At 35.1% G+C, this 72,089-nt stretch overlaps 1 protein-coding gene across 1 annotated transcript; it reads right to left on the bottom strand.

Annotated features, from left to right (window-relative positions):
- Positions 1-21,443: 21,443 nt before the first annotated feature.
- On the bottom strand, positions 21,444-56,266 carry LOC117336744. Its single transcript, XM_033897364.1, has 7 exons — positions 55,889-56,266; positions 40,124-40,169; positions 36,179-36,353; positions 27,121-27,327; positions 25,082-25,387; positions 24,763-24,961; positions 21,444-23,466 (listed from the first exon to the last, which is right to left on the bottom strand). The coding sequence occupies exons 1-7, from the start codon at positions 55,993-55,995 to the stop codon at positions 23,355-23,357; spliced, it is 1,152 nt and encodes a 383-aa protein (XP_033753255.1). The 5' UTR covers positions 55,996-56,266; the 3' UTR covers positions 21,444-23,354.
- Between the last annotated feature and the right edge of the window lie 15,823 nt (positions 56,267-72,089).

Genomic DNA, 72,089 nt, shown 5'->3' with positions numbered 1-72,089 from the left:
AAATACGATAAAACAATTAAGTGACAAGTACATGTACAAAGTAATTACAGTGTAATGATGACAACGTTATGTTACATAACGAATGGAATAACAACTACGGAGGGGTGTAAAGGAGACAAGATTACTACAATAGCAAAGAATTGCGTCATTGGAAAATCATATCGAATTGTGAGCTCCAATGTCAATAAATATGTGAAAATTTAATAGAGAGAGGTATGATCCTTTTCCGCTTGTCCTGACCAGAGACCCATATACTACAGGTGTCTTCCCACTCAGCCAACATATCCTATTTTAACATTGAGGGTAGGAACAATAGAGAACAATAGGCACAAATTACAGGTAAGTTATAGCCTGTTTTGGAGAAGTAATTGATTATCAGGTTACCTGTGTTACCTGTGTTACCTGTATTACCTGTGTTACATGCTGTCAACAGTTTGTAGATAATCTATACTAAATATATATATCACAAATACTTTTATATAATTAAAAAATATTAAAATAGAATAACTCAAAGTTTCATAAATTAGTGAAAATAATTCATTTTTCTATATTTTTCACTGTTATAAATTTCACACTTTATCATAATTATTATGTTTTATAAATAAAACAGAAAATACATTTGTTCAATTTTAACCTTTACACTGAAAGGGCACATTATCAATAAGTTTAAGTCAACGTTACCTGTTTCATTGTGATATATAACAGGTATATATAATCAGAGACTTTTATATATCTGATATACAAGTCTCTGCTATAATGTACTTAAGAGAAAACGATTAAAAACAAAACACTTTAACCGACATCATAATAGTTCAAGTAAAAAAAATCATGTATGATCATGAAGCACAAATCAGTATAATCCTAGAAATCACGGATAAAGTTCACAATACCACCAAAGTCACTGTTTAATCATATCGGCGGTTCTCATATATGCAGTCTTACCGGGCGTCGACAACGTGTGTAACGAACATTTGAGATATGGAGGACGAGATTTAGTGATATATTCGCTTCGACTTTTCAATGCAATACAAGAAAATCATTTAATTCCTAAAACCTGGAAACGCGGGATCATTATTCCTATATTTAAAGGAGGAAACAAGTCCAAACAGAATCCTGACAACTACAGACCGATTTCGCTGCTGTCAGCCTTATATAAGGTTATGGAAAAGCTACTACATAATCGACTTCAAGAATGGTTACTACTTACACAAAATAACCTGTGCATTCAACAACAAGGGTTTCAGAAAAAGTTAAGCTGTGAAACAGTCGCATTTAACCTCAGGGAATGTATAAAGTATAACATAGAAAAGCACAGCAATGTCTTTGCCGCATTCCTTGACACCCGGAAAGCGTTCGATACGGTATGGCATGCGGGTCTTTTGGAAAAAGTTCATGATTTTGGAATCAGAGGACATACATTTGAAATTATCCGCAACGCATACACAGACATATCAAGTGCAGTAATGACTCATGGAACTCGATCTCGGTGGTTTCCGGTACGCTCCGGAATCCGACAAGGAGGAGTGACGTCAACATTTTTGTACCTCATATATATTAATGACTTATTAACGGAATTAGAAGCAACAAATTCGGGAGCGAAAATATGTGAAATTAAATGTGGAAACCCAGCACTGGCTGATGATCTCGCCTTACTAGCTACAAATCCAGCTTCCTTGCAAAATCTTTTAAATGTATGTGAAAACTATGCGAAAGAATGGAAGTTCCAATATAACGCGAGTAAAAGTGCTATTCTTATATTTGGAAAAACATGAAATATCACAAATTTCGAATGGACCTTAAACGCAACAAAACTAACGATACAAAATTCATATAAGCATGTTGGAATGCTGATAACCAACGATCTTAAGGTCGAAGCAGCAATATCGAACGGATGTGAAAAGGGAAGAAAATCATTCAATCTTATGACAAGGTTTGGACAGGACTGTAAATCCACGAAGCCTACGGTAACCGCCAATTTATATAAGAAAGTCATCCTCCCTAGTGTGTTATATGGTTCACAATTCTGGAGTAACCCTTTGCAAAAAGATATTCAACGGCTCAATGTCTTTCAGCACGAAATTGCGAAAAGAGCACAGTGTTTTAGGAAACGTACGCGATCAGACATAGCGGAACCAATGCTTGGACTCTACAGAATCGCGGCAGAGATAGACAAAAAGAAACTTCTGTTCCTACATACATTAATTGCCCTTCCGTCGAATAAATTACCGAAGCAAATATTCTTGTCACGGCTTTATCAGCACCTGAACGAACCAACTTCCCAAACTGGATTTATACCTGATATTGTTAAAACATTGGCTGAATATGATCTACAGGATCATCTCCTGGACTACGTAAAATCTACGCATTTCCCCCCCCAAAAATGTGTGGAAACGACTAGTAAATCGCTCAATTAATTACACCGAAGATAAATTGTTAAGAGAAAGATTATGCGTCGACGGAGATTTCATTCGTTTTCAAGATGTACATTGTACATACCGTTCACCATACATATTATGGAATATGCCATGTACGCAGACAATACGTTACGCAGCCAAAATGCTAACTTTTACGCCAACATGGATTGAATCGAAATGTGAAAATTGTGAGGATCTATATATTGATCCTATATTGCATTTTGTGTCAAAGTGTCATACTACGAAACACCTTAGATTGAGATTCATGGAAAAAGTTCTTGCGTCATACGGACCCGAAGTTTGTATTTACCTTGATAACCTATCTCATGAATATTTTCTGAGAATACTATTCGGTACAAACTGTCATGCCTTCAAAACCATCTTTGAATCCGAAGAAATGTATCTACTGTTTTTGAAAGACGCTGCAGAGTTTTTGGAAAGAGCATACAAATGCTTTAACCAAATGTCCAAAAAAAAATGAAAGTATCCTATGAAATGAACTCTTCCTACATTTAACTAATAATAGACAATCAACTAAAATGTAGAAAACCAACGATTGTAAAGATTTAAAATACTTTATTTATTTTGTAAATCTCATTTAATTGAGGAATAAAAGAATTGATTGATTGATTGATTGATTGAGTATATGGTAATCATAACCCTTGAAAGTTCAAGCTACTTTATGAAATTGAATGTTAAATTACACTTGTATATAATGTTTAGTATACACAAGTTCAATTTCTCAAAGTATATCATAATCACTTAGGTCCCTTTATGAAACTGAATGTTAATGTTCAGGAAACACAAGTTTACGATACACGGGTATATAATTGTCATTATCCTGGATTTATTACTCCAAGTGGACAAGATGTGAAGCTGCATCAGCATATTCAGTCACATCCATCGTGTTGTTTCGTAGTCTCATCTTGAGAGAGAGTCTCGATTCCAGTTGGCGATATGTCCTCTTCTTTGCGCATGGTTTACCTCCAACTTGATACTCTACCATTCTCCAAGAAGTCAACCCTAATCTGGGCATTTGCCATTGCAATCTATAATCTATTTTCAGTAACGTCAAGTACAGCAAGTGTTCAGAGAAAAATAACTAATGGAATTGGTAAAATGATTGGACCAAGGTGTATACTGTTTATTCTAATTTTGAGGGAATGATAATTGATTGTTTTTTATTGGTTATATACTATATAGTCTATTTGAACTTTAATAACTACAATATTTCCCTACAAATAGTTTTTATCAAAATGGTCGACATCAAGTACACTGTCATATTGTACATCATTGCAGATATTATTCAACTTATAACATAGATTTCATGAGCAATACATTACACGTATGAATTTGTATCTCATAGTTGAGGTACATCATCCAATAAATATTTACGATGGACGATACAACTGAAAACATATACATGGTCATTAAAGTATAATTAATCGACACCAGGCTGTTGAAAGTCTACCGTCATTACTGATTGAGCGGGTCCTATTCAATTCCGCTCGAGCGGGTCCGCTACAATTCCGCTCGAGCGGGTCCGCTACAAGTCCGCTCGAGCGGGCCCGCTACAAGCCCGCCCGGCGAGCGGGTCCGCTGCTACAAGTCCGCTCAAGCCCGCTACAAAACCGCTCAAGCCCGCTGCGAACCCGCTCAAGCCCGCTCCAAGCCCGCTCAAATCCCGCGGCAATCCCGCTGCAAACCCGCGCAAATTCTGAGCGGGGGGCTGCGCGGGTCAACGCTCTGTGAGCGTTTGAGTACCAAATCACCCTCCTCGTACTGTATATATGAATGTATATTTTACTTTTAAATGTATTCTTAAACATTTTCTTCACTTTTATTGTTAGTCACCCTTGAGTCCCATGTATACGTAGACTGAAACAGAAAATTGACAAGATGGCGGCGCCCTATGATGACCGGGTATGGCGAGCTCCGTAGTTTTTGACATTTTTTGTGCATTTCCAAGATGAACTCGGATGTGAAGTCCTGAGCGAGGACGGAGGCAAGTCGCTGCAATGTAAGCATCTCGCTGTTTTGCTTATCCGTGATATACTTTGTGACTTCTGCAACGTTTACCGTATTGTGAGTTGTGTGTTTATACTATTATTGAATGCATTGTACCATGACCCCGAGTGCTCACCTGTATTGAAGGTACATGTATATGGACGCACGCACAAAACACGACCGAAAATTCGTCACGCTCCATTGACACTCTACTACTCTGAGGATTTATATCGGCCTCATGTGGACTTCTAAAGGAGAATTATTATAGTATTTCTTGCGATAACCGTTTCACAACCATGGGTAAAAGCAAAAAAAGGAAGAAGAAGGATCTAGATGAAGGAGATGAAAGCGTGAGCAGTAACAATTCTTCAAGTACTATGAGTAGTATACTGAACGCTGTCAGTGGCGTACTGTACGGCAGCCCTACCAAGCTCACACCCATTCCCCCATCGTCCACTCCGAAACCGACATTTAGAGCCACGGATAAAGTTGATGAACAGCGCTTCGACGAAACCAACCGTAAACTCGACTTTATTCTCAGTAAAATAGAGAAGCTAGACAAGCTAGACGTGATTGAGGAACATCTCTCCCATCTATCTACTCGAGTTAGTGAAGTCGAAAGACGGGTGTTGGACGCTGAGCGGAGATGTGGTGAATTTGAAACCACGGCTAGTTTTGTATCGGGAAAATACGACGAAATCAACGCCAAGTGGGTTAACAACAGTGATTTGACAGCGGCAGTCAAAAAGCATGAAGCAACCATCACTGAACTTTCAAGACAGTTAGAAACTCTCCGATTAGATCGCGATGACACCAAGCAGACGGTACTAGACCTACAGTGCAGGTTTATGAAGTACAACCTTGTGTTCACTGGACTAGGTGGAGAATCCCGGATTGAGGACACCTTAGCTCTCATTAGAGACTTCGTGTATATTGAACTCGGCATAGAACGCAAAATAGAATTTGGAAATGTCCACCGGTTTGGAAGGTACATGCGTGGTAAGCCCCGGCCGATTGTTGCCAGATTTTTATACCACCAAGATCTCCAGTTGGTCAAGGGCAGATCATTTCATCTAAAAGGGACCCCGTTTGGCATACACGAGCAGTATCCCGTGGAAATAGAAGAGAGACGAAAGAAGCTGTATCCGGTCCTCCGAAGCCACAGGAACGCGGGTCAGACCGTGAAGCTGGTCAGAGACCGACTTTACATAAACGGCATCCAGTATGAGGAAGGTCAGAATGCTTGCGATAGCTACGCAGCCAACCGCGCCCATCAACACACCGGAAGGCCAAGAGAACCAACTTCAGGCCCAGAGGACAGGCAGCCCGTCCCCACCCCTGGTGGCGGTCAGCAGCGGCCTCCCATTGCTCCGCGGCGGAGAGTTCCGCATGGGACTCCGTCCCGCGCTTCGAACGGACGCGCTTCTAACACCAACACGGCGAGAACGAGGCCGACCGGTGCTCCCAACCATTACAATCAGCCACCCAACACCAGAGGTTCACAGCGAACTTGGGATTCCAACGCTATTCCGCGTGATTCTCGGCTGAACGACAGGTAGGACAGTGAGGAGGGTGATCTGTCAATCCTATCGTGGAACATAGGCAAAGGACTTGTCAACAAGCTCAATGACCCTGACTTTTTAGAAATTGTTAATAAGCATGACATTATATTTCTCTCAGAATGTTGGATCTCCAACACAGATGAAGTAGATTTACCTGGGTATTGTACATACGTTTTCCCAAGAAATACTGGGAAAGGAGGCGGTATAGTGATTTTTTATAAAAGTAATTGCGCCAATTATGTTCGGCTTGTTGAAAATATATATGAGTGTATATACTGGGTAGAAGTTAGTACATGTAATTTATTAGAACCTTTATTTCTATGTTTTTGTTACTTTCCACCGGAAAATAGTGTGTTTTATCATAATCGTGATATCGATATTTTTCAAAATCTTGAAGATTCTATTATCCGTTATAAAACGAACGGAAACATCTATGTTACCGGTGACCTTAATGCTAGAACAGGAACTAGGGACGATTTTATTGCAAATGATGGTCTTAACAGGTCAGATATCAATAATGTTTTTAACTATAATAACGATTCAACTACTTCTAAACGTACGAACATGGACAAAAACGTAAACACTTATGGAAGAAAATTATTATCCGTATGTAAATCTACCAGCATACGTATTGTAAACGGGCGTCATGCAGATGATAAGCAAGGGAGTTTTACTTTTTATAGCACAAATGGCACAAGCCTAATTGATTATCTGCTTGTGGACTGTGAATATATGTCACGTGTTCGACATTTTTCTTCCGGCGAGTTTAATACTCTGTCTGATCATTCACCATTGTCTTTTACTCTTGAATGTAGTTATTTGAATGAAAATGTAAACCATGATGATAAATCATGTACAGGTAGTACTCTACCAAATGTCCGATGGAATGGAGATAATGTTGATAATATATCTAATGGTCTTAACGAAATGGCGGAAGTACTTATGAATACCTGTGGTATGCCTTTTAATACTAAAGAAGATGTTGATGTATGTATAACCAACTTTTGTGGCATTGTAAATGATATAGTATTACCTAATTGTGATATTAAAACTTCGAACTATCAATCGAAATGTAGTGCATCAAATAAGGCGAAAACAAAGACAGAGGACAAACCATGGTTTTCAGAAGAGTGTAAAAGAAAATACGGGGAATATAAAAAGGCCTTATTTGACTATAATATATGCAAGTCTGTTTCAAATCACACTATTCTCATAAGAAAAAAGGCTGCGTACAAAAAATTAGAATTTAGATTAAAAAGGCAATATATGCGTCAAGAAGGTAATATGGTTGAGTTTCTCAGAAAGTCTAACCCCAAACAATTTTACAAATATTTCTCAAAACGTCGAAATAACGCCTCAAATTCTAATATTAATATGGAGGAATTCGTAGAACACTTCAAAAACTTGGGCGGAGACAGTAATTCTTTTTTAGACAATATTCCTCTAGATATGTCAAATGAAAACACAGATTTCGCTGTGTTTGAAGAACTAGATCAACCATTTACTGAAGATGAGGTACATATCGCCATTCGAAATCTAAAAAGAGATAAAAGTTGTAGCGAAGATTGTATCTTTAATGAGTTATTTTTAGAATTTGAGGAAATTATGCTTCCGTGTATTACGAAATTATACTCTAGTTTATTTGAATTTGGTTATTTCCCGGAAATTTGGTCACGTGGTTGTATAGTACCGATTCATAAAAAGGGGGATGTTAACGACACAGGAAATTATAGAGGCATAACCCTGGTTAGCTGTATGGGGAAACTATTTACATCGGTCCTGAATAGAAGACTTTTAAAATGGGATAAAGACAACAACGTTATTTCTGATGCCCAATTTGGTTTTAAAGAGGGTAGTTCAACTGTCGACGCAATATTTGCGCTCCAATCTCTGGTTAACAAAACATTAAAAAATAAAAAGAGATTGTATTGCTGTTTTGTAGACTACAAAAAAGCATTTGATCTTATTGACAGAAGTAGTCTTTGGTGTAAACTTGTAAAGCAGGGAGTCCAGGGGAAATTATTAAAGATTATAAAATCTTTGTACGATAATGTAAAATCATGTGTTAAGTACAATGGTCATATTTCAGATTATTTCAATAACCAAATCGGTCTCTTTCAAGGGGAAGTCCTCTCGCCGATTTTATATAGTCTTTTTGTCAATGATTGTGAAATGAATTTTATTACTGAAAACAGTCCATCTGTTGAAATAGGTTTGATTACAATATTTTTGCTTATGTACGCGGATGACTCGGTTTTATTAGCAGAATCACCAGGTGATTTGCAATCTATGTTAAATGCACTGCTCCTGTACAACAACAAATGGAAACTTACACTTAATGTAAATAAAACGAAAATATTGATTTTTAGAAATGGTGGACGGGTAAGAGAAGATGAAAAATGGTTTTATAATAACATTGAAATTGAAGCTGTAAATGAGTTTAATTATTTGGGTATGCTTTTTAATTTTAACGGCAAATTCAACAAAACACAGCAACATGCGGCAGAAAAGGGAAGAAAATCATATTTTTCATTATTAAATAAGATGAAAAATCATAACTTTAATGTTGAAACTTTATGTTCAGTTTTTGACACATATGTAAGTAGTGTATTAGGGTATGCAAGTGAAATATGGGGTTTTCACAGAGCTGTAGAAGTTGAGAGAGTGCATACACGCTTCTGTAAATATGTCTTAGGTGTTGCCAAAAATACATGTAATGACCTAGTTTATTTTGAATTAGGTAGACTGCCAATGTATATTGTTAGAAAATTAAAAATATTGAAATATTGGATCAAAGTTAAAGATACAGATAATTGTGTGGTGAAAGCATGCTATGAGCAAAGGTTGTTAGATAATGATGAATGGACTGTAAATATCAGATTAGAATTGGATAAGTTAGGGTTGGGATACCTATGGAACAGTAATTACGAAGGGAAAACAATGTATAAATTGATTGAAAACAAATTCCATGAAATTCACACACATGAAATGTTGTCAAATATTAGAAACTCTCCGAAAGGTGTTTTGTATCAACATTTGATAGATAATGACGGTCTGCAATTTTATTTAAGAAAACCTATTGATAAATTATATAAGAAAGGTATTTCAAGAATACGATTGTCCTCACATCAGCTTAATATAGAAAGTGGAAGATATACGAATATCGCTAGATCAGATAGATTGTGTACGGTATGTAATAACCGTGATATTGAGGACGAGTTTCATTTTATTCTTAAATGTCCTTTTTATTCAAATCTACGTGCTAAATACCTAAAGCCATACTATTTTCGTAAACCTAGTGTATTTAAACTTGTCCAACTACTTAGCGTAAATAATGTCAAGGAGTTGAATAATCTGGGGAAATTTATACATTTTGCATTTAAGCAACGCTCTGATGCATCATAATTTAGGTAAATTTATTTATGAAAATCTTGAAAAATATTATCTATGTACATCTTAATATCTATAATATTAGGACAATGAATAGCCATGTTACTCTCTTGTGCATTCACTACAAGTACTGTTTGGTATAATGTATGTGTATTGGTGTACGTGGGCGAGGATGCGTGCGCATGCGTACCCGTGAGGATGTGATCATGTGTGAGTAACTGTGTAGGTATCCTTGTAAGGGTGCGTTTATATATATTTGTCACTCTCCTGTTAATTGCTGCATCAATTGTGTACTATTATTATCATGTTATATGTCATGAATCTCATAAGCCGTAAGGCTTACTGAATAAACAAATTGATTATACCTACATTTTCCACAGGTAAACTCAGGTAATGTTTATATAGCAAAAACAACATGTTGGCTGAGTGGGAATGAACCATACTACACTACATAATTATCGTTGTTGACATCTGCCGATATACTTTACAGTGCACAGGTATAACTGTCGCCAGTGTGAAGTTATCTCGGCCAAACGCTTTGACACATGTGCACAGACAGCCGTCGCCATCTCTTGGCACGACACATGTCACTACATGTGTAATATAAACAACTCCGATATCCACCTAGTGCGCAGCCGCAGCCGCAGCCGCAGCGCTTGGTCTCGCTAGATCTCGTGCTTTGTAGTGACTCGGCGAGAAAAGCGGAAGTTTCGAATCTCATTAGTATATATTTACACTTGCAAAGTTTTGTCACTATATAACAATACCAGACCGATTTGTTTACCATTCTTGCATGGAAACATTGACATTTGAACTTGCGTATGAAAATATGACAGGGTACGGGAACTACTTTCGCCAAGCACATGGCTTTGTTTACATTTACAATTTAAGTTACAAAGAGTTATCTTTTAATTTGAAAAAAAAAAAACATGTTTGACAATATTAAATATGATAATCTATTAAAATGTTTTTGTTATTTATGTTAATATCATAATAAAAAACAGAACTATTTTTTACCGCGGAAAAAAAAGCCTCAATTTGTTGTGAAGCGTCACCATTGGCTGTTCTAATAATTGACTCCTCCCACTGTGTCCGACTTTTATATGATTTTTTTTATTTACAAAGAAAAAATATTGTAATCACAAAGACTTATAGAAACAACATCCGTAAGTGTAAATATAGGGATTGGATTTCACTTTTATGTTAACCATGCTTTTATGGAGCGCGCCCCATAGAATATATTCTTAGAGGAATTGCTCCATAAAAGCATGGTTAACATAAAAGTGAAATCCAATCCCTATATAGGTCTCTGTCCTGACATTGGCGACGTACAGCAATAGCCTGGGCTGGAAATTCAGGTAAAATATCACGTGACCCCAGTGATTCCCACACTACCAAAATAGATCGTCATGGTTCATTGCAGACTGTCCCCCTGTCTCTAGAATATTAAAATTATAAATCAAATTGAGCTTTATGATTTTGATCCTATGATACGGGGTAAATCGGTTCAGGTTTTACTCCTTTTTTTTATCCAAGTGAAAATTTTCTATCACAACATTTTCATCTTTATACTAAATATTTTATAGTAGATATGTATATACTGTTGCAAATGTCTTTAAAACACGACAAAGAAAGAATAAATGTTATTAAGAAACATAACAAAATATGAAAAAGATGCATTTTGGTGATTCGAACTCCAAACTTTTGGGTTGCTAAGCGATGGTTCTAGCATGAGAAGTTTAGGTAATCAGATATAGTCAGTCTAATAAATGCCGAATTAAAATATTTCATCAACTACGTTATTTCAATTTTTCAGTACCAGCGCATCGGAGGACCACTTTTTAATAATAGAATTTTAGTTGTCTTTTGGTACATAGAATAAAATAGGACTTTGTAAAAGTTGGTCTTCCGATGCGCTCTATATCAAAAAAATGATATGAATGCGAGAAAACACCCCTCGAAAGTTGCAAATAGCCCGATGATGCAACTTTACGGTCATTTAATGAAATATCCATTGTAATGAACAAACACGTTTTTCACAAATAAGAATATTTATATGTTATAGATTTAAGGTTTGTATTCAAAAACTCAGTTTTAAACATTTATTTTTTTATTTTGAAAACGGTCATAGTTAGGTCGAAACAGGCCAATATGCGCCATACCTCTTAAAGTTTTTAAAGTGGTTGATAGGGATATTTTATAGCGATTTAAGTTCATTGTTTAGTATAGAAAGGGATTAAAACATTTGAACATGAAAACACCTCCATATGTCACACGAAACGTCAATGTTAAAAACCTATTACTATGTATGTTTTCAATGTAAGCAATTAAAATGTTAAGATAGTAACGTATGATTTCTCATCTCGGTAAAGGGTCACCCTGAACTTCAGTTTAAATTCATCACAATGTTAAGGTACTAACACAACTCTCAGTATCAGTGTTAAAATTCCATTACCATACGGTTCATATATTATCATGGTAATGTAAATTTCACATAAAATACGATAGTGACGTCACCATCCATGCCTCACCCCGCCTTACCATGGTTATGTCATTGTCACTAATGACCTATTGCCTCACACTGTTTCTGTACTAGCGACGAGCGTGTACTTGAAGCGTGTGTTAGTCATTAGTTTAGTGTATCATAGATATACCTCCGCTAGGTACTGTACTGACCAGGTCATGCCACGAGTTAAGTGTCCACTTGTCATACCCATTAACAGCCTAAGACATGGCAACGGTACCTTTTGTACCTATTACCAGTGTGGGCTCAGGTGAAAAGTCAAAGAGTGATGTGATGTGGTTTAGGGTTTGTTTGTCCCCTGCCCCCATGATGCATCATCCTAGATGACTGCCCTTCAGTGGCAACAATCTAAAATGATGCATCATGGGGACATCCCCACCCTACCCACCCGGTTTTAATGCGGTGCAGCAAGATACATGTATATGGTGGGCAAATGCATCACGGGAACCTTAACCATGGTATTTGCCAGCCATAAAGCTTACTCTCAAAAAAATAGATAGAATCTTATAACCAGATCGCGATTTTTTTAATTCGTTAACATTTCGTTCTTTTGTTGAAATGATTTGACCCTCGGAAATTACCGGCTATACGGTAATACAAGTTTTGGTACAATCCTTTATGATTGGTTTTGAAATTGCAGCAACTTCTGTAGTGAATATCACCCACTTAGAATATACACAAAGGACATTGAATTGCTTCCCGTGGGGAATCACATATATCATAGACATTAATTAGAATATTGATATGTTCTGTCATGAAAATGAAATATACGGATAGTCTACAAGAACTAAGTTAATTTCATCTGTGTTAAATGTCGTACACGGAAAGAGTGTACTAAGGGAAGCAACTCTAGCTGGTAATATTGATAAAAACAGTATCACTACCGATATACTGTCATATTATGATATTTTCAATGTTCATGTTATTTTTAAAGTCTTTGCATTAGAATCAGACTTAATATCTAACGAATTCGACCGTCACGAAACGTGAAAAATGACGAAGTCAAGGCCGCTGTAAACAGTAACATACCGTTCTTTTGTGAATTAATTAAAATTCACAAATTAATAAAATTAAAACCAGACTTTGGATGTAACTTCAAATGTATTCGAACTGTGTAGTCTTTCATTTAATCCAGCAGAAGATTTTGAAAGTTTATTCATATGTTTTTTATAATTAACATGTAATTGATTTCTTTCCATTGGTGAATTTGACATTAACGGTCTACGTCATCACCTCTCTATGTATGAAATATTCTTTTTAACGGAGATGGCTTAATGAGTTGCTATAACGTGTGCCAAATCCTTTGTGCCTATTTTGGATGGCAATATGTTTAAATTACAATTCCATTGTCGATTAGCACGCACTGGCGAAAACGCCAATTTCAGTAACATCTTAATAAGTATCGTAACACAGCGCCTTGGTTTGTACTTTGACATTTGTACAGAGAATAACTGGTCGTATGGCCAGAAACACATACAGGTGCCGTGTTTGTACATTATAACGTTCTCGCTGTTGTGACTTCCCAGACGTTTCCTAAGGTCTTTACGAGTGTAGGGGTGGTGTACCGTAACGTATATGTTGTCTCCAAGATAAAATTACTCATCCTTTCCGGCTTTGAACTTTTTTATGGCGTCCGTAATGTTACTATCCAAACTCTTCATATGTAACAAACATACGAGGAAAGGCTAATGGAGGTACATGTACATTTGCACCAGCGAAATATTAGTTATTAACAACGCGATAAAAAAACTTATATCTTCGCTGCTTATATCGTCACAGTGATGACGTATCTTTTGATTTTTGACCAATCAGAATGGTGCTTTCTATTCACCACATTGAAATCCGCCGATATTTCGATTATGATCCAAGTGAAGAGAATGTATATTAAGTGTAATTTGAGTTATATAACACAACCAATATGATATTTAAGAGTGTGACGTTTCGATGACTACACTGTCACCTTCCTCAGACTAATGACCAATGTGAAGCATACTAGCACTGACATATGTAGTGTCCGAGTTGGTAATAGACTTTGTCTATTGTTTAGGATGTCTCGTCATATAGTTTATATAATGAAATACTCATCACACAACAGTTATGCAAGCGAAACCTTAGCAGGTAATTATAAGAGCAAATGAAGATAATCTGGCATTGCGTTGAGCCATTAAAAGTAGCGTCGTCATGGTGTTAAGCGTAACGCCAAAAGGATAAGGCGGCACAGATTATGCTCTTTGACACATACGTTTTTTATTTATTTTTTCAAAAAACTGAAAATTATTTTCCCCTCGTTGAATATAACATTTATTGCACTTGTATGACAGAATATACCGCTATTTTTCACCTGTGTTTCGCATTAGAGAAAAATATCGATAGCCTGTCATGCTTTTCAACGAGAAATGTTTCATTTTTGCGTGTAGGTTGTCTCCCTTTGTTCGATTACGTCGACGTCTCCCATGGATTGTCGGACAGGTGGTCTGTAACAATTCTAGTAGAATTTCTACTTCAGGCGGCGACTGTACCAGCTCGGAAGGTAGACGTTGTATTTCCGAAATAATAAAATGATAAAGAATTAGATTGTTTTATTTTTAGCTAGTTTTGGATTTTTTAGTTGTTTTTTGTACCGTACATGTAGGTGAGGATAAAACACACGGTTACGGATGTTATGAATTTGTGTATCAATTTTTGAATAATAAACAAAGAAATTATGTGTTGAAATTATATTTTCACCCTTTTTAGTCGTTTTTCACACATAAGTGACTATATCAATATAGCATTCTAACTTTAGGAGGTAAGGATTGACGTTATGTTGTAAGACGGTAAGTACAATCGTGAATATTGATTTGATTTTTTGAAAAATAGAAAAGTTTTCTATGTATTACAATTTAATGCTTTTTGTGATTCCGTAAAACGGAATTTGAATGGCTATATTAGAGTTAAAAAGCAGTGTAAAACAGAGTTGCTTTCATTTTTTACGCTACGGTTTAATATCTTGTGTCCGCAAACGGCATAACTGCATACCCTCGGGTATTAGCGTTTTTTCACTTTTTTTTAAGCCAAAAATTCGCTTTTATGTAGAACGTTGATTCAGTAATGTTTTTATTTTCAACATTTGTGCTTACTTTATCCTCCTTTTGTAGTGATTTTTCCTGTCATGTTTTGTACACTTTTTGTCATCATTTGTCCTCTTTTTGTCATGTTTTGTCCTCTTTTGTCATGTTTTGTCTTCTTTTTGTCATGTTTTGTCTTCTTTTTGTCATTCTTTTTGTCATGTTTTGTCTTCTTTTTGTCATGTTTTGTCCTCTTTTTGTCATGTTTTACTCTTTTTGTCATGTTTTGTACTCTTTTGTCATGTTTTGTACTTTTTTGTCATGTTTTGTCCTCTTTTTGTCATGTTTTGTACTTTTTTGTCAGATTTTGTACTCTTTTGTCATCATTTGTACTCTTTTGTCATTATTTGTCTTCTTTTGGTCCTCATTTTGTTGAAATCTTCCTCTCTTCCGTCTTTTATTTCTGTTTACACAAACAACCGTAAAATGTCGGAAGTTAACACATATGTGTCATTCTGCATTCTCTTTCTAAAACATATTGTGGAAGGACGAACACGGACTTATTCACTTAAGCGAAGGGTTTACATGGCATTAGGTACGATCTGTTAAAATCAGTGAAATTTTACAACTACCAGTTATTCAAAAGTGCTTAGTTTAATCACTTGATTAGTGAAAATTTCATTTCTCATTTATTGCAAAACCTGTGAGTTGTCAATGCCAGTTGGAAGAGAATAAAGAGTTACAGAATTTCATCAAGTTTTGTCAAGTTAGTTCTACCAGAAATTATTCTATCAGGATTTGAAAAATGATGTTAAAATGTGATTAGCCCAATCACATTTTGAACAACTTGGCCCTGAAGCTTAGATCACGTTACCATCACCAATCGTGACGTCACCATCATCGATCGATATCTGAGAAACAGAACATTTTAAACAGAACATTTCTCACCTGTACATCTATTTCACGTTAGGTGCAGATTGGTAGAGTACTAGAGTGCAGGGTTTTAGGACCTGGATTCGGTACGTGTGGAAGTAATATTTTCTTTACAATATCAATATTCTAGAGGTGGTATTTTTTTAAAGGTTGGCCACTGCTTTGAAACAAATTTCAGAGACGGTTGTTAATTTAAACGATGTTTTATAACGGTTATACAATTTATATTTCAAAAGCATAATTTTTATGTTAAAAATTCTATTTTGAAACTATTTTTTTTTCTAAAAAGCGTATTTTGAAACGAAATATTTCTACACCGTTGCATACTATCTGAAAAGGAAACAAGTTCGAAATTTTGTATTTTGAAATATATTTAAATATATCTACATATTGTATATCTACGAAAGCCGAGGTAGGTCAGATTTGAAGTGGCGAAAAAATTATAAAAAGTCGTTATTACGAGAAAAAAGTCGTTATTACGAGAAAAAAAGTCGTTATTACGAGAAAATTGAGTCGTTAAAATTCTAATTTTTCTTCAAATGTACAAGGAAATTATTACATCATTTACGAGTTCTAGAATAAAAATTGGCTGAATAATTGTCAAAAACATCACTGACGAGTACCTAGAAGGAAGATACAGCTTTGTAATGTCCATAACATCACTGACGAGTACCAGAAGGAAGATACAGCTTTGTAATGTCCATAACATCACTGACGAGTACTTGAAGGAAGATACAGCTTTGTAATGTCCATAACATCACTGACGAGTACTTGAAGGAAGATACAGCTTTGTAATGTCCATAACATCACTGACGAGTACCAGAAGGAAGATACAGCTTTGTAATGTCCATAACATCACTGACGAGTACCATAAGGAAGATACAGCTTTGTAATGTCCATAACATCACTGACGAGTGCTTGAAGGAAGATACAGCTTTATAATGTCCATAACATCACTGACGAGTACCAGAAGGAAGATACAGCTTTGTAATGTCCATAACATCACTGACGAGTACTTGAAGGAAGATACAGCTTTGTAATGTCCATAACATCACTGACGAGTACTTGAAAGAAGATACAGCTTTGTAATGTCCATAACATCACTGACGAGTACCAGAAGGAAGATACAGCTTTATAATGTCCATAACATCACTGACGAGTACCAGAAGGAAGATACAGCTTTGTAATGTCCATAACATCACTGACGAGTACCAGAAGGAAGATACAGCTTTATAATGTCCATAACATCACTGACGAGTACCAGAAGGAAGATACAGCTTTGTAATGTCCATAACATCACTGACGAGTACTTGAAGGAAGATACAGCTTTGTAATGTCCTCAACATCACTGACGAGTACCAGAAGGAAGATACAGCTTTGTAATGTCCATAACATCACTGACGAGTACTAGAAGGACCAAACAGCTGTATGATGCCCGTAACATCACTTGTGAGTACTAGAAGGACCAAACAGCTGTAGGATGTCCCTAACACCACTGACAAGTCCTAGAATTGTTTGGCTTGGTTTGTTTTTGTTTAACGTCCTATTAACAGCCAGGGCCATTTAAGGACGTGCCAGGTTTTGGAGGTGGAGGAAAGCCGGAGTACCCGGAGAAAAACCACCGGCCTACGGTCAGTACCTGGCAACTGCCCCACGTAGGTTTCGAACTCGCAACCCAGAGGGGGAGGGCTAGTGATAAAGTGTCGGCACACCTTAACCACTCGGCCACCGCGGCCCCTAGACCAAACAGCTGTAGGATGTCCCTAACACCACTGACGAGTACTAGAAGGACAGAATAGCTGTCAGATACCCCTAGTATCATTGACGCGTACCAGAAGTACGAAGTAGTCGGATGATTCCCCTAATGTCATTGACGAGTCTCAGGCGGACGAAACAGTGTATATGGTTAATGTATACGTATTTAATTGTTTTGATTTGGTTTCTCCGTTCAACAAATGTTAGCAATGCTATGCAAATGATTACATGTTGGCGTTTATTAGTAAAACTATATTTATCCGTCGATATGATATTATGTATATGTAATGTAATATTGCTTTTGTCCTTTGGGAAGAAACTATTAGATATATTAGTTATAGGTCGATATTACATTATACAAAATGTGATTGTGTTGTTCTCTTTTGAGACACTTCGCCCTAGTTGCTCTTGCTCTGGATATAGAATTCAATTGACTCCAGTATGTTGTTCTATGTAGTATCAACTAGCTACTACAAGGGTACGCCGTCCTAAATAGTCTTTGCTATTCATGGGCGATAAACCTGGCATATCTATGTATATATCTATGTTGGCACAAGATACATTTTAACGCAACTCTTAGAACCTTAATGGAAGAAAACCTCATATCTTTCTTATCGATCTGGTAAAACATGCCTGGTGTATGCCCATATCAGATAAGAACACATTTTTTAACAGGTATTGTATAAAACGAGCGTGTTACGATCTGTGTTATGTATGCGTGCAGATCTTAGTGCAGCAAAGTACTTCCTGGTAAAACCCTGTTGTAAATTACCCTCTTAAACTGCCAAGTTCATATTTCACAATTTCTGTATACTTTTATGATGTCATCAACTGATTTACGATTGTTAAACGTCCTCCTATTACATAATTCAAAGAATTTTTTTTTCATTTATCAGCTGCTGGCTTAATTCAAAGACCCTCTGTTCTTACTAATTCATTCGTGAAAGACAACAAACATCACCTAGCTGTTATTGTAGTAGGGTTTTCTTTGTATAAATAGATGTACAAAAGTATTTGACAAACTATAAAATACGTGGTTATTTTCTTCCGGTAGTTATTCTAGGTCTCCCTGAAGCGTCTATTTGTCATAGTTTATTTTGTTCCATGACTCTCTGTGTAAATCTAAATTGAGTAGTTTCGACTGCTTCCCAGGGAAATTGCCGACAGTTTGTAACATGCGGGTAATTTGTCATGAAACAACTGTATTGTTTAATTTTGACGTATGTTTCGAAGTATTTGTGACAAGTCTTTTTCGGCTATTCCCCTCTTTTCTTTTAACATGGTTCAATGAATATGTTTTCTCCTGTGTATGTGTGTTTCAGAATGTATGTTCAGACATGTAATTCAATGTTTATCTTAAAGATTAATGGAAAATTGAAGTTTCGGTTTCGGTTAAAAAACATATATAAAATGAATAAATAGGTTCACCGACTTGGATCTTACCTCATTAACAATTAGGAGTAATTTATCATATGTACTAAACTACGAGCATTAGCGCCGTGTGGAAAAGATCGAATAAGTGAGTCCAAACATTTTTTTACATATCACTTATACAGTGTTCTCTTTCATACTAAACAGTTGTGTGGAGTATTATCACCTAATCTAAAGATACGTACTTGGATATTGGTGTTTTAACATCATCTATGTCACAATTATTTACAGGCGACACAACTGATGTTAAAACACTAATATGTTTAGATGAGTTAATAATACAGTATTAAGTAACGGTTATCTAGAGGTAGAAAGGCACCCGCATTTCTCTTTAACTGTAACGGTTATCAAAAGGTAGAAAGGCACCCGCATTTCTCTAATAGTAACGGTTATCTAGAGGTAGAAAGGCACCCGCATTTATTTAAATAATAACGGTTATTATTCTAATAAGAACTGTTTTCTAGAGGTAGAAAGACGCATATACTTCTCTAATACTAACGGTGATCTAGAGGTAGAAAGACGCGTATTTCTTTAATATTAACCTTTATCTAAAGGTAGAAAGATACCCACATTTCTCTAATACTAACGGATATCTAGAGGTAGAAAGACACGAGTATTTCTTTGGTATTAACCTTTATCTAAAGGTAGAAAGACACGCGCATTTCTCTAATACTAACGGATATCTAGAGGTAGAAAGACACGCGTATTTCTTTAAATAGTAACGGTTATCTAAATGTAGAAAGACACGCGTATTTCTTTAATACTAACGGTTATCTAGAGGTAGAAAGACACGCGTATTTCTTTAAATACTAACGGTTATCTAAGAGGTAGAAAGACACGCGTATTTCTTTAATACTAACGGTTATCTAGAGGTAGAAAGACACGCGTATTTCTTTAATACTAACGGTTATCTAGAGGTAGAAAGACACGCGTATTTCTTTAATACTAACGGTTATCTAGAGGTAGAAAGACACGCGTATTTCTTTAAATAGTAACGGTTATCTAAATGTAGAAAGACACGCGTATTTCTTTAAATAGTAACGGTTATCTAGAGGTAGAAAGACACGCGCATTCCTTTAAATAGTAACGGTTATCTAATGTAGAAGACACGCGTATTTCTTTAATACTAACAGGGTTATCTAGAGGTAGAAAAGACACGCGTATTTCTTTAATAGATACTAACGGTTATCTAGAGGTAGAAAGACACGCGTATTTCTCTTTAAATACTACGGTTATCTAGAGGTAGAAAAGACACGCGTATTTCTTTAAATAGTAACGGTTATCTAAATGTAGAAGACACGGCGTATTTCTTTAATACTAAACGGTTATCTAGAGGTAGAAAGACACGCGTATTTCTTTAATACTAACGGTTATCTAGAGGTAGAAAGACACGCGTATTTCTTTAAATAGTAACGGTTATCTAAATGTAGAAAGACACGCGTATTTCTTTAATACTAACGGTTATCTAGAGGTAGAAAGACACGCGTATTTCTTTAATACTAACGGTTATCTAGAGGTAGAAAGACACGCGCATTCCTTTAAATAGTAACGAATATCTAAAGATATTAAGACACAAGAAACGTGTATTTCTTTAAATAGTAACGGCTATCTAGAGGTAGAAAGACACGTGTTTCTTTAATACTAACAGTTATCTAAAGGTATAAACACAGGCGTATTTCTTTAATATTAACAGTTATCTAGAGGTAGAAAGACACGTATTTCTTTAAATAGAAATGGCTATCAAGAGGTAAACCAAAATAGCATTGTCACTGCACAATGCGTAATAAAAGAGTACCGACACGAGTTGTCCTAATAAATGCAAAGGAAAAACTTCTTTACATTTTTGAAGAAATAACAGGAGAAAGGGATCCTAAAACTAAAATCCTGAAATAAGCTAAATACACGTGCTTGTATTTACGATGGTCACATCCATAAGTTATGAAATGACATATCTTTATTATGTTTTTGAAAGAGGTGACAGCTGTATAATGCATTTTCTATATTGATATTTCGGTATGTACACTATCAAATTCGTATCTTAAGTTACTATACATTTGTATGCTTATGGCGCATGCCTCCATTTGAAGTTTCAGAAATATCCAATAACCATTTTTTTATAACTTTATTGACCTGTGCGGCTGTGGTGCCCCTCTTCTGTATTCTTACATTTTATACAAATGTAGATTTTCCTAAATTCTGTCTGGATTTCAATACTTAATGAATCGTAGAAGGCAGAAGCACCTGTCGCACACTATATCAATTAAGGTCATATTTTACAGGTGATATATACTTGCGTGCCTGTACAATGATATGTCATACAAAAGTAGAACGGTAGATCAAATGAACGTTAGGCAGGATATATAACACAACATATCACCAATAAGATTTATCTTTATTTAAAAAACAGTAAACATTTGATTGGCTTTAAAAGATATTAGGGCTCTTTAATTATTAAAATTCTTCTTTGATGAACATAATATCTACAGAGCTCATTTTGATGATTAAAAGGCGTTAATCTTTTTCATAAAAATATAGTACGTGTAAGAATGAAATTATGACAGTACAATTAATAACAAGTGCATTGTAACAACTACTTATTAGTATATTAATATTCCGTGTGATGGACAATATTTACAACAAACTACAAACTATACTGTATAAAGTACTATGTACCTACAGTTTGATATATCAATATGATTATATTGTCAGAAAATATCTTCAACACATAACAAACAAGACTTGAGATAGTACTATGTACTATCAATGTCAACCTGTGACTAATATACCAGCCCGAGGGTTACTACGTCCCAAGGCAGGGAGAGTTGATATAATAGAGAAATAATATCGGTATTGATTATAGAATTATTCATAGAGATATTTTGATTCCGAAAGTTGGCCAATACGTATGATCCATGTACACGGAAATATTGCTGACAAAATAGCTGCTAAAGATATTAAATTACTGAACCGCTGTCCGTATAGAACAACTGCCATTTTTTATTAGTATGTATGTAATAACATGAATTAATATTCTTTTGCAGTAAGATAGTATTTACAACAACACTGTAGATATTGTACATTGTAATAGACCATATACCGTCAGTGTTGTGTTCCAGTGTTTAATTGTCTATATACAAAATGTACAGGTTAACGTCATGACATGGTAAATGTGTCAAACAAAAGTGACAGTTAAACAATCATTAAGTACAATCCTGTCCATAAAGGCCACCTAAGTGAGCAGAGACTTTTATCAATTGCTGGTCTTTATATCAAGGTTCTCGTACATAGTTCATAGTTTGTAATGTAGGGGTGGCCTAGAGCTTTCTCTGCATTCATGTTCGATAATGTATGGTGGTTTCCCAGTACACATATACAAGTATATCCCTCAAATCTCGAACACACAATATTTCTCTCTTCCTTATTTTGATATACATGTTATAACAATAAAAAGACATCCATACCGATTCATACCTACTTATGTAACGACATCCATATCATACTGACGCACCATCTAAAATCACAAAAATGCTGCCACAGCCCTCATCCAGAAGGTAATGGGACTAAGCTTTTACTGTAGTTCGTAATAAGCTACTGTCCCACCTGTTAAATAACGAAGCATATTTCAACTCATTCCCACTCACTTCATTTTACTCCCACACTAGTCATGGGAATATACAACAGTCAAGAGATCATGAAAAGTTCCTCCTGTTAGTGTGAATAACATGCCGTCCGAAAATGTTGTAAACATACAGTATACTTTGCAGTGATGAATGATACTGAGATCTTAGGTAAAACGAATGTTAAGGCACTGGAAGTTGATACCGATCTCTGACACCAAGATCTAAGGTAGAAATGTTGCTGGGGTACCAGAATTTGAAAGTGATCGCTGATTCGGAGATCTAGGTTCAAATGTTGCTGAGGCACCGGATATTGATACCAATCAACGATACCAAGATCTTGGGTAAAATGTTGCTGAGGTACCAGAAATTTATACTGGTCGTTGATACCGAGATCTTAAGGTACAAATGTTGCTAAGGCACCGGAAGTTGATACTGATCGTTGATACCGAGATCTTAGGTACAAATGTTCTTCAGGAACAGGACATTGACACAAATATTACATAGGTGTCCGAACACATTCGTAATCAGTTATTAGATTTTTCATCACTGCAGCATGTAACAACACCAACCGTATCACAGGGGGAAAGGTGTCTTAATAAAACTCGACAACAAAAGACTTTTATACATCACTGATATCGGCCTTTTTGTGGTAAAATTTCACTCGCACCCTTTCACGTGCTGCGCTTCCAGCCGTGAGATTTTGGGCCAAACTTAAAACACAACTTCTTTGGTAACCCTCTGTCTTTTGGTATGTCGTCAAAGTAACCTTCTTTTCGAGAATACCTGAAACAGAAGCGGGACATTTAAACAATATTTATATTAGTGTTTGTTTTTTATTTCATGATATCAATAACGCAAACCTACTATGTTGATGCAGCTCTGATTATCTCAGCCGATAATAGGTAAATAGAAATAAAAAAAACTATAGATATTGAATTCATTTTATACACTACTGAAACACAACTATGCATAGTTCAAAATAGCAATGCAAAACGGCGTGAATTTCACAATTTTAGGATGCATCCAAAGTCTCTAACCACGATATAGGTATTGTCATACATCCTGAACATACAGATACGGCAAAAAACTTCTAAAACGTCTAAACATACCAACGATCAATAACGAACATATTTGATATACGAACACGTTTACCTTTGTAAATTACAAAGAAAGTGAAACTAGAATTTAAAATGAAATATCAAAGGAACACATCACATCATGTCTATGGTTACTGCTCACATTGCTTTAATTGTTTTAGTATCTGGTATCATAAAGGCTCTGGTGTTATGGGAAACATGTCATTTATTTACAACTCTTGCAAATGTTGCTGTTTTTACAGAAATAACACGGTCGCTCTGTTGTAAATATGTTTTTGATGCTGTAACATTTTCGTAAATGTTGTTGCCATATTTACCACTATTTAAATATGGTTATATGTTATCTTTAATATGTTAATACAAATTATAAAATGTATATTACGGCAATTTATTGATTAATATCCACCATCACGTCTTGGGTGATATATATTTTTGACAGCGCTGTTTTAGATACAAAGTTAAAGACTACAGGAAAGACCTTTATTATTACTACTATTGAGATGTATTTTTACTTACTGTCATGAAAACTAGACGTTAACAATTCATTACGACCTAACGTGTGCATGGCGTCATTTAACAATTTAAAGATTTAAATATGGAGGTGCAGTGGTTGCCACAAAACGAAAATTAAATATTTTTCCTAGATTTAGATCCTTTTCAAATGTTTCTAGAATGAGCTATATAAATAGTGGGGTTTTAAGTACACTCCACGACAGACCAGGAAGTTTAACGATAAACACTATCACGTGATAACCGACCAAGGTATCAACTACACGGTGGACAAGCACACGTGTACAAGGAAACATACATTTGTGTACATAATGCACTATTTAAGCTGTATACATATCGTATAACAACGTATTTTGATTAAGCAATAAGGGTAAAGTTGTGGTTTATTAAACGAATGGTGAAAGAAAACCTAAACAGTAAAACTACAGGAAGAGTAATGTATTATTTACAGGAAATCAAAAGCGAAAGTTACCTCAAAGATCTGCTCAACTTCTCATATGTCATTTTTGTCTTGTTCTTTTTCATTGATCCCCACTCCTTGGCAACCTCTGTGGATTTGAGGACTCGGAATATACCTTCATTTTCATCCTCCCACTTGATGATCTTTGGACAATAGTCTGGATTCTGAAGAAGGTCTCGGATAAATTCCCACAGATGATAAACACTGGAGGCTGAAACAAGGAGAAACATACGAACATCAAAGGAGAAAAGAATTGTCGACATTTCCAAATAATAACATGCATTTCTTTATAACTCATATTTAAGCATACCGTTGTAGAAAAAAAACTCACTTTGTCCTTTCTTTCTGCCAGGCCGTTTCCGTTTCTGTTTGTCTACAGATTTGACAGAGCTGTCGCTATTAGAATCGTCCTCGTCATATGTATCCACTAAATCCATCACATCTCGTTTGCTGTCATTTTCCTCATAACCATTACTGTAGTAATACGGTTTAAAAACAGAATCATCTGGTAGGTTCTGGGGTTCAGTCTTCACCTTTGGGATGATGGTGTCAGGCATATGTGAGCAAACATCAACCTTTTCTAATTCTATCATTGTTTGTGGTGTATACGTCTCAAGTCCGGGTTCCACACTGCAGTCTGCAAGTAGAATGACTGTGAGTGTCCTTGTCTATCGTAATCAAGTGATTTAGTCGTTTTACTTCCTGCTTGTGTCACGAAATACGCTCAGGGGTTTATGGATAATGGTGAGTGCTCAACAGCGATAAGCTTGTCGGAGATCATAGCGATACAATCAAATATACGATACTTAAATATCAACTGTGCATTCAAACTAAATAAATATAACCTTATGTTGCAACTGTTATATTATTTGTGTTGATTTAGAAAACCCCTACGAAGGCCCCTTTTATGACGACATATTCGTATCGTCCAGTAAAACACCTGGCCGACTCTACCTGTTTCCTGGATAACGGTATTAATCAATGTTACAAGTTATGTCGTGCTGTACGTACATTTTCACGGCGAGGTTTGCCTCATAAAAATAGAAATAGTATTAAAAAAAAAAGATCTAACAAAAATGACAACCTGTTTAAGTAGTATATAGACGCGCAGAACATACATGTAAGACGAATTCATTCCAAAGACAATCTTACATCCAGCTAATTAAATATGACAGATCAATTCCGCTGTATATGTGCAGCACAACATTTTCACAGTTTGCTATTTTTTTCAAGTTTGGAACACAAGTATTTCTATTTTTACCTATGCTTGAATTTAAATTAATTATTTTTAACGTTTAACGTGCAAATTTATGTGTTAATTGTATCTTTAACTAATCAAATTTATAATATATAGATATACATTTAATGACTTTTTTAATTCAATTTCAGTATTTTTCCTCTTTCGCATTTTTATTGTACATTAATTTTCCCGAAGCTCCTTTATAAAAGTTCATATTATCTCTTTCCTGTACCTTGTTAATTGTACCTTTAGCATTCCCATTTTTTATCGCATTTTTCATTCTGTTCAATGTATCTTTGCCATTTCCAAATAATTCGTTATGAATTGACATTTTCCAATATGTTTCCAATATCAAAACTTTATCTTCCTAAGTGAATGAAATATGGATGTAGACGTAAACACTGTATATAAATAGACATTTCAGTCTAATCTATGACGAAAATCATGTAAACAAATGACCGCACAGGTATATTTTATCACCTACCGCTAGATGGCCTGCGGGCATTATTGAATACCTAGCAGCATAGATTTCCGGACTATATCAGTAACGCAAATTTAAAGGTTCTTCCTTCCTTAACATTTTTAATTTTCTGTTAATCAAGCAGATAGTTACAGGACGTTTATACAGAGAAAGGATATCTTAATCCATTTCAGAATGGGTAAAAAGAATTGACGTTATCTTTCGATGTAACTGATGTGTAGAGTTTATTGCCCTCCTTTTTCCTTGTTCATATATTTATTTATTTTATTATTTATCTATTTATCATGTGAATTTGTTTTGAGTCTAAATTTTTGTTCTTACCACGGTTCTCTTTTCAAATGAAAAACAATCTATGAAGAACATGTTTTCATTAAATCGACAAGTATAGACTTCACTACATGTGATTTGTAACCAACAGCTGTACCCTTTAAAAAAAAACTCGTATTCAAATCGAGATATTATCAACTAAACCTAGCTTCCTTCTTTACCATGGATACAAGGACGAGACACTATGCCTCCGGGCACGTGGCTATGTTTTAGGCCTATCTTATTCTACATACATTATTTTCCACTTTGTCTCCCACTATGTCTCCCTAAGGCAATATTGCCATTGGCCTCTAGTCATTAAGACAAAGAACTTTAAACCAACCTGAACTGTAGTCGGACATATCCCCCACTGACCCCGGACTGTGTGGGTAACAAGGAGGTTCTGTGTTGTCTATAGACGCCATAATCTCATACTCTACAAGTCCAACCTCGCAGTTGTCGTCGAATTTATCATCTCCGTCTGACCACATAGGTAGTGGTATCAATAAATCTCCTGGTGATGACAGTTCCTGGATATCGGTTTCATTTTCTGTAAACAGAAACAATATGTTCTATTTGTATGTAAATAAACGCTTCATTAACGTATGTCAGGGAATATTACACAGTTTCCGGGTTTGATTGTCTTGAGTTGTTTCTAGTAGAAGAACAAAACTTCAAAAAACCATAAGAAGTCAGCAGGCAGTAAACATAATTATGCGTGATTACGTTCGCTGATGAATTATTTAATGTCACTGATATCATACTTGATTGATGCTTAATTGCTTCTAATGAGCAACATCACTATATAGTACTAAGATAGTGCGGTTGTTTTTGATAAGTACAAATCAGACTTCTCATAGAAAGAAATGTTGATTCGAACATATATATATATACAATGATATGTTTGGTTTGCAATAAGTCTTTTTGTGTGCATTGTTTCCGTTATAACATTTAGACTTGGTGTAGTATGAGCTCATCAATAAATTTCCCACGATTCCCAGTGTAGGGCACCATGATTTATTAAAGTTACAAAATTAAATTAATATTTTGTCGGTATTCTTAGTTGTTATCCTTGTTGTTTTTGTCACAACTCGGACTGAGTAACCTCTGACCACGGGTCTTAACTTTTCGGATTGATCGAGTTCGGGTTTTAATTTATCATCTTATTAATTATTAATTTGTTTATGCAGCCCGATATTCATAAAAGTTACTGCACTTAAGGAAAATTCCTTTAAATAAGGAAAGACTTATTACATTTCAGGAAAAAAGCTTAAAATTCTGTAATGTTTTCCAAAAAAACGGGGCCTAGTCCGAAGTTGCTTGGCAACGGTAAGTAAACAATTTAGGGTGTGTAAGAGTTTACTCAACCTGAGTGGTAGCTATCCGGGTAACTCCGAATCCTTATTTATTGTACTCTTATGTACTTCGTGTAAACTCTTGTAGGTGACACTTCCTTGAGTTGTCAATTGACTAATCCCTTGTACTAATGTCTATCTTATTGTATCAATAGTGGTTTCTGAGACAATCCAAAACATCATACATGGTATGCTAGGACCAGATAACGGCTATTCCAGAAATGTAACTGAGTATTTCTGTAAAACTATCAGTCCATCACATAACCATCGATATGATAATGTGCTGTATCTTGTAGAACATAGTACATTTAATAGGTATATTAAAGTAAAGGGAATGCCAGGGCCGCATTGTCAGGACATATAAAAAGAAACAGAATAATTGTGGTCAGGGGGTTGGTGCAATATAAATTTTCATCCATGGACCATGAGTCGATGGCGTTATATAACTATATTATAGTTAAGGATTTCAGCAAAGAACGATGCCAAAATATATACATTAACTGTGAAACGGTGTAGCACTCTATCAAAATAGAATAAAACTTAACTGAAAATATGAAAAATCAATTAGTTTTAAAGATGCAGTTTACTCTATTTACACATTTCATCACACACTGCAGCTTTCTTAGGTATGCAACCGAAGACGGTACCTTTATAAATGTGAGAAAAATAACAGCATTTCAAACATATCTATTGAAATGTGATACTAAAATTTATCTCGTAAAAACACAAGGACCTAACATGTATATACAGACAAAGGGAGCCTACTCGTTTGGACAAATAATCATCTACTCTGCTGTATTGTCGACTGGATATAATCATTCGTTTAATAGTTCGTTAGTGTTGGTTTTGTGATTTTCAATGATATGCTTGTTAATATGACTAAAACACCAATCGGAGCCAGTCAAGCATATACCAAAAAGTACAATTTATGTCAAATTACATCAATAAATATGACTACTAGAGGCAGGAACAAAATGTAAATAGGACTTTAACTGAATTAAAAGTATCTAATAAGGGATTGACTGTACTCCTGGGAATTCACAGGATAACAATTTTAAATATCCCGTCAATAAATATAAATATAATCTATATATTGATATATAGTTTTAATACCACACATTGTGTGATCTAACATATTATACTGTAAACAAAAACCACCAAATGCGAAAAAATATAGACATTGTTGAACAAGTACAAAACTAAATACATATATAACTAGTTAACATAACTTTAAAACAGCCGACTCCAACACATTCTTCAAACACTTAATATTAGGAAAAACAAATCTTTTATGAATGCACATCGGCAAATACTAAAGCACACAAGATAAATCATATCAGCAAATGAAACCGTTTAAATAAATACATAGTTTATTTGTTAATATACTAATTGATATGAATAAATATAAGCATATGAAACAGGTAATATAAATGCATAGCTGTGCATATAGCAATTAATATGCATAGATATCAGCATATGAAACAGTTTATATATAGAGAATATTACATGGTAAAATCCATATCACACTCGCTTTAGCCCGAGGTCTGATATTAGTCGAGGGCTGATACGGCATGTGATATGGATTTTACCATGTTTTATTCTGTTTATCATATACATCAATACTGAAAGTAATTACGTCAACACCAACAGTTCAACTCAACATATTTTTATTAAATTTCAACCATGAAGAAAATTTGTTCAAGTCCGATACAGTTTTTCTCACAGTATTTGGGTTCCTCATCTGTTCTACAAAATGACGAGTTGACTCCTCCGACTCATCAACACAAGTACGAGGAAACTCCTCCTCCGATCTGTCATTCAGTTCATTTGTAGCTTCACTGGACTGGTTCCGTTTATATATTGAATAATCAAGCTCCATTATGCGATCTGCAAGTGAGTTTAGGACCTTATCTCCCTCACTTTCTCTGCGTATATATCAATCAAAGCAACAAATGATAATAATAATCTAACGTCACTCTCGAAAGTCCTGGAGGCTGTTTATAATGTAAACCATGTCAGATGCGTATCTTTTGAAGTAATAATCAATAATTAGCAAGGTGAAATTGACATCTGGGATTTGTTAAGATGTACACGTACATGTATATGTATGTTATGTGCGGTGAGGAGTAGCTGTAGTGGGTATATTTAATGCAGGACATGCCTTAATATCCCCCCTTTGTCTGATAAAAAATATAATTACGCGATGGTCGAATTCATTGATCGGTCAGTTTAATTTAAGAAAAGTTAAAATCAATAAGATGATTAAGGTATATGTATATACACATACAGATGTACATCAACTGTTTACGTGACAAGTCAAGGCAGGTTATCCACATTGATTTATCTCCTCCTGTTCTCAGAACTGCAACGGCTAGCTATAAACGTTTCGGAGAAATTGACTGTAGTTGGTATGTATATTGTGACTGAATGTGTTTGCACATTTGGCTGCACAAATACAGAGCGACTGGTGTACAGTTCCGTCATGTAGCTCAATAACACATGAGTGTCAACTTGCACGCTATACCATAATACATGTGACTCTGCATGTTATAAAGCACCGCACCGTCTTATAACATGTAAAAGCAAGTACATAGCACTAACAGATACTCAGGGCCGTCCTAACAATAAGTCTGTCAACTCGTACACTATAGTTTACAAGTCCTTAGTCCCCATAATTGCTTGCCAGGGAATGTTTCCTGCTAGGTAGATCAGGTAGTGATTTTTTAATCAATTGGCTTGATACCATGCATCGTTTTTTATTTTTTGTTTTTGTTTTTATCATTATCAATATTATTCACAGGTATTTGAAACAGCAACAAACAAGGACGCGTATAAAATCATGCTTACATCACAGCCAACAATAAATTAATAGACTGCACATGATAACCTGTTCAAATGCAAAATGTAAACTTTAATTATTTTACAACATAATGTTATACTAACTTATATTAATCACGCTTCTAAGCTCGGACCGAAGTGCGCAAAGGGGTCTTACTGTGGAGGGAAACCGGAGTACCCGGAGAAAACGCGAAATAGTTTGGCAGGTGACCCTCATACCTTTTCCTGTCCTTTCGGGGAATCGAAACCAAACCGTCTAAATGAAAGACCAGTGTGCCTACCGGCCACATAAACACAAAATATTTGGCTATTCAGATTCACATGTAATCAGTTTTCAATAAAGCATGGCCATTGACATATATATACAACTGGATTTCAACTTGTACATAAACTCAGTATTCTCAACAAGGAAGGTCAACATCGAGTCTAGAATTCCACGAAAGCTATAAACAGAAATCAGTCAGATGGAACGACAACACTGTAAACAATTACCTGCTAGTTTATGATATCGTGTTTTGAGTATTGAAGTAATTTCTTTTAAGTTTTTAACTTTAAAAATCCCATTATAAATACTGCATTGAAAGTGAAGAGAGTAAACTCTGTAAATAGAAATAGTCTGATCATTGAAGCGGCCTTAACACAGGATGAGTTAATACTCAACATACAAGTACCATAAACTGCACCAGGACGGATATCGCAAGTTTACTTATAAATAATTCAGCGCTATGCGTGCCACTCTGTACGTGAGGCCGGAGTTTTGCTATATGCAAGTACGTGTATATGTTTTTTTCACCTTAATTTACCTCAATGCATAATAACAGAGATGTATAACATAAAAAGTAAAAATAAAATATCAAAAACATAATATATTAAGAAAATGTCCATGTAAAACATCTAGCATATATACATGTTAAAGTTAAAAAGTAAAGGGGATACAACAGGGAGGTTGTAAGATTACCTTTTAAACAAAACAAAACCTTCATCTCTAACGACCATACATGATTTCCTAAATTCTAGAGGATGATGAAAAGAAATGTGTTTGTAATCTGGCAATGACATTGCCTTACATTGACTGACTCGATGTTATCTGTGATAAAAAGTATCGAGTTACCTGGCCTTGAATGATGAATGCATGCATTCTGTATTCAAGTTAAGGTAAATAGAACGCATGTAAATACTGTTTTATCAGATATTGATTGAAAACATTTTCTGTAAGTATGTAGGCTAGGAATCGGATAGGATCGGGTTCAGGTTGGGTAAGCTTGGGTAGGATTGGATTTCGGTTGGATTAGGAATGGGTAAGGATTGGGTTAGGAGTATTTTTAGAATTGAGTAATGATCGGATTGAAGTTGGGTTAAGGTTGTAAAGGTTGCGTTAGGACCGGTTTAGGATTTGGTTACATTCAGGTAATGATTGTATACGGACTTGGTTAGTCTTTAGTTAAGGTTTGGATAAGGTTGGGTTAATGTTACGTTAGGGTTAGGATAAGGTTGGGTTAATGTTACGTTAGGGTTAGGATAAGGTTGGGTTAATGTTACGCTAGGGTTAGGATAAGGTTGGGTTAATGTTACGTTAAGGTTTGGATACGGTTGGGTTAATGTTACGTTAGGGTTAGGATAAGGTTGGGTTAATGTTACGTTAGGGTTAGGATAAGGTCGGGTTAATGTTACGTTAGGGTTAGGATAAGGTTGGGTTAATGTTACGTTAGGGTTAGGATAAGGTTGGGTTAATGTTACGTTAGGGTTAGGATAAGGTTGGGTTAATGCTACGTTAGGGTTAGGATAAGGTTGGGTTAATGTTACGTTAGGGTTAGGATAAGAATTGATGAAAGTTGGATTGGGTTAAGGCTTACTTGCGGTTGTGTTAGGGCTACGGTTAGGTTTGTGTTAAGGTGGGGCTACGGTTGGGTTAGGTTGAGTTAAAGTTGGGTTAAGGTTGGGTAAATATTTGGTTAGGGTCCGGTAAGGGTTAGGTAAAGGTTGGCTTACGGATGGGTTAAAGTCGGATTATGGCTGGATTAGGGTTGGTTTAGGGTATTGATGATTAGGTCAATAGATTTAAACACAATATTATAATTTCCTACAAAAGGCAATATTACCGATATAATTGAAATGTATCTATAATGATCTGATAATGATATTATTAATGATAAAATGTCCCTTATCTATCGTTAATATGTTTTCTTTCATAATTTGCAGTTATCCATTTTCTTCCTATTTACACTTTATGAACAATATCAAAATGAAAATATATATGTAATGATTGAATATTGTTTAGTTCTCAAATGTGATAAAAATAAGTGTATATTTCAATTTGACATATGTTAATGAGTTTGGAAAAAAAATCTGTTATCCTGTTAGTCATAGAAAATACATATATCCATCCTAAACCAAACAATATACTGATTTACAAACATTTTTTAATTATATTTATAAAAAGACAGTCAACAAAACTTGTTATCACAGAAAATGTGGTTTTGATTTTAAATTGCAATATGTTCTGCACCGTAAGACCATCGCTTAAATTTCATAACATATACATTATATACAAATTGTACAATTTTCCTGAATTACTAACTACATGTATAAATGCTATAGAAAAGGGGAAGCTATTTATATTGTTTGACGTAAGCCATACGAGGGACGATATTGAGTTCTGTCTTTTTATCATATCCAGGTCAGTTGCGATAACATTTGTAAGCATATTACATTATCAAGATACCATATGATAGCATACCTTGCCTGTTTCATTACTGAGATATATAACTACACTCTATCACCCCGGTGCTGTACGTTGGAATGTCTCCCTTTCCATGATAAATTACCTAATAACCAATGATAAAGTTGGCCATTTAAGGTTTTGACTAGGGTAATCTAGACATGTATTACTTCTCGGTAATAAAGTTACAAAACGGTGTCAATAAAAAATGACGTGAAATCGAACCATAACTTTAACTAAAATCAAATATATATATATATATAATAAAAACACTACAATAAAAAAGCATTCCCTTGAAGACACTTCTACAAAAGTACAAAGTGAATAAGACCATGTATTTCGAAAGAGTAAACGCCTTTTGCTTCAGTTATGACATTCGTCATGTATAACTCTAGATAAACAACGGGTGATAAGTTCTATGTCGTCAACATGGGGACTATGTTTGTTAAAGAATACGAGAATCGTACACAATGTGAGAATATTATAAGCATGCAATCAATTATAATTAATTTGTATCTCTCCAAACCATTACAAAAGATCTACGTAAAACAACTGTTATCATTTACATCGGTACAATCTCATATAAAATTGATTTCTCTCAATTATTTCTTATCAGTAGCGTTTCAGGTCACATACTGTTATATTTTTTTTGATATCCCCTTTCCTAAATTTACCAACTCTTTGGGGTTAAATGTAAATGTAATTGTTTCTTTTAACATAGGATTTTACCTCTATTGTATTCCATGACTTCTTTTCTTGACTTTGGGGATTAGCATCACTTTATGATGTAAGTAATCCGTCATTCGACGAATGTTTAGCTATAACTTAATTTACACCAGGAGACGTAATAATGTGTGAGTATAGTACAGTCATTCAAATTGTAGACAGATCTAGTTAGTTTTGGTGAATTGATACAGTAGGATTCGTTGTTTTCTTGATATTGATGTTCAACTAATACACAAAAGTACATTTTCTTCAAAAGTGCTCAAAGCAAGCCAATCTCTTTTCTTAATACAAATCTGTTCCACTAAACACATTTGCCCACCTGTTTATTAATAAAACCCTTCTGCTATTCCTATGGTCTTTATATACTTAAAAACTGTTTATTCAATTTACTTCAAAATGTTTCAAATATATATATTACACAATAATTTTTTGTTTTTCATGAAATATCACGAACAACTTAAACCAGGAATATTTGTTATCAAAATTGTTAAGAGGTGATAATTCGAGTTTTAGGAAAAGATTTGTAGAATTCGAAAATAAGTATTATATTATAATTATTAGCTAATTTGTACCCCTTAAGATTTGATCCGTACATATTTGTTAGAGAAAGGAAACAGGTAATGAAGATTAGCATGTAGGTCTATTTACTAAATGTCGCTTGTTTACGAGGACTGCAGTATGTAGATATAATATGATATAATATTCCAGAAAACATTACTTTAAATAGGATAAAAAATACTATTCCTTTTCAATTAATTTCTAGCAGTAGATTATTATGTAATATGCATTGTAGTAGCCTTGCGTGATAATCAAGTATGTTTAGTATCAATTTGTGTAAACATCAAAAGGGATAAGGCTCCTATATTTATTTACAATTCATTTATAACAAAAACACCAGTTATACAAACATAATTATGATACAGTGACATGATTGTGAAGGATTACAATGTATTAGTCATACTGACAAGACATCAAATATTGTTTCACTGGAAAGTATATAATATGATGATGTTAGAGAGTAAGAATTGGAAATGGAAAGTACCAAAGTCACACAAATATGTGATATAAAAATGTTAGGTAGATAGGATTGGAAATAAAAAGTCACAGTTACACAAACATGTTATATAATAATGGTAGAGAGTTAGGATTGGAAATAGAAAATACCACAGTTACACAATTATGTTAAGTAACAATGTTGGGGACATAGGATTGGAATTAAAAAGTCACAATCACACAAGTATGTTATATGATAATGTTAGAGAGATAGGATTGGAAATAGAAAATACCAAAGTTTCATGAATATGTTATATGATAATGTTAGAGAGATAGGATTGGAAATAGAAAATACCAAAGTTTCACGAATATGTTATATAATATTGTTAGGGGATATGATTGGAAATAAAAATCACAGTCACACAATATGTTACATAATAATGTTAGAGCGAGAGGATTGGAAATGGAAAATACCACAGTGACACAAATATGGTATATGATAAGTATCATCGCTAACGAGAGAAAGTGTTTTTTTCAAATATTATTAACAATTCTTATCTAAAAACTCTTTTTTAATTAAAATCGTTTTACATTAAATAACTATAAATAACTGTAATACTGAACAAGCCAGAAACACATAAATATTGACAGGTAAAGCTGGAATAGGATGTGCATGTAGTTACAAGCCAATTCTACTTTCGTTTTGACAAGGAAGGTTAAATGAAGCTCATCTACAACGCATGACAACAACAAAAAGAGAAAACACCTACCTCCACTTAATCCGCTCTGTTCAATCTCCATGGCATCTGGGTTGAGGAAGTCTTCCTCCGCTAAGCCTCTCTGATAGATATCTGTCGCCGTCTCCTCCATATTGTTTCGTAGAGAGAGGTCTAGGGGGCCGAAGTCGTCCGTACCTCCTAGAGGCTCCGTCAATACGTCGGCCAACTGTGTGTATTTACAACAAGACCAGGAAGTTATAATGGGTATACCTGGGCCAGGTAGGTTTTACCTGGGCATGTACGGTGGATATAAATAACTCGGGTCACAATGATACATGTATAGTCTACCCGGAATGACATTGTTAATTTATCACAAAAGAATGCACCTACAAACGGCAGCTTGTATACATTTACTGGAGCTAGCTCTACATATGCAAACGACATGCAATAGGGTGAAGATTTTTTTATATCTGTACTGATGAATACCACATACATGTCACTTTATTGGATAATAGGTTTAGCGACATTGACAATTATATACCTGTTAACAGCGTGTATATCGAAAGAGTAGTTTTGTTATTTAGTAGGAAACACTGTTGATGTGTGTCCTCAATACACAATGTTTAATATTCAACGTCAACACAAAATGATAATGAATTTAAAAAAAAAAATGAAATCGTACCTTTGACCGTGTCTCGTCTATTCAAGGAATATATTTCTTAAAAATGTCTTACTTTGCAATGGAGTCTGTATGATACATATCGAATTTCGTTAAATATTCAACCAGCCTATTTTGTATGTACGTAGAGTCATCTTGGCCAAGCATTTTGTAAACATGTTCGCAGATGTTATTGTTCGGTAGAGCTAACTGATACAATATATGTTTTGTCAGGTTAATGAAAACCATTGGCACCGGACGTCATGTAATGAGTACACGGTGCATGTACATGTAAAATACATTTTACTTTCAAACCTCTGTTTATCCACGCATAACGCATTACATGTTTAGTATCTGTCTCTGAACACCACTGATTAGAGAACTTGAAATGACTAGACATACATATTGGAATAAGGAGGGTATCAACAGAACTTTGTATGTGGTTTTATATCGGAACATCTGTAAAATATTTGGTAGACAAAATGATAAAAGGAGTTCCTTTTTAATGGTTTATGTTTATGTCCTACATTTCGAAGTGAAAATTAGCATATCACCAAACACGTAAGTCAGCTACATAAACAACAAGTGTAAAATAGATACAGAAGAAGTAAACAGATTAGGACTTTTGTGTTTGGAATTCATGTGTATGACACAATACACTAAACATTATATTACATCTGATAAAGGAGGGTGAAGGTTTTAATTAATTTATGTGGGTTTTAATTAGAAGTTGCGAAAACAAATTATTAATTTCTAATGCCTATCTCAAAGGTTATAATTCTATTTTTGAATGATTTACATTATCATTGATCCATATCGACATTGGTAAAACATATACGGCTTGCTGTGATATTATGTTACATAAACTCGATAATTGCAAAAGTAATAAACCTCCATATCTACTTGGTGGACATCTTTCATTATAACCACAACAGTAATAAACCTCCTTATCTACAAGGTGGCCATGTTTTATTATAACTACAACAGTAATAAACCGCCTTATCTACTTGGTGGACATGTTTTATTATAACTACAACAGTAATAACCCTCCTTATCTACAAGTTGGACATGTTTTATTATAACTACAACAGTAATAAACCTCCTTATCTACAAGGTGGCCATCTTTTATTATAACTACAACAGTAATAAACCGCCTTATCTACTTGGTGGACATATTTTATTATAACTACAACAGTAATAAACCGCCTTATCTACAAGGTGGACATATTTTATTATAACTACAACAGTAATAATACACCGCCTTATCTACTTGGTGGACATATTTTATTATAACTACAACAGTAATAAACCTCCTTATCTACAAGGTGGACATATTTTCTTATAACTACAACAGTAATAAACCGCCTTATCTACAAGGTGGACATATTTTATTATAACTTCACCAATAAATGATATGTTTTCGTTATTTGTATGGGTGTTTTTTTTGTTATTTAAGGCGAGAAACTTGTGGATAGCATAGTGTTAAACTTTAGTTTGTATTAGTTGTAACAAGGAAGTGTGTGGGTTTGTCCCCTCGGTCCATATTTAGCCCTTGATGTATTGTTCGACGTGTTTAAACAACACTAGATAACATGTAGTCTATTTAGGGGAAAACCACCTAACATTGCTTTATTACGTATGTATGAGTGCCTACCAGATTAAATTACGGTCTCAATATTCGTGTGTGACAACATTGTTTATTTTTTATGTCTGACTATTCCACTATTAATTCCTCTACTATTTTCACTATTAATCAATTGCACTATTGTAATAAAATAAACCCCAAAACCTCTAAGTTAAAAGCACACAACAATCTGGCATCTCAAAAATACGGATCAAGATATATACAGATTATATTTACCTGTATTGTATTGTAGCTATTGTTTCTACCTGTAACAGCGTATAAACATTTGTATCTTTATAATGAAATAAAGACTTTTACATTGTGACTCTTGAAGAATATTGTAGTAAACGTTCACCTGTGTTTCATTTCGTGTGTGTTTTAATTTGATCAAAGTTTAACCTTGTTTATCTGATAACACATGAGAAAGACCGCAGATAATTTATCACCGCTACGGGAGATCGCATAGTGTGTAAGGTCAGGACATGTATATAAAAAAACAAAATTTATTATCTACAAATAAAAAGATTCGATAAAATATACATCGCATACTGCAATGAATTACACAACGGACTTGTCACGTACAAATGCCGAATTATATGGTAATCGTAATAGCTGTTCTCTCTAGAGACTGGAGATATTGGAATGTATTTAATGTTCGTGTTACAGACCTACTATAGATCTGTCTCATAATACGTTGTCGAGGTGTCTAGTAGGCCCGCTGTCAATAGGAATCGCCACCAAAATATGCCATTCCAATCATGACATGGTGTATATAGATAAATAACGCAGGTATATAGTTTGAACAAAGACACGCTTAAGTAATAAAGTGAAATGTTGTTGAGGCCCTTTGAATCAGTACTGATATTGAGATCAAATTTGATCCTGTGTTTACTGTTGTATTGTGATTGTGACTGACCAGTGATATTATAACATTGTTCAGGACAATATACCCCCGACTTTGATTGTAACTGACCAGTGATATTATAACATTGTTCAGGACAATATACCCCCGACTTTGATTGTAACTGACCAGTGATATTATAACATTGTTCAGGACAATATACCCCCGACTTTGATTGTGACTGACCAATGATATTATATCACTGTTCAAGGAAATATACCCCCGACATTCATTGTTACTATTGTCTCCCTTCCAGGAATGTTACAAAGACATCGCTACATGTTTTGGATGTCCGCTACAATGACAATTTAGCCCTCAAAAGTTTATACAGATGTAGATAACTTCAGTAGACACCCTTATATTTTCCCAGATAAGTAATTAAGATGTAACCCTTATACATGTAGTTATCAGATAAATAAATAGAGGATATTGAATGGTTTCCCGTTTAATATAACATATATTTCACGAGTATGACAGAATATCGATATTTCCACGAGTGCGATGCACGAGTGAAAAATATCGAAATATTCTGTCATACTCGTGAAATATATGTTACATTTAACGGGAAACCATTCAATTTTCTTTTTATTGCATTTCATATACTTGAAAACAAAATTGAAAACATCGAAAAATTAATAGTTACAAAAAGTGCGGGAATCAGTAATGACGTACAAAACGTACGTGTAATGAGCTTGTGTTTTACGATGTATGTACAATGTTACAAGTTCGTAAAATGTACGTGTGTTTTACGATGCATGTAAGACGCACGTGTGATGTACATGTGATATACGTGTAAATAAGGAGTCGACTTACCGATGGAAAGATGTGTGCAGCAAGAATGCCATGGAAAATATCTGACCTGAAAAGAAAATTATGATATCTATCAATCAAAAGATAATTTTATCAGCAATCTCAAATAGGTTATAATGTTAAAGTGTACACAAGACCAAACAATACCTGTCTATATAACAGGATGTAATGTATAATTGTACACACATATACATAACTGTTTATATAACATGATATAATGTATAATTGTACATATACATACATAACCGTCTATATAACAGGATGTAATGTATAATTGTACACACATACATAACCGTCTATATAACAGGATGTAATGTATAAATGTACACACACATACATAACCGTCTATATAACATGATGTAATGTATAATTGTACACACATACATAACCGTCTATATAACAGGATATAATGTATAATTGTACACACATACATAACCGTCTATATAACATGATGTAATGTATAATTGTACACACATATATAACTGTCTATATAACAGAATGTAATGTATAATTGTACACACATACATAACTGTCTATATAACAGAATGTAATGTATAATTGTACACACATACATAACCGTCTATATAACAGAATGTAATGTATAATTGTACACACACATACATAACCGTCTATATAACAGAATGTAATGTATATTTGTACACACACATACATAACCGTCTATATAACAGGATGTAATGTATAATTGTACACACATACATAACCGTCTATATAACAGGATGTAATGTATAAATGTACACACACATACATAACCGTCTATATAACAGGATGTAATGTATAATTGTACACACACATACATAACCGTCTATATAACAGAATGTAATGTATAATTGTACACACATACATAACCGTCTATATAACAGAATGTAATGTATAATTGTACACACACATACATAACCGTCTATATAACAGAATGTAATGTATAAATGTACATATACATACATAACCGTCTATATAACAGGATGTAATGTATAATTGTACACACATACATAACCGTCTATATAACAGGATGTAATGTAGAATTGTACACACACATACATAACCGTCTATATAACAGAATGTAATGTATAAATGTACACACACATACATAACCGTCTATATAACAGAATGTAATGTAGAATTGTACACATACATAACCGTCTATATAACAGAATGTAATGTAGAATTGTACACACACATACATAACCGTCTATATAACAGAATGTAATGTAGAATTGTACACATACATAACCGTCTATATAACAGAATGTAATGTAGAATTGTACACACACATACATAACCGTCTATATAACAGAATGTAATGTATAAATGTACACACATACATAACCGTCTATATAACAGAATGTAATGTAGAATTGTACACACACATACATAACCGTCTATATAACAGAATGTAATGTAGAATTGTACACATACATAACCGTCTATATAACAGGATGTAATGTATAATTGTACACACATACATAACTGTCTATATAACAGGATGTAATGTATAATTGTACACACACATACATAACTGTCTATATAACATGATGTAATGTATAATTGTACACACACATACATAACCGTCTATATAACAGGATGTAATGTATAATTGTACACACATACATAACCGTCTATATAACAGGATGTAATGTATAATTGTACACACATACATAACTGTCTATATAACAGGATGTAATGTATAAATGTACACACACATACATAACCGTCTATATAACAGAATGTAATGTATAATTGTACACACACATACATAACCGTCTATATAACAGGATGTAATGTATAAATGTACACACACATACATAACCGTCTATATAACAGGATGTAATGTATAAATGTACACACACATACATAACCGTCTATATAACAGGATGTAATGTATAAATGTACACACACATACATAACCGTCTATATAACAGAATGTAATGTATAATTGTACACACACATACATAACCGTCTATATAACAGGATGTAATGTAGAATTGTACACACACATACATAACCGTCTATATAACAGGATGTAATGTATAATTGTACACACATACATAACCGTCTATATAACAGAATGTAATGTATAAATGTACACACACATACATAACCGTCTATATAACAGAATGTAATGTATAAATGTACACACACATACATAACCGTCTATATAACAGGATGTAATGTATAAATGTACACACACATACATAACCGTCTATATAACAGAATGTAATGTATAAATGTACACACACATACATAACCGTCTATATAACAGGATGTAATGTATAATTGTACACACACATACATAACCGTCTATATAACAGGATGTAATGTATAAATGTACACACACATAACCGTCTATATAACAGAATGTAATGTATAAATGTACACACACATACATAACCGTCTATATAACATGATGTAATGTATAATTGTACACACATACATAACCGTCTATATAACAGGGTGTTATGTATAATTGTATACACATACATAACTGTCTATATAATGTATAATTGTACACACACATACATAACTGTCTATATAACAGGATTTAATGTACAATTGTACACACATACATAACCGTCTATATAACAGGATGTAATGTAGAATTGTACACACACATACATAACTGTCTATATAACAGGATTTAATGTATAATCGTACACACATACATAACTGTCTTTATAATGTATAATTATACACACATACATAACCGTCTATATAACAGGATGTAATGTAGAATTGTACACACACATACATAACTGTCTATATAACAGGATTTAATGGACAATTGTACACACATACATAACCGTCTATATAACAGGATGTAATGTACAATTGTACACACACATACATAACCGTCTATATAACAGAATGTAATGTATAATGGTACACACATACATAACCGTCTATATAACATGATGTAAGGTATAATTATACACACATACATAACCGTCTATATAACAGGATTTAATGTACAATTGTACACACATACATAACCGTCTATATAACAGGATGTAATGTACAATTGTACACACACATACATAACCGTCTATATAACAGAATGTAATGTATAATGGTACACACATACATAACCGTCTATATAACATGATATAATGTATAATTGTACATATACATAACCGTCTATATAACATGATGTAAGGTATAATTATACACACATACATAACCGTCTATATAACAGGATTTAATGTACAATTGTACACACATACATAACCGTCTATATAACAGGATGTAATGTACAATTGTACACACACATACATAACCGTCTATATAACAGAATGTAATGTATAATGGTACACACATACATAACCGTCTATATAACATGATATAATGTATAATTGTACATATACATAACCGTCTATATAACATGATATAATGTATAATTGTACATATACATAACCGTCTATATAACATGATATAATGTATAATTGTACACACATACATAACTGTCTATATAACAGGATGTAATGTATAATTGTACACATACATACATAACTGTCTATATAACAGGATGTAATGTATAATTGTACACATACATAACTGTCTATATAACAGGAAATAATGTATAATGGTACACACATACATAACTGTCTATATAACAGGAAATAATGTATAATGGTACACACATACATAACCGTCTATATAACAGGATGTAATGTATAATGTACACACATACATAACTGTCTATATAACAGGATGTTATGTATAATTGTACACATACATAACTGTCTATATAACAGGATGTTATGTATAATTGTACACACATACATAACCGTCTATATAACAGAATGTAATGTATAATGATACACACATACATAACCGTCTATATAACAGGATGTTATGTATAATGTACACACATACATAACTGTCTATATAACAGGATGTTATGTATAATTGTACACATACATAACTGTCTATATAACAGGATGTTATGTATAATTGTACACACATACATAACCGTCTATATAACAGAATGTAATGTATAATGATACACACATACATAACCGTCTATATAACAGGATGTTATGTATAATTGTACACACATACATAACCGTCTACATAACAGAATGTAATGTATAATTATACACACATACATAACCGTCTATATAACAGGATGTAATGTATTATTGATCAAACATTTATACATTGTATCTTACAGTAATTTATAGAAATAAAGTATGTTCATTTACTTTCGTACATCACGAACTACACAGGGCTGATCTTTCTAATTTACTTTACTGGCTTTCATTTGACAAAATGAACATTAACACCAGTAGTTTACAATTGATAAGAGATAACTATTACATGGAAATCGTCGATAACAAAGGAGGAATTATGAAAATATCTATCAAATTTGGAAAATTAAGATAGTTCGCAGGATGTATCACGAAAATGACCAATTGGGCACCGAGTCAATGTTCATGATGTTTAAATTCTCAAATAAAAAGAGCATGTCTCTAGACCATTGTGTATTTAAATGATATTTGTGTCCTGTATCCGGGTGTAATTCAGTGTACCCTACACGTTCTACCAATATAACATTACAGAGCTTTCCTTGTTGTCCCTTTATAACGTCCACGAGACATAGTAAATGTAAGACAAATCCTTCGTTGGTGTCTGTGGATGGTTTCAGATGACGCATTGATACATTACACTTGTATTATGTATATTGAGGGCTAGACGGACGGGTTGTGACGGAAAGGAACACTTGTCAACCATACTCTTCTCACGCGTCCGGCATAACTCTTGTCATTTAAAATATTATTCTAATAAAAACAATAGTCGATCTGAGTGTCAAAGGTGACAATCTATAACATTCTTAATGATATCCAGAAACTTACACAGCAGACAACACGGTTAACACAGCGGACAACACGGTTAACACAGCGGACAACACGGTTAATACAGCAGACAACACGGTTAACACAGCAGACAACACGGTTAACACAGCGGACAACACGGTTAATACAGCAGACAACACGGTTAATACAGCAGACAACACGGTTAATACAGCAGACAACACGGTAAACACAGCAGACAACACGGTTAATAAGCAGACAACACGGTTAATACAGCAGACAACACGGTTAATACAGCAAACAACACGGTTAACACAGCAGACAACACGGTTAACACAGCAGACAACACGGTTAATACAGCAGACAACACGGTTAACACAGCAGACAACACGGTTAACACAACAGACAACACGGTTAATACAGCAGACAACACGGTTAACACAACAGACAACACGGTTAATACAGCAAACAACACGGTTAACACAGCAGACAACACGGTTAATACAGCAGACAACACGGTTAACACAGCAGACAACACGGTTAATACAGCAGACAACACGGTTAACACAGCAGACAACACGGTTAATACAGCAGACAACACGGTAAACACAGCAGACAACACGGTTAATACAGCAGACAACACGGTTAATACAGCAGACAACACGGTTAACACAACAGACAACACGGTTAATACAGCAAACAACACGGTTAACACAGCAGACAACACGGTTAATACAGCAGACAACACGGTTAACACAGCAGACAACACGGTTAATACAGCAGACAACACGGTTAACACAGCAGACAACACGGTTAATACAGCAGACAACACGGTTAACACAGCAGACAACACGGTTAATAAGCAGACAACACGGTTAATACAGCAAACAACACGGTTAACACAGCAGACAACACGGTTAATACAGCAGACAACACAGTTAACACAGCAGACAACACGGTTAACACAGCAGACAACACGGTTAACACAGCAGACAACACGGTTAATACAGCAGACAATACGGTTAATACAGCAGACAAATCGGTTAATACAGCAGACAACACGGTTAATACAGCAGACAACACGGTTAACACAGCAGACAACACGGTTAACACAGCAGACAACACGGTTAATACAGCAGACAACACGGTTAACACAACAGACAACACAGTTAATACAGCAGACAACACGGTTAATACAGCAGACAACACGGTTAATACAGCAGACAACACGGTTAACACAACAGACAACACGGTTAACACAACAGACAAATCGGTCTACCCACTGACCTCCTAACACAGCAGATAACACGGTCTAAATACTATACACTGACCTAACACAGCAGACAAATCAGTCTAAATACTATACACTGACCTCCTAACACAGCAGACAAATCGGTCTAAATACTATACACTGACCTCCTCACACAGCAGACAAATCGGTCTACCCACTGACCTCCTAACATAGCAGACAAATCAGTCTAAATACTATACACTGACCTCCTCACACAGCAGACAAATCGGTCTAAATACTATACACTGACCTCCTAACACAGCAGACAAATCGGTCTAAATACTATACACTGACCTCCTCACACAGCAGACAAATCGGTCTACCCACTGACCTCCTAACATAGCAGACAAATCGGTCTAAATACTATACACTGACCTCCTCACACAGCAGACAAATCAGTCTAAATACTATACACTGACCTCCTCAAACAGCAGACAAATCAGTCTAAATACTATACACTGACCTCCTAACATAGCAGACAAATCAGTCTAAATACTATACACTGACCTCCTCACACAGCAGACAAATCGGTCTATCCACTGACCTCCTAACACAGCAGACAAATCAGTCTAAATACTATACACTGACCTCCTAACACAGCAGACACCACGGTCTACCCACTGACCTCCTAACATAGCAAACAAATCGGTCTACCCACTGACCTCCTAACACAGCAGACAAATCGGTCTACCCACTGACCTCCTAACATAGCAAACAAATCGGTCTACCCACTGACCTCCTAACACAGCAGACAAATCGGTCTACCCACTGACCTCCTAACATAGCAAACAAATCGGTCTACCCACTGACCTCCTAACACAGCAGACAAATCGGTCTAAATACCTGTACTACCCACTGACCTCCTAACACAGCAGACAAATCGGTCTACCCACTGACCACCTAACACGGCAGACAAATCGGTCTAAATACTATACACTGACCTCCTCACACAGCAGACAAATAGGTCTACCCACTGATCTCCTAACACAGCAGACAAATCGGTCTACCCACTGACCACCTAACACGGCAGACAAATCGGTCTAAATACTATACACTGACCTCCTCACACAGCAGACAAACCAGTCTAAATACTATACACTGACCTCCTCACACAGCAGACAAATCAGTCTAAATACTATATACTGACCTCCTAACACCGCAGACAACACAGTCTACCTACTGACCTCCTAACACAGCAGACAAATCGGTCTAAATACTATACACTGACCTCCTAACACGGCAGACAAATCGGTTTAAATACTATACACTGACCTCCTCACACAGCAGACAAATCGGTCTAAATACTACCCACTGACCTCCTAACACGGCAGACAAATCGGTTTAAATACTATACACTGACCTCCTAACACAGCAGACAAATCGGTCTAAATACTATACACTGACCTCCTAACACAGCAGACAAATCGGTCTAAATACTATACACTGACCTCCTAACATAGCAGACAAATCGGTCTACCCACTGACCTCCTAACACAGCAGACAAATCGGTCTACCCACTGACCTCCTAACACGGCAGACAAATCGGTCTAAATACTATACACTGACCTCCTAACACAGCAGACAAATCGGTCTAAATACTATACACTGACCTCCTAACATAGCAGACAAATCGGTCTACCCACTGACCTCCTAACACAGCAGACAAACCAGTCTAAATACTATACACTGACCTCCTAACACAGCAGACAAATCGGTCTAAATACTATACACTGACCTCCTAACATAGCAGACAAATCGGTCTACCCACTGACCTCCTAACACAGCAGACAAATCGGTCTACCCACTGACCTCCTAACACGGCAGACAAATCGGTCTAAATACTATACACTGACCTCCTCACACAGCAGACAAACCGGTCTAAATACTATACACTGACCTCCTAACACAGCAGACAAATCGGTCTAAATACTATACACTGACCTCCTCACACAGCAGACAAATCGGTCTAAATAATATACACTGACCTCCTAACACAGCAGACAAATCGGTCTAAATACTATACACTGACCTCCTCACACAGCAGACAAATCGGTCTAAATACTATACACTGACCTCCTCACACAGCAGACAAATCGGTCTAAATACTATATACTGACCTCCTAACACATCAGACAAATCGGTCTAAATACTATACACTGACCTCCTCAAACAGCAGACAAATCGGTCTAAATACTATACACTGACCTCCTAACACAGCCGACAAATCGGTCTAAATACTATACACTGACCTCCTAACATAGCAGACAAGTCGGTCTAAATACTATACACTGACCTCCTAACACAGCAGACAAATCGGTCTAAATACTATACACTGACCTCCTAACATAGCAGACAAGTCGGTCTAAATACTATACACTGACCTCCTAACACAGCAGACAAATCGGTCTAAATACTATATACTGACCTCCTAACACATCAGACAAATCGGTCTAAATACTATCAACTGACCTCCTCACACAGCAGACAAACCAGTCTAAATACTATACACTGACCTCCTCACACAGCAGACAAATCGGTCTAAATACTATACACTGACCTCCTAACACAGCAGACAAATCGGCCTAAATACTATATACTGACCTCCTTACACATCAGACAAATCGGTCTAAATACTATCAACTGACCTCCTCACACAGCAGACAAACCAGTCTAAATACTATACACTGACCTCCTAACACAGCAGACAAACCAGTCTAAATACTATCCACTGACTTCCTAATACAGGATGTAGATCTGTCTCAATTCTACCCAGTGTACCCCAATATCACAGATAGATCTGTCCAGCTAGTTTCTAGAAGAGACAACGGATCGCTCGAAGTACTATCATGTGACTTCTAAAGGCCAGATTGCATTTTTTTTAAAGATAACAGCAAGACAAACACGCGGTCTTTATTGATATTGTCCATTTTCATTTTATCTTGCTTTCTGTGTCTCTAGGCGGGTGTAAAAATAGACGAATTCCCCACCATAAGTCCACGTGTTTTTCATTTCCGGTTCGGAAAGTATTGCTAAATATAGTTGTTTATGTATTTATATATACACAAGTAACACACCAGCCCATTTACATGGCTGTCGGTGTTTGTTGTAAACGGAAATAAACAAGAGTTCCTTGAGTTCCGGAAACACTGTAATCAGAGAGTATAACAATCCCGGTGATGTGTCGGATATTAACCACTAAATCAAAACTATACCAAGTTTGCTGCTAAAACGAAAATTTGTTTACTTCAAGTAGCAAAACATACAAAAAAAAAAAAAAAAAAAACACAAAGGAGTATATGTTGTCATAGAGTATATTAAAGCCACATACTCCAGAAGAAACATATATCAATGTTTACATTTTGAGCTTTTACAGTATTCGGACTTGATACATACCTAACAGAATATCGTGAATCAGAAACTGAAAGAAAATGTGTATTTATGAAAGTATACGGGGAATTCCCAAAAATAATAACTGTGGCTGCCGGACCAAGTTTCTCTGAAAATTAGTCCCACAATGCAAGGGCGGGACGCCGAAAGTGTGGACCTGGGGAAACACAGACATATTTTGCCAAAGAAAGACGCAAAAGTGATTGGAATGGGCAAAACCCGAGTATTTCCTTAGTAAAGGAAATGATTCGTTAGAACTTAACGAGAGAAAGAAAAGGCAATAGACTCGAATTCCGATTTTGCCGGACGTCTATTGGATTGCTGGTTAGCTTTTGAACATTGTCAACTTCACCGATCTAAAATTTTATCGATGTTTTGTTGTATGCAAATTGCTACATTTTAAAATTAAGTATTTAAATGTGAACAATATAATTATGTTTGTTTATTTTGTTCAGTTATTACCCGAATATTCTGTTAATATGTTTAAATGAAAGCATTATTAGGCAAAGTTCACGTATGCTCGATATGTAAACAAAGGCCATGTGTGTAGTTTATGTGCAGCGCACGTTCTCGGCTCCGTGACAAATCTCGCGAGGACTACCCCGGTCAAGCGTCCAGGCCAGTGGTCATTATAATGTTGGGAGAGCGTGAATGGGCATCTTGGATTGCCATTAAAACATGTGTGCAACTATAATTTAAGGTTGTTTGGGAGTATGCGGCTTTAAAAAAGGATCGAATGAATACGAAAAAAGAACATGCAGTAACACAAAATATCAAACCGTGCACTGCGGAGTATCACATAACATGTCTCTAAGAAGTGCCAGGTAACATGTCGTAACTAAGTAGTGTCAGGTAACATATCGTCACTGCGGAGTGTCACATAACATGTCGTCACTAAGGAGTGTCAGGTAACATGTCGTTACTAAGGAGTGTCAGGTAACATGTCGTCACTAAGGAGTGTCAAGTAACATGTCGTTACAAAGGAGTGTCAGGTAACATGTCGTCACTAAGGAGTGCCAGGTAACATGTCGTCACTAAGGAGTGTCAGGTAACATGTCGTCACTAAGGAGTGCCTGGTAACATGTCGTCACTAAGGAGTGCCAGGTAACATGTCGTCACTAAGGAGTGCCAGGTAACATGTCGTCACTAAGGAGTGTCAGGTAACATGTCGTCACTAAGGAGTGTCAGACAACATATCGTCACTAAGGAGTGTCAGGTAACATGTCGTCACTAAGGAGTGTCAGGTAACATGTCGTCACTAAGGAGTGCCAGGCAACATGTCGTCACTAAGGAGTGTCAGGTAACATATCGTCACTGCGGAGTGTCACATAACATGTCGTCACTAAGGAGTGTCAGGTAACATGTCGTTACTAAGGAGTGTCAGGTAACATGTCGTCACTAAGGAGTGTCAAGTAACATGTCGTTACTAAGGAGTGTCAGGTAACATGTCGTTACTAAGGAGTGCCAGGTAACATGTCGTCACTAAGGAGTGTCAGGTAACATGTCGTCACTAAGGAGTGCCTGGTAACATGTCGTCACTAAGGAGTGCCAGGTAACATGTCGTCACTAAGGAGTGCCAGGTAACATGTCGTCACTAAGGAGTGTCAGGTAACATGTCGTCACTAAGGAGTGTCAGACAACATATCGTCACTAAGGAGTGTCAGGTAACATGTCGTCACTAAGGAGTGTCAGGTAACATGTCGTCACTAAGGAGTGCCAGGCAACATGTCGTCACTAAGGAGTGTCAGGTAACATGTCAACACTAAGGAGTGTCAAATAACATGTCAACACTAAGGAGTGTCAAGTAAATATCGTCAATATGGAGTTTTAGGTTACATGTCGTCAAAAAGGAGTGCCAGGTAACATGTCGTGGCTAAAGAGTGTCAGGTAACATGTCGTCACTAAGGAGTGCCAGGTAACATCTCGTTACTAAGGAGTGTCAGGTAACATGTCGTCACTAAGGAGTGCCAGGTAACATGTCGTCACTTAGGAGTGTCAGATAACATATCGTCACTAAGGAGTGTCAAGTTACAGGTCGTCACTGCGGAGTGTCACATAACATGTCGTCACTAAGGAGTGCCAGGTAACATGTCAACACTAAGGAGTGTCAAGTAAATATCGTCAATATGGAGTTTTAGGTTACATGTCGTCAAAAAGGAGTGTCAGGTAACATGTCGTCACTAAGGAGTGTCAGGTCACATGTCAACACTATGGAGTGTCAAGTCACATGTCATCAATAAGGAGTGTCAGGTAACATGTCGTCACTACGGATTGTCAGGTAACAAGTCGTCACTAAGGACTAAGGAGTGTCAGGTAACATGTCGTCAATAAGGAGTGTCAGGTAACATGTCGTCACTAAGGAGTGTCAGGTAACATGTCGTCACTAAGCAGTGTCAGGTAACATGTCGTCACTACGGAGTGTCAGCTAATATGTCGTCACTAAGGAGTGTCAGGTAACATGTCGTCACTAATAAGTGCCAGGTAACATGTCAACACTAAGGAGTGTCAGGAAACATGTCGTCAATAAGGAGTGTCAGGTAACATGTCAACACTAAAGAGTGTCAGGTCACATGTCGTCAATAAGGAGTGTCAGGTAACATGTCGTCACTAAGGAGTGTCAAGTAACATGTGGTCAATACGGAGTTTTAGGTTACATGTCGTCACTACGGAGTGTCAGGTAATATGTCGTCACTAAGGAGTGTTACATAACATGTCGTCAATACGGAGTGTCAGGTAACATGTCGTCACTAAGGAGTGACAGATAACATGTCGTCACTAACGAGTGTCACGTAACATGTCGTCCCTAAGGAGTGTCAGATAACATGTCGTCACTAAGGAAAGTTAGGTAACATGTCGTTACTAAGGAGTGTCAGGTAACATGTCGTCACTAAGGAGTGTGGGGTAACAGGTCGTCACTAAGGAGTGCCAGGCAACATGTCGTCACTAAGGAGTGCCAGGTAACATGTCTTTACTAAGGAGTGTCACATAACATGTCGTCACTAAGGAGTGTCAGATACCATGCCGTCACTAAGGAGTGTCGGGTAACATGTCGTCACTAAGGAGTGCCAGGTAACATGTCGTCACTAAGGAGTGTAAGGTAACATGCCGTCACTAAGGAGTGTAAGGTAACATGCCGTCACTAAGGAGTGTCAGGTAACATGTCGTCACTAAGGAGTGTCAGGTAACATGTCGTCACTTAGGAGTGTCAGATAACATGTCGTCACTAAGCTGTGTCAGGTAACATGTCGTCACTAAGGAGTGTCAAGTAACATGTCGTCACTAAGGAGTGTCAGGTAACATGTCGTTACTAAGGAGTGTCAGGTAACATGTCGTCACTAAGGAGTGTCAAGTAACATGTCGTCACTAAGGAGTGTCAGGTAACATGTCGTCACTAAGGAGTGTCAGGTAACATGTCGTTACTAAGGAGTGTCAGGTAACATGTCGTCACTAAGGAGTGTCAAGTTACATGTCGTCACTAAGGAGTGTAGGGTAACATGTCGTCACTAAGGAGTGTCAGGTAACATGTCGTCACTAAGAAGTGCCAGGTAACATGCAAACACTAAGGAGTGTCGGGTAACATGTCGTCACTAAGGAGTGTCAGGTAACATGTCGTTACTAAGGAGTGTCAGGTAACATGTCGTCACTAAGGAGTGTCAAGTTACATGTCGTCACTAAGGAGTGTCAGGTAACATGTCGTCACTAAGGAGTGTCAGGTAACATGTCGTCACTAAGGAGTGTCACATAACATGTCGTCACTAAGGAGTGTCACATAACATGTCGTCACTAAGAAGTGTCGGGTAACATGTCGTCACTAAGGAGTGCCAGGTAACATGTCGTCACTAAGGAGTGTCACATAACATGTCGTCACTAAGGAGTGTCACATAACATGTCGTCACTAAGAAGTGTCGGGTAACATGTCGTCACTAAGGAGTGTCAGGTAACATGTCGTCACTAAGGAGTATCAGGTAACATGTCGTCAATAAGGAGTATCAGGTAACATGTCGTCACTAAGAAGTGTCAGGTAACATGTCGTCACTAAGGAGTATCAGGTAACATGTCGTCACTAAGGAGTGTCAGGTAACATGTCGTCACTAAGGAGTATCAGGTAACATGTCGTCAATAAGGAATATCAGGTAACATGTCGTCAATAAGGAGTGTCAGGTAACATGTCAACACTAAGGAGTGTCAGGTAACATGTCGTCACTAAGGAGTGTCAGGTAACATGTCGTCACTAAGGAGTGTCAGGTTACATGTCGTCACTAAGGAGTGTCAAGTTACATGTTGTCACTAAGGAGTGTCAGGTAACATATCGTCACTAAGGAGTGTCAGGTAACATGTCGTCACTAAGGAGTGTCAGGTAACATGTCGTCACTAAGGAGTGCCAGGTAACATGTCGTCACTAAGGAGTATCAGGTAACATGTCGTCAATAAGGAGTGTCAGGTAACATGTCGTCACTAAGGAGTGTCAGGTAACATGTCGTCACTAAGGAGTGTCAGGTAACATGTCGTCACTAAGAAGTGCCAGGTAACATGCCAACACTAAGGAGTGTCAGGTAACATGTCGTCACTAAGGAGTGTCAGGTAACATGTCGTCAATAAGGAGTGTCAGGTTACATGTCGTCACTAAGGAGTGCCAGGTAACATGTCGTCACTAAGGAGTATCAGGTAACATGTCGTCAATAAGGAGTGTCAGGTTACATGTCAACACTAAGGAGTGTCAGGTTACATGTCGTCACTAAGGAGTGTCAGGTAACATGTCGTCAATAAGGAGTGTCAGGTAACATGTCGTCAATAAGGAGTGTCAGGTTACATGTCGTCACTACGGAGTGTCAGGTAACATGTCGTCACTAAGGAGTATCAGGTAACATGTCGTCACTAAGGAGTGTCAGGTAACATGTCGTCACTACGGAGTGTCAGGTAACATGTCGTCACTAAGAATCATGTTGCGGATAACTGCAAACTGATATCATGTACATGTTTTAGGTAATCGCTATTGTTATGTGTGATAATTACAGCTTTCCAGACAAGGATATTTTGTAATATTGGTCAGAGATACACAGGATAAGGAGGTCTTTGGATAATCATTATATTATCAGAGTATCTAGTATGCACGCTTCAGCTTGTTAATAGGGGAAGAGTGGATAACGTAGATCTAGTACAGAGCAGGACGAGTTTAAATCGAGAGAGAAAAGGGTGTTTTTAATTCAACAACAATACCTGTACACGTCACCCGTCAATGTATACCAGATTGTGCCAAGGTGAATGCTATAGCTCACGAACTCCAAATGATACAGATATTACTAACTTCTTTGTAAAGATTAAGAATCCCATTGGTGAAGGAACTCCCTCTATCTCTCTCAGAGCGGTGTGCTCCAGGAAAGGACAGGTTGTCCTGGAGGACTAACGCTATGGCGTTACAATACGAGTTAACCCGCGCTGTTTTTCGTTTGTCGACCGACCTTCCGAGTCCTGCCGTTTCAGGCCGCCGCGTAGCTATGGTCTCTGTAGGTGTACCCGCCTGTAATCTTTTCAATCGATAGAGCGCACAGATGATTACTAATGCTGATACATAATATTTGTTTATTGATTATATAACATAGCAGTATACACGATGGGTTAGAGGTAAACACAACTGCACTGGGTATATGATTACAACGTCGGGTTGATCTGCTTTGACATGACCCTAGATAATGTAAGGACATAAAAATGCATGCAAACGTAGCCTCTTTATATTTAACGCGATAAGGTGAAATATAGGCAAAACGAAAGTAGACATTAATTTACAGTGAGGAAAAAAATCACCTGTCAAAATCATACCAAGCTCTTCATTTCATACTGGAAAAGAACCTATTTTAGACAAAACTGGTTGCATCTTATTCGTCAACAAGACAAACCTAAAGTAAAAGTGTATATAGATCGCAAGCCTCACGTAAAAAGGTACTGAACTGATTCGAAATCGAGCAATACTACTCCACCAGTCTCCACTTTCACACTTCTATGCACGTAACAATCCTATAACCCTTACTCTCTTAGTTACATGTAGTTACACGAAGTTACTTAGTTACCGTGTTTACCGCCTACAGGACTCCCCCATTACTTGTTTTCATCTCTGTCGACGCCTCTCACTCTCTCACCTTTACCGACCGTTATCTCTTCATCAGCCAGATCACAAACACTGACTACAATCGTAACAACCTACATTACAAAAAAAAAAACACATACACGTATTAATTGTTAATGAACGTAATGTTAGATCTTACTTACCTCCTACTTTTTCTCTGTGGGTGCAAATACCTGTATGTATTATGCATACTTATGGAATTAAATGTCGTGCCAAGTCGGGAATTTTTTTCCATAAACGCGTGTTTCATGAAATAAAGTGAAGAGACAGCATTGTTACACGGTCCCTAGTCCGTACTTTGTAAGTGTGTACAGCACATTACCAATGATACTTAGGTTGAATTGTCGTGATATCACGGACTGCAAGGGAAATCTCCACTTGGAATAGAGACTGACTTCTCGGAACGTTAAAACACTGATCAGTCCCCATATACACAAACCGTCAGTGACAAAGTCTAATCATATTTTGTGTAGATTGAAGAGAAACCGCAATTGAGTAATGCGGAAGTTCCCGTGCGTTATCACTAGATATTCAATACTGGTAGGGTATTTACGTCTCGGTCGGGTTTTTTACTCTCTGTAAATAAATAGGTATAGAGCGCGTGACAAGGTCCATACTAGGAAGTAAGTAAGCCTTTATATACACCGTAATATTTACACGTAGTGGTAGTTTGTGTGTTGTGTCCTCAACCGTACAATGTCCTCAACAGGATCTATTTTTTGTGACACTCACATTGCCGTGCAGCATTCATCAAGAAAAGTTCTAACTATAGAACAATGAAATGAGTATTATGTTGTTCTAACCGCATGAAAATGTATTGTGCACATATACATTATAGATCAGACAAGACATTTATTGCTTTATATCCGAGTATGATATTTTTTCTATCTCTTAATTTAATCAATCTCTCCCCTGTACTGACAAACCATTTATCTCTGATTACTAAAAAAAATCATCTTTATCTATAAATCTATTTTTATATGGCCTTCTAACTTTGTGAGATGTTTTGTTATCACACAAGGGTTTACCAGTCGTTGTTTCCTGAACAGGAAAACATCTCCGGATATTAGGACATCGGTTAACTACATATTGGCCCTATACACGGGGATTTCTGGCTGAATAAAAACGAGTATTCACGTGACGAATGGTTTCACGCGGAAACAGGAGTTCTATTTGTTGGAAGCCTGGTTCATGCTTGTACGAATACATCATCGTTGTTTAATTTCATTTCGGCTGCAGGCTGCGCATGATTGTTTAGTCTTTTATTATAAACAATTACCCTTTACAGTAACGTAAACCTTCATATACAATGTATATATATTAACCCTAACCGAGGCAGTCATTAACACAAAAATACCGACATTGTTCTTTGTTCCTCTGCTAAACCTGTGTAACGGTTCCATGTTCTATGTCTATATATGATGGTTTTAATTTACCTGTGTCTTGCTAATGGGACAGATTTCTTCGAACATTCGACAATTTACTTGTCTGTACTGTCGTTATTAACACATAACCAATTATATAATAATTGTCTTTTAATCATTATGTATATGGTAGTACGATTTCATAGAGTTTGGTAGGTATGGGCTGTCCCGATCACCTTCTCTCTGGATTGGAATTTGTGATTTTGTGATTAGTTTTATTTATGTAAAAAAAAAAAATATATTATTGTAACAGTTCCTTTTCAGAATATCAACACTTTATATCTTATCATGGTTAAGATGATTTATCCCCGATATCAAACTACGTTCTATACTCTGTAACTATATACTTGTACAATGTAATTGTGATATATGACACTTAAATAAACAAAACTGATTGATTGATTGATTTATTGATTGCTTTATTGATCGATTCATTGATTGATTGATATATTTAAGCATTGAACGGCTTTCAGTTGGCATTCATATTGACTATGAATGCCAACTGAAAGCCGTTCAATGCTAATATTTACCATCTGCGATTTTTTATTTGTCGTGCGATTTTTTTGTTGTTGTTGAAATTTTCAAATTTAAATTTCAGTTGGCAGTTCATAAGCTGGTGAACTCGCAACTGAATTGGTAGGGTTATATAGTGGCAGTGCCATACAATGGTAAATATATAAAGGTAAAGCTCGTTCCAGTGCTATGTACAGTGAGTTATATTAGTTCATTCTATATAAAACATGTAGGAGGGTATTTTCCAAGGTATTGTTACAGCCTGTCCTTGAATGAGTTGATTGACGGAGCCAATATAATATTATCAGGTAAAGAAGTTCATACATTGTAGGATGACACAGATACTGAAGAAATCTCCTGTTTGCTCTTTGAACATTCTAGTATGGACAGACAAAGTATTTTAAATCTTTCAGGATGTATCTGTTCCGTTATTGTAGGAAAGCTTTGTAGTCGTTCGTTGGACATAGTAGATCTGTGTCCTTGATGAAGCCAGTGGGAAACTTGATATAATGTTTTGGTGAAATCCATATGGGTACAAATGTACCATTACTATTTCCCCTCGTCCATTAGGTGAGTTTCCAGTTTCCATGAGTTATGTTGTGCACGATTTTGCTGACCTTATATAATTAGTCCATGTCGATGATCTGATATCAGTTTGTTGTCTTCTATGGAGCGAGAGTTACGTTAGCTTTTTGCCATTTTATTTTTTTATTTTTAGGATAACTTCTATGCATTCTTACTTTGGATGAATGTTGTCTGGGCCTGTTGCCTTGTTGGGATTTGTTGTTTTAATAGCCTTAATTATCATTTCTTCTGTAAAAGACAATTTTATCTTTATCTTTTCATTTATGTACTTTGAACAAGATGGTGACGTTTTTTTTATATTTACGTTCCCTGTTTCTTTTGTCTCTAATTTGATACCGACATAAAGGAACCACGGAACCAAATGATTTCCCATAGAAGATAATTTTAACGTTTACCACTGTCCTGCTTAAATGGAGTTTTCAACACTGGTCCACTAGCCATAATTCTGAAGAATGTCATCTCGGAAACCTGTAAATACATGTAGAATGATTTGAACTTTTTTATATGGGGGCCACCATCTTGTATTGAATTCAGCACCAAACACTCACCTAAATTTACAACAAAATACACACTTAATTAACCCCCCTGACAAAACCAGGCTAAAAAAAATATATTTTACATCTACATGTATTGCCCAGCCCACACATAAACTTTTGGAAACTTCTCTCACCTAAATATCCATTCAGTAGGCCCCGATGCATTCACCTTCCTATTCTGCCCAAACGGGGAAAACACCCAATCTATTTTTGATTTGGTTCTGTGGTCCCTAAAACATAACCATTCATCTCTTGATTCGTAGCACCTCATGCTGTACAATTGTTTTTGGTGTTACTAAACCACTCACTCTGCATTCTAGGGCTGATATTATTTCGTTATAAGGCTTTATGTATGCTTTCAGAGCACGAGTACTTTGGGTAAGAAATTACATATTGTATATATATACTGTATAGCCTCGTATTACTATATAAAATGGAGCTCCGTTTTATATAGTAATACGAGGCTATATAGTATATATATATACAATATATACAGTAATATGAGGCTATATAATATATATATATACAAAATATACAGTAATATGAGGCTATATAATATATATATATACAATATATACAGTAATATGAGGCTATATAATATATATATATACAATATATACAGTAATATGAGGCTATATAATATATATATATACAATATATACAGTAATACGAGGCTATATAGTATATATATATACAATATATACAGTAATACGAGGCTATATAGTATATATATATATATACAATATATACAGTAATATGAGGCTATATAATATATATATATACAATATATACAGTAATATGAGGCTATATAATATATATATATACAATATATACAGTAATATGAGGCTATATAATATATATATATACAATATATACAGTAATATGAGGCTATATAATATATATATATACAATATATACAGTAATATGAGGCTATATAGTATATATATATACAATATATACAGTAATACGAGGCTATATAATATATATATATACAATATATACAGTAATACGAGGCTATATAATATATATATACAATATATACAGTAATATGAGGCTATATAATATATATATATACAATATATACAGTAATATGAGGCTATATAATATATATATATACAATATATACAGTAATATGAGGCTATATAATATATATATATATACAATATATACAGTAATATGAGGCTATATAATATATATATATACAAAATATACAGTAATATGAGGCTATATAATATATATATATACAATATATACAGTAATACGAGGCTATATAGTATATATATATATATACAATATATACAGTAATACGAGGCTATATAATATATATATACAATATATACAGTAATATGAGGCTATATAATATATATATATACAATATATACAGTAATATGAGGCTATATAATATATATATATAATATATACAGTAATATGAGGCTATATAATATATATATATATACAATATATACAGTAATATGAGGCTATATAATATATATATTTACAAAATATACAGTAATATGAGGCTATATAATATATATATATACAATATATACAGTAATACGAGGCTATATAGTATATATATATATACAATATATACAGTAATATGAGGCTATATAATATATATATATACAAAATATACAGTAATATGAGGCTATATAATATATATATATACAATATATACAGTAATATGAGGCTATATAATATATATACAGTCAAACCTGCCTTAGCGACCACCTGAATTAAACGACTTCCTTTCATATGCGACCGTATTTTTTCCTCCCAACGTTATTTACTATACTAATGACCTGAATTAAGCGACTACCTGTCAGACGCGACTAACGACCATCATATACGTGTCCCAAACACTGAAAAGCGACTTTTTTCAGCGACTTTCCGAGTTTTAAAACGGAGGCAGAAGTCATAATCAAGAAGAAACCGGACGAACTTGTCTGCTTTTAAAGATTAAAAAATACTTCAGAAATGCATGAAATGTCTTATTCTGTCTCAAAAAATGTACTGAATTTATTATCTTTGCCCTGATAACACCCAAAAACGAACGAAACTGTACTTTACTTCTAAAGAATGAAAGAAGGAGATGGGATATGGCGAAAAAACTGCCTCGCCATTCAGACGATTTTCACGAAATTTTGATAGATAAAAATACAAACATTTGCTTGGAAAGTATGAAAAAGAGTGAATAAACAGTCAACTTACTGTTTAACTGAAATTTATGTTCATTTTGAGACATTAGGACAGATATTTTCCAGTTAAAAACGTCTCCATCATTATGAAGGAAATGCAGTTACGTGACTAATAATCCGAACGGAAGTCCGGACCAGGAATTCAGGAATGCAAAAAAAAAAGTTTTTTTTTTTTTTTTTTAATGTAAATGTACCCGGCACTGGAAATAATCAGATTAGCCATTCAAACTCTTTGATAATTTTTTGTATTAAAAAATAAATTATTGTAACATGCTAAAAGAATTTAAATATATATATTAATGAAAATGAAAGAAACTGAATAATTTATAAAAATAAATATTGTACTACATACATATGTAGAAATGGGGATATTTTTATATATTGTCCATTATTATAAGCATTTTATTTCATTAAGTGAATAGTGATTTTCCTTCTTTTTTTTTTTTTTTTCTTTCGTTTTCCTCAAGAGGTCTCTTATAGATTTGATTATATTCACAATCTTAATTGATGACAGGTAATTCCTTTTCATATATGTACTAATACTTGTAGCTGATAAATTTTACATATGTGGCAGAATAATTATAAACTTTCTTTTTCGGGTAATTTTCTTTGAACCTGGATTAAGAGACCACCTGTCATATGTGACCTTTTTTATTGACTCCCTTGGAAGGTCACATATGACAGGTTTGACTGTATATACAATATATACAGTAATACGAGGCTATATAGTATATATATACAATATATACAGTAATATGAGGATATATAATATCTATATATATACAATATATACAGTAATACGAGGCTATATAATATATATATATACAATATATACAGTAATATGAGGCTATATAATATATATATATACAATATATACAGTAATATGAGGCTATATATAATATATATATATACAATATATACAGTAATATGAGGCTATATAATATATATATATACAATATATACAGTAATATGAGGCTATGTAGTATATATATATACAATATATACAGTAATATAAGGCTTTATGATATATATATATACAATATATACAGTAATATGAGGCTATATAATATATATATATATAGTGGGGTTTGGCGAGAGCTAGCAATGCTTGGACACATGCAATTCCATGCTTGCTATCTCTGCCATGTGGCGGTTTTTTGCACCCCACCTACAATTATTTGGTATAATGTTTAGATTGTACAATGATGTATTGTAATGTTGTTCAGTGTGGGACAACATGTATTGTTACATGTTTTTACGTCATGTCGTTTTTTAGGAATAAAACGGCCAACATTCAATTCACACTGGCATTACTGGTTTTCTTTGTATTTAATGGTATATTTGTATTTGATAGTATATTATGAGTGGCTCTACAGGAATAGCACATCATAAATATATATATATATACAGTAATACGAGGCTATATAGTATATATATACAATATATAATTTCGTACCCCAAGTACCTGTGTTTCAGAGTAGTCTTTATTCCTAAGTCGTCGACTTCAGTGATAGCTTCTGAGATTACCATTAATATTCTGTAAATTATATAACCTAACGGTATTGATATATTCAAACATCCATTCTGTAAATTATATAATATAACGGTATTGATATATTCAAACATCCATTCTGTAAATTATATAACCTAACGGTATTGATATATTCAAACATCAAATCTGTAAATTATATAACCTAACGGTATTGATATATTCAAACATCCATTCTGTAAATTATATAACCTAACGGTATTGATATATTCAAACATCAAATCTGTAAATTATATAACCTTACGGTATTGATATATTCAAACATCCATTCTGTAAATTATATAACCTACACGTGTTGATATATTCAAACATCCATTCTGTAAATTATATAACCTAACGGTATTGATATATTCAAACATCCATTCTGTAAATCATATAACCTAACGGTATTGATATATTCAAACATCCATTCTGTAAATCATATAACCTAACGGTATTGATATATTCAAACATCCATTCTGTAAATCATATAACCTAACGGTATTGATATATTCAAACATCCATTCTGTAAATCATATAACCTAACGGTATTGATATATTCAAACATCCATTCTGTAAATCATATAACCTAACGGTATTGATATATTCAAACATCCATTCTGTAAATCATATAACCTAACGGTATTGATATATTCAAACATCCATTCTGTAAATCATATAACCTAACGGTATTGATATATTCAAACATCCATTCTGTAAATTATATAACCTAACGGTATTGATATATTCAAACATCCATTCTGTAAATTATATAACCTAACGGTATTGATATATTCAAACATCCATTCTGTAAATTATATAGCCTAACGGTATTGATATATTCAAACATCCATTTTGTAAATTATATAACCTAACGGTATTGATATATTCAAACATCCATTCTGTAAATTATATAGCCTAACGGTATTGATATATTCAAACATCCATTCTGTAAATTATATAACCTAACGGTATTGATATATTCAAACATTCATTCTGTAAATTATATAACCTACACGTGTTGATATATTCAAACATCCATTCTGTAAATTATATAACCTAACGGTATTGATATATTCAAACATCCATTCTGTAAATTATATAACCTAACGGTATTGATATATTCAAACATCAATTCTGTAAATTATATAACCTAACGGTATTGATATATTCAAACATCCATTCTGTAAATTATATAACCTACACGTGTTGATATATTCAAACATCCATTCTGTAAATTATATAACCTAACGGTATTGATATATTCAAACATCCATTCTGTAAATCATATAACCTAACGGTATTGATATATTCAAACATCCATTCTGTAAATCATATAACCTAACGGTATTGATATATTCAAACATCCATTCTGTAAATCATATAACCTAACGGTATTGATATATTCAAACATCCATTCTGTAAATCATATAACCTAACGGTATTGATATATTCAAACATCCATTCTGTAAATTATATAACCTAACGGTATTGATATATTCAAACATCCATTCTGTAAATTATATAACCTAACGGTATTGATATATTCAAACATCCATTCTGTAAATTATATAACCTAACGGTATTGATATATTCAAACATCCATTCTGTAAATTATATAACCTAACGGTATTGATATATTCAAACATCCATTCTGTAAATTATATAACCTAACGGTATTGATATATTCAAACATCCATTCTGTAAATTATATAACCTAACGGTATTGATATATTCAAACATCCATTCTGTAAATTATATAACCTAACGGTATTGATATATTCAAACATCCATTCTGTAAATTATATAACCTAACGGTATTGATATATTCAAACATCCATTCTGTAAATTATATAACCTAACGGTATTGATATATTCAAACATCCATTCTGTAAATTATATAACCTAACGGTATTGATATATTCAAACATCAAATCTGTAAATTATATAACCTAACGGTATTGATATATTCAAACATCCATTCTGTAAATTATATAACCTAACGGTATTGATATATTCAAACATCCATTCTGTAAATTATATAACCTAACGGTATTGATATATTCAAACATCCATTCTGTAAATTATATAACCTAACGGTATTGATATATTCAAACATCCATTCTGTAAATTATATAACCTAACGGTATTGATATATTCAAACATCCATTCTGTAAATCATATAACCTAACGGTATTGATATATTCAAACATCCATTCTGTAAATCATATAACCTAACGGTATTGATATATTCAAACATCCATTCTGTAAATCATATAACCTAACGGTATTGATATATTCAAACATCCATTCTGTAAATTATATAACCTAACGGTATTGATATATTCAAACATCCATTCTGTAAATTATATAACCTAACGGTATTGATATATTCAAACATCCATTCTGTAAATTATATAACCTAACGGTATTGATATATTCAAACATCCATTCTGTAAATTATATAGCCTAACGGTATTGATATATTCAAACATCCATTCTGTAAATTATATAACCTAACGGTATTGATATATTCAAACATCCATTCTGTAAATCATATAACCTAACGGTATTGATATATTCAAACATCCATTCTGTAAATTATATAACCTAACGGTATTGATATATTCAAACATCCATTCTGTAAATTATATAACCTAACGGTATTGATATATTCAAACATCCATTCTGTAAATTATATAACCTAACGGTATTGATATATTCAAACATCCATTCTGTAAATTATATAACCTAACGGTATTGATATATTCAAACATCCATTCTGTAAATTATATAGCCTAACGGTATTGATATATTCAAACATCCATTCTGTAAATTATATAACCTAACGGTATTGATATATTCAAACATCCATTCTGTAAATTATATAATATAACGGTATTGATATATTCAAACATCCATTCTGTAAATTATATAATATAACGGTATTGATATATTCAAACATCCATTCTGTAAATTATATAGCCTAACGGTATTGATATATTCAAACATCCATTCTGTAAATTATATAACCTAACGGTATTGATATATTCAAACATCCATTCTGTAAATTATATAATATAACGGTATTGATATATTCAAACATCCATTCTGTAAATTATATAACCTAACGGTATTGATATATTCAAACATCCATTCTGTAAATTATATAATATAACGGTATTGATATATTCAAACATCCATTCTGTAAATTATATAATATAACGGTATTGATATATTCAAACATCCATTCTGTAAATCATATAACCTAACGGTATTGATATATTCAAACATCAAATCTGTAAATTATATAACCTAACGGTATTGATATATTCAAACATCCATTCTGTAAATTATATAATATAACGGTATTGATATATTCAAACATCCATTCTGTAAATTATATAATATAACGGTATTGATATATTCAAACATCCATTCTGTAAATTATATAACCTAACGGTATTGATATATTCAAACATCCATTCTGTAAATTATATAACCTAACGGTATTGATATATTCAAACATCCATTCTGTAAATTATATAACCTAACGGTATTGATATATTCAAACATCCATTCTGTAAATTATATAATATAACGGTATTGATATATTCAAACATCCATTCTGATAAGTATGATTCTGCTAATCGTAGTTTATGTTTTATGTCAAAAATATCTAAATAGGGGTCTAGGAAGAAGTAATGTAGGTATGGTCCAATAATTGTACTGGATCCTAACAAATAGACGTCCTGGCCATTGGATGTGTATTACTAGACAATGATAATTGGTCGAGTAGTAATATCAACAGTAAAGACAGGTAGGTTGTCAGTTTTTTCTGGAAAATCGGCCCGTTTATGAAGACACAAATAAAATGATCACATACAGACATAGAATATGGAACAGTTACTTAAGATACATGGGGAGGGGTGCTTTGTTAGTGACTGTTTCTTAGTGGTTTTATATATAGGGTACATGGTCGATGTTACCATGGACCAATGTAAACTAATTAAGGTGATATTAGAACAATAAGGGTACGCATATAACACTTGGGTAGGACGCAATGTTTTCGAAAATTCATAATCTACCTCCAAACACCAACTGTTCGATTACACATGCATGTGATTGATCTTTGACGTTCAGAAAATTGCATCGGCCTTGTAGCTGTGAACTCCGAAGGAGTTCAGACAGTTCTATGGTGCTCAAATAGTCTTAGGGGGTTTAGATGATCTGTTAGAGTTGAGGAGTTTATAAATTGAAACACAAAAATACAGATAAGAACAAACCAGTTATACGGTAGATATTTTTCTTCTTCCGCACAAACCTCTCCCTTACTGTGGACATATCGTTAAGTTTATATCCACACAAACCTCTCCCTTACTGTGGACATATCGTTAAGTTTATATCACACAAACCTCTCCCTTACTGTGGACATATCGTTAGGTTAATATCACACAAACCTCTCCCTTACTGTGGACATATCGTTAGGTGTATATCCACACAAACCTCTCCCTTACTGTGGACATATCGTTAAGTTTATATCCACACAAACCTCTCCCTTACTGTGGACATATCGTTAAGTTTATATCACACAAACCTCTCCCTTACTGTGGACATATCGTTAAGTTTATATCACACAAACCTCTCCCTTACTGTGGACATATCGTTAAGTTTATATCACACAAACCTCTCCCTTACTGTGGACATATCGTTAGGTTTATATCACACAAACCTCTCCCTTACTGTGGACATATCGTTAGGTTAATATCACACAAACCTCTCCCTTACTGTGGACATATCGTTAGGTTTATATCACACAAACCTCTCCCTTACTGTGGACATATCGTTAGTTTATATCACACAAACCTCTCCCTTACTGTGGACATATCGTTAGGTTTATATCACACAAACCTCTCCCTTACTGTGGACATATCGTTAGGTTAATATCACACAAACCTCTCCCTTACTGTGGACATATCGTTAGGTTTATATCACACAAACCTCTCCCTTACTGTGGACATATCGTTAGGTTTATATCACACAAACCTCTCCCTTACTGTGGACATATCGTTACCGCACACAAACCTCTCCCTTACTGTGGACATATCGTTAGGTTTATATCACACAAACCTCTCCCTTACTGTGGACATATCGTTAGGTTATATCACACAAACCTCTCCCTTACTGTGGACATATCGTTAAGTGTATATCACACAAACCTCTCCCTTACTGTGGACATATCGTTAGGTTTATATCACACAAACCTCTCCCTTACTGTGGACATATCGTTAAGTTTATATCACACAAACCTCTCCCTTACTGTGGACATATCGTTAGGTGTATATCACACAAACCTCTCCCTTACTGTGGACATATCGTTAGGTTTATATCACACAAACCTCTCCCTTACTGTGGACATATCGTTAAGTTTATATCACACAAACCTCTCCCTTACTGTGGACATATCGTTAGGTTAATATCACACAAACCTCTCCCTTACTGTGGACATATCGTTAGGTTATATCACACAAACCTCTCCCTTACTGTGGACATATCGTTAGGTTTATATCACACAAACCTCTCCCTTACTGTGGACATATCGTTAGGTTTATATCACACAAACCTGTCCCTTACTGTGGACATATCGTTAAGTGTATCACACAAACCTCTCCCGTACTGTGGACATATCGTTAGGTTAATATCCAGTACAGTATCAATTAATATCCTCTATACCTGACTCAGTCATACATTCTACCATGTTTGCTATGCAACGCCCGTTTTGATTGGTTTAAAACCATGTATTATTTAAGAAATAATTAACGATGATTCGTGTATTATTGCAGGATATACAACGAGGACGAGGATATTTTGCAATTAAATTAATAACGAAGGCCGCAGGCCTGAGTTATTAATTAAAATTGCAAAATATCCGAGTCCGAGTTGTACATGTATATCCTGCAACAATACACGAGTCAAAGTTGGTTATTTCTATTCTACCATGTACTGTTTAGTTCTGAGATCGACCTCTTTCTAATGGAAAAACAGCAAAGAAACCCCGGGAAAACCTTATTTCTTGAGTATTGTATTATTTGTTGATGAAATATACAGGCAATACAGTACTACGATCAAGAGCATCTATCATATGGCATTGATTTTGAAAATTTAAAAAAAAGGGATGTGGGAGAAAACGGGAGACCTGGGGTAACTCACGTGGTCGGGCAGGTAACCCCATACATTTTCACCTCCGATCGGGGAATCGAACCCTGGCCGCCTAGGTGAGAGGCAAGTGTAACAACTGTGCCATCCGACCATCCCGTACATACATGCATTATTACAATTAGTATTGCAGTGTAAATATCATAAATATCGCGAATTACATGTATGATTGAGTTCACCTTTCAAAGACCTTCAAAGACTGAAATCCCCTTTATACCCTTTAACATAACTTAAGATGACTCGTCATTAAAGGCCCGGCGGTGTGTTGAAAAGTCGCCAGAACACTTAGGTAGCACGCGATGTTTTCGGAATTTAATAATCTACCTCTTTCAGGCAGCAATTGTTCAATTACACATGCATGAGCTTGATCTTTCCGGGGACCTTGTAGCTGTGAACTCCGGTATGATCACGATATACTGCTCATACAATTCAGACTTTTCCAGGTCACCTAACTTACCTCAGTCTTTACAAACAACGTAACCGTTTACAACTAATCTCCATGGGAAACGTGTTTATTTCATTCCATATCATAAGTTGTCTATCTATGTCATGGTTAATTCGAAATTCCAACGCTTCGTCCATGTATTACTATAATGTACTGAGTGTGACTGCTGTCAGAAAAAACATGCAAAACCAAGGCCACGTAGCTCTGAATATAGATTTTAAACTGTTGGCGGTTGAATGCTGTCGAGTTTTTGATAAATCTTATCGCTATTTCGCTTTCTAGTGGTATACCAGGGGAGGTAATCCAATCAATATGTTTTGTACAGTTTAGTAAATCGATCCAAGCACAATATGTGTTGAAGATAGCACAGTTTGTCAGGTGTAACATTTGACTCATTAACGTTTGACAGGTACAGAAGTGTAAAGTTGGACACGGTAACGTTTGACAGGTACAGTAGTGTAAAGTTGGACACAGTAATGTTTGACAGGTACAGTAGTGTAAAGTTGGACACAGTAATGTTTGACAGGTACAGTAGTGTAAAGTTGGACACGGTAACGTTTGACAGGTACAGTAGTGTAAAGTTGGACACAGTAATGTTTGACAGGTACAGTAGTGTAAAGTTGGACACAGTAACGTTTGACAGGTACAGAAATGTAAAGTTGGACACAGTAACGTTTGACAGGTACAGTAGTGTAAAGTTGGACACAGTAACGTTTGACAGGTACAGTAGTGTAAAGTTGGACACAGTAACGTTTGACAGGTACAGAAATGTAAAGTTGGACACAGTAACGTTTGACAGGTACAGTAGTGTAAAGTTGGACACAGTAACGTTTGACAGGTACAGTAGTGTAAAGTTGGACACAGTAATGTTTGACAGGTACAGTAGTGTAAAGTTGGACACAGTAACGTTTGACAGGTACAGTAGTGTAAAGTTGGACACAGTAATGTTTGACAGGTACAGTAGTGTAAAGTTGGACACAGTAACGTTTGACAGGTACAGTAGTGTAAAGTTGGACACAGTAATGTTGACAGGTACAGTAGTGTAAAGTTGGACACAGTAACGTTTGACAGGTACAGAAATGTAAAGTTGGACACAGTAACGTTTGACAGGTACAGTAGTGTAAAGTTGGACAAAGTAACGTTTGACAGGTACAGTAGTGTAAAGTTGGACACAGTAACGTTTGACAGGTACAGTAGTGTAAAGTTGGACACAGTAATGTTTGACAGGTACAGTAGTGTAAAGTTGGACACAGTAACGTTTGACAGGTACAGTAGTGTAAAGTTGGACACAGTAATGTTTGACAGGTACAGTAGTGTAAAGTTGGACACAGTAACGTTTGACAGGTACAGAAATGTAAAGTTGGACACAGTAACGTTTGACAGGTACAGTAGTGTAAAGTTGGACATAGTAACGATTGACAGGTACAGTAGTGTAAAGTTGGACACAGTAATGTTTGACAGGTACAGAAATGTAAAGTTGGACACAATAACGTTTGACCGGTACAGTAGTGTAAAGTTGGACACAGTAATGATTGACTGGTACAGTAGTGTAAAGTTGGACACAGTAACGTTTGACAGGTACAGTAGTGTAAAGTTTGACACAATAACGTTTGACAGGTACAGTAGTGTAAAGTTGGACACAGTAATGTTTGACAGGTACAGTAGTGTAAAGTTGGACACAGTAATGATTGACTGGTACAGTAGTGTAAAGTTGGACACAGTAATGTTTGACAGGTACAGAAATGTAACATTTGACACATTAACGTTTGACAGGTACAGTAGTGTAAAGTTGGACACAGTAACGTTTGACAGGTACAGTAGTGTAAAGTTGGACACAGTAATGTTTGACAGGTATAGAAATGTAAAGTTGGACACAGTAACGTTTGACAGGTACAGTAGTGTAAAGTTGGACACAGTAACGATTGACAGGTACAGAAGTGTAAAGTTGGACACAGTAATGATTGACAGGTACAGTAGTGTAAAGTTGGACACAGTAATGATTGACAGGTACAGAAGTGTAAAGTTGGACACAGTAATGTTTGACAGGTACAGAAGTTGTGAAGTTAGACAAAGTAACGTTTGACAGGTACAGAAATGTAAAGTTGGACACAGTAACGTTTGACAGGTACAGAAATGTAAAGTTAGACAAAGTAACGTTTGACAGGTACAGAAATGTAAAGTTGGACACAGTAACGTTTGACAGGTACAGAAGTGTAAAGCTGGACACAGTAATGATTGACAGGTACAGAAATGTAAAGTTGGACACAGTAACGTTTGACAGGTACAGAAATGTAAAGTTGGACACAGTAACGTTTGACAGGTACAGTAGTGTAAAGTTGGACACGGTAACGTTTGACAGGTACAGTAGTGTAAAGTTGGACACAGTAACGTTTGACAGGTACAGAAGTGTAAAGTTGGACACAGTAATGATTGACAGGTACAGAAATGTAAAGTTGGACACAGTAACGTTTGACAGGTACAGAAATGTAAAGTTGGACACAGTAACGATTGACAGGTACAGTAGTGTAAAGTTGGACACAGTAATGTTTGACAGGTACAGTAGTGTAAAGTTGGACACAGTAATGTTTGACAGGTACAGTAGTGTAAAGTTGGACACAATAACGTTTGACAGGTACAGTAGTGTAAAGTTGGACACAGTAACGTTTGACAGGTACAGTAGTGTAAAGTTGGACACAGTAATGTTTGACAGGTACAGTAGTGTAAAGTTGGACACAGTAACGTTTGACAGGTACAGTAGTGTAAAGTTGGACACAGTAATGTTTGACAGGTACAGTAGTGTAAAGTTGGACACAGTAATGATTGACAGGTACAGAAGTGTAAAGTTGGACACGATAACGTTTGACAGGTACAGAAATGTAAAGTTTGACAGGTACAGAAA

This window comes from Pecten maximus, chromosome 10 (assembly GCF_902652985.1).
Source record: "Pecten maximus chromosome 10, xPecMax1.1, whole genome shotgun sequence".
Lineage (NCBI taxonomy): Eukaryota > Metazoa > Mollusca > Bivalvia > Pectinida > Pectinidae > Pecten > Pecten maximus.
The sequence above is the reverse complement of the archived record's forward strand: the minus strand, read 5'-3'. Positions and strand labels throughout refer to the sequence as shown.

Coding starts and splice junctions, on each gene's coding strand:
- LOC117336744 (XM_033897364.1), bottom strand. CDS start 55,995: ATGAAACACGCGTTTATGGAAAAAAATTCCCGACTTGGCACGACATTT. Junction 36,354..40,123: donor CTGCACACATCTTTCCATCG/GTAAGTCGACTC, acceptor AAATACACACAG/TTGGCCGACGTATTGACGGA. Junction 25,388..27,120: donor TATGTCCGACTACAGTTCAG/GTTGGTTTAAAG, acceptor TTCTACTTGCAG/ACTGCAGTGTGGAACCCGGA.